The sequence below is a fragment of the Triticum aestivum genome, chromosome 1D (genome assembly GCF_018294505.1).
Source record: "Triticum aestivum cultivar Chinese Spring chromosome 1D, IWGSC CS RefSeq v2.1, whole genome shotgun sequence".
In the NCBI taxonomy this organism is placed as follows: Eukaryota; Viridiplantae; Streptophyta; class Magnoliopsida; order Poales; family Poaceae; genus Triticum; species Triticum aestivum.
Window position 1 is genome coordinate 493,249,603 of NC_057796.1, and position 72,089 is coordinate 493,321,691.

Here is a 72,089-nt window from a genome sequence, read left to right on the forward strand (position 1 = left end):
GCGATCTTCCTCGCCTCTTGGATCTCCTGCAGGGCGCCTTGGGTTTCCCCCTTGGCATCGCGCACGGCCTGATGAGCCCTGGTGAGTTCGGATTCTTTCTCCGTTAAACTCTGCTCCAAGGTCTCGCATTTCTTAACGGCCTCTTGAAGCTCCTGCTCAGCTTCAATAGCCCTGGCCTCGTACTTCTCACGAAGAGCCTGCTCTGCGGCTGCCTTTTTCTCGGCCTCGGCCACAGCCTTCTTAAGAGCCTCGACTTCGGTCATCGTCCCTAGCGAAAATCATGGAACATATTTTATCATACTGGACATTAGTTCGCACTGAACGCGAGCAAGGCTTGCGCATACCTTGTTTATCTTCCAACTGCCTTTTCAACTGGCCAAGTTCTTCTTTGGTCCGCTCCAGACTTTGATTCAGTCAGGAGACCTCCGCAGTATGAGAGGTAGCAGCCGCTGCAGACGCCTGCTTATAAAGGAGAGATAGATGTCATCAAATGAGTCTTCCTGCGAACATAAAATTTGATTCTCTGTCCGGTTCTTTCTTTCACCGAACAGTGTATCAGGGGCTACTATCCATAGTATGACACTCTTCAAAACCTCATAAGACATACCTCAAAGCCTCTTATAAGGCTGATACGGGCTTCATTCAGTCCACTCTCAGTAGACTGAATCTTCTTAATCACCGCACCCATAAGGGCACGGTGTTCATCGACGATGGAGGCGCTCTTCAGCGCCGCCAACAAAGCATCCGGCGCCTCTGGTTGGACAGAGATTGCCGGCAGAACAGGCACGCCCCCTCCAGCCGAGGGAGGCCGCCTGCTTGATTCTGGAGCCGTATTCGTCTCCGGAATTGCGTCCGGCTGGGAGCCGAATTCAAGATGGCTCCCGCCATCGACTCCCATGGGAATCTTCTCCCCCATGTCTCCGGCCCCTGAAGTTTGACCTCCAGGCGCCGCTTTCACGATCTCTTTCCCCCCTCCTTGGTCGGGGTCCTTCTGGGACGAAGCCTCGGTGTTATTCACATATTTGGGGGAAGGGGCCTTCGGGGGCGTCCCGCTCTCCATAGCATCCGAGCTCAGCAAATCCTCTGATGAGGATTGTTCGGTGCGGGACCTCGCCGGACAACAAAAAATATGGCTCAGGTTAAAATATTATGCCATGATGAGTCTGGACGCATAAATGCGTTCGGATTTTATATACTCACGAGTTCACCAGGGGCTGGGCCCTGGGATCCCACGCTGGGCTGCTGTCAGCAGCGGCAGTGGGCTCTTCCGGAAGAGGAACTTTTCCCCTTTTAGGTGACTCGGCCTCCAAGTGTATGAAGGCCGCCCTCTTCTTTCTTCCCCCCACTGGGGATTCGTCTTCATCCTCCTCCTCGCCCTCCTCGGAGGCAGAACGGGTGTTGGAGCCTTCGGATATTGTGTCCGAAGTGCCGCGGCGACGAAGGCCACCCCGGGTCTTTTTGACCTCCTTCTCGGCCTTCTTCTTCGGCGCCTTGTACGGCGCCGGGACCACCATCTTCGTCAGAAGGGGGCCGGCCGGTTCTTCGGGCAGCGGGGCCGGACAGTGGATCCGCCCCGCCTTCTTCGTCCAGCCCTAGGGGAGTTGAGGAAAACACATTAAGCATTTTCCTTGGGTTATGCAGATAAAATATATAATAACTTACCGAGCTTGCAGGGCGGGACAGTTGGTACCCGTGGTCCTCGGCCGAGTCCGGCCATGATTTGCCGGACTTGAAAAGCACCTTCCAGATGTCTTTGTGCGAGGAGCCAAAGAGCTCTCGCAGGGTCTGGTGCTTGGCCGGATCGAATTCCCATAGATTGCAAGTCCGGTGTTGACAAGGCAGGATCCGGCGAACTAACATCACCTGGACTACGTTGACAAGTTCGATGTTCTTGTCTTCCATATCCTTAACGCGCGTCTGGAGCACCGACAGTTCGTCGAACGAAGACCAGTTCAGGCCCTTCTTGGGCCAGGACGTAAGCCGCAGAGGGGCTCCGGATCGGAACTCGGGAGCAGCGGCCCATTCTGTGCCGCGCGGCTCAGTGATGTAAAACCATTGCCGTTGCCACTCTTTGACGGAATCATTAAAAGTACCTGTTGGCCATGTGACGTTGGGCATCTTACTCACCATAGCGCCCCCGCACTCGGCGTGCTCGCCGCTCACCACCTTGGGTTTCACATTAAAGATCTTCAGCCATAAGCCGAAGTGTGGCGAGATGCGGAGAAAAGCCTCGCACACGACGATGAGTGTCGAGATGTTGAGGAAGGAATTGGGGGATAGATCATGAAAATCGATCCCGTAATAATACATGATGCCGCGAACGAACGGGTGGAGGGGAAACCCTAGCCCGCGGACAAAATGAGGGCGGAATACAACCCTCTCGTGGGGTTCCGGAGTAGGGATGATCTGTCCCGCCGTCGGGAGACGGTGGCTGATCTTCTTGGCCAGGTACCCGGCCTCCCGAAGCTTTTTGATATCCTTCTCCCGGACGGTAGAGGCCATCCACTTGCCTCCTGCTCCGGATCCAGACATTTTCGGAAGGCCTTTGTGGGCGGAGAAGACGAACGCTCGGGCGCTGGGGCTCGAGCGAAGGGGAATGGATCGGGAAGAAGAAAGCGTGGGTGCGAAAGGGAGTCTTTATCCCCTTATAAAGGCAGCAGGGATTCCGCGCCTCCCCACTTGTCTGGTAAACCCGCTTATTCCCCAAGCGCCGTGATTGATGGCGCGGTTGGGTTACCCGCACCCGTATTGATGAGAATCCCGTGATAAGGGGACACGATCCCTGCTTCGACAAGACGTGCCAAGAAAACCGCCTCGCAATATGTGCAGTAGCTGGTTGAGAAAAACGGTTCGAATAATGACCGGGCCATGGCGTGATGTCCCGTTATGAAAAGTTGTCGGCAGATTAGATTTGTGGAAATATTATACTCTCTACGGTGGTATGTGGAATTTGTTTTGCAGAGCCGGACACTATCCTTATGTTCGAAATCTTCTATGGAGTATTCGAACAAGAAGCCGCCTTGCAATGCCGAAGACAATCTGCGCGCCGGACTCATCGTCATTGAAGCCTGGTTTAGGGGCTACTGAGGGAGTCCTGGATTAGGGGGTCCTCGGACAGCCGGACTATATGCTTTGGCCGGACTGTTGGACTATGAAGATATAAGATTGAAGACTTCGTCCCGTGTCCGGATGGGACTCTCCTTTGCGTGGAAGGCAAGCTTGGCAATTCGGATATGTAGATCTCCTCCCTTGTAACCGACTCTGTGTAACCCTAGCCCCCTTCGGTGTCTATATAAACCGGAGGGTTTAGTCCGCAGGACAACAACAATCATAATCATAGGCTGGCTTCTAGGGTTTAGCCTCTACGATCTCGTGGTAGATCAACTCTTGTAATACTCATATCATCAAGATCAATCAAGTAGGAAGTAGGGTATTACCTTCATCGAGAGGGCCCGAACCTGGGTAAACATTGTGTCCCCCGCCTCCTGTTACCATCCGCCTTAGACGCACAGTTCGGGACCCCCTACCCGAGATCTGCCAATTTTGACACCGACATGGAGGCCACGACATTTTTTTAGTGCGACAGAGAGAGAACCCATATGTACCATTCGCCAAGTACATAACAGAGAAACAACAAAAATTCAAAAAAATAAAATAAAAACTAAGATGTATGTTACTACTAGCCAATTGGCCTAATGTAACTGCAATGCTTCAATCACCTCACAAACTGTAATTTTTAGTCTTCCTAGTAGAACATGTGCAGGTAACTGAAATAATGTGACATGTTCTTTGTAGTATTGCAGAACATTGAACTTACCGTGTCTGCCACATGCCATATTCGCAACACTACTCACCTTCTTGAGGGATGCAGGTGCCTGCCATTGTGGATCATATGGAGCAGTTGCTCAACACACATTGTTTGAGAGATTATATCAACACCAAGCTCATTTGCACAGCAAAACAGAGTTTGCTCTGTCTCAACACTATGATTACACTGACTGGAGAAACACAAACACGGAAGGCCCGACCATGGTCTTGAAACCGACAAGTACAACCACCTCCTTGCTAATGACAACGCTGATGCACCACGGCGGTGGGCGCCACGCAGCATCTGGGTTAGGCCATTCAGGAAGCCAACAAGGTCACACACACACTACATATCTCATAAGGGCATTTCTAACCGATCCTCGATACGGTCATAAGAAAGTAAAATTTTCGGTTTACCCCCTTAGGCAGACCTAGCCGATCTTCTAAAAACGTTAACGGAGTATAATTTTTACCCCAACTCCCTATTCCTCTCAAGGTTTCCCTTAATATACTCCATCGTGCAGCGGCCGAGTAAAACTCCCTCTCGCCCTTCCGCGCCGCACTGCCTCCCGCCCCCGCCGCTGCCACCGATGACCTCCGAGCCGGCCGGAATGGATAGCCAATCCCCCCTGGCGCTCACCCCGCCGGAAACCACCCACGCACCGCCGCCGGTGCCAAAAAAAGTTTGGGAGTGACAAAGAACCACCGGGTTCAAGCTCCGCCTCCAACCGCGCCAATAGTGTCCGGGGTGGCCACAGCATCTCCGGCAATGGCACGCCGCCCTCCCGCCGCACCTACCAGAGGCGAACGGGCTCGAAAGCCGACGGCAGCGGCGACGGTGCTCGCCGAGGCGGCCACCAACAAGAAAATGAAGAAGACCATGGCAGCGCCTTGTCCAAGACCTACGCCTCGTGCCGCAACTCCGGCTGCCCCTACGGCGACTGCTCCGGCGCTAGCGGCGGCCGCAACCAGCAACAAAAAACGCGTCCGCCAAGTGCTCCATGAAATGCCGACAAGGTAAAAATAAAACCCCGCATCCCGTTGGTATTCGACAGTGGTTGTTCGTGATCAGTAGTGATTGTTTATAATGCTTGCTTTGACATTGTAGAGCGGAGATGAACACGGCCAAATTCCTCGCATCGTTGGAGTCCTCGGCCGCCGTTGGCCGAGGATGAGGTCCTAGAGGTGGTGGAGGTGACCGAAGCAAGCACCAAGGGCTCACTTTGAAAACTCATTTGTTTTTTTTCTCTAATTTATTTTGACAATGTTTTTCTCTCCTAATTTTTTTAGATTTTTAGATAACTTTCTCTATCTAACTTTCGCTCTAGTCAAGAGAGAGAGATCACTCTAGTCTTTTTTTTTTAGAATCTTCACTCTAGTAGTCTTCCAACTCTTCGCGAGTCACTCGTGAAAGCCCAGCCCAGCCCAGCCCATCAACATTTGGTCATCGTCAAAGTTGGACCACGCAAATCCTCACCACTCTCCGTCACGCACCATTCCCTCGCCGCTGGCGCCGGCGCCGTCGCGCCGCCATGCTCCGCCTTCGGTGCTGCGTCCTCAACCACCTCCTCTCCTCTCCAGCCACTTCTCCCGCATCCCATCTCCACCGCCTCGTCTCCGCCGCAGCGCCCGCGCCCGCCGCCCCCCCGAACGCTACCTTCGCCGTGGAGGACTACCTCGTCGAAACCTGCGGCCTCACCCGAGCGCAGGCACTCAAGGCCTCCGCAAAGCTCCCCCACCTCAAGTCCCCCTCCAATCCCGACGCCGTCCTCGCCTTCCTCGCCGGCCTCGGCCTCTCCGGCGCCGATGTCGCCGCGGCCGTCGCGAGGGACCCCAGGCTCCTCTGCGCCAAACTGGATAAAGCCCTGGCCTCCAACGTCGCGGGGCTCGCCGGCCTCGGCCTCTCGCGCTGCGAGATCGCCCGCATCGTCTCGCTCGCCGGCTATTCCTTGGGCAACAAATCCGCCGTCTCCAAGCTACACTACTACCTGCCCCTCTTCGGCTCACCCGAGAAGTTCATCCAGGCGATGAAGTTCAATACCAATCTCCTCACGTACAGCCTGGAGCGGGTCACCAAGCCCAATGTCGCGTTCCTGCGCAAGTGCGGGCTAGGTGCTTGTGATATTGCCAAGCTGTGCGCCGCTCGGTCGAGGATGCTCACCATCAACATAGACCGCCTCCGGGCGATGGTGGCATTCGCCGAAGGTCTAGGCGTACCCCGTGGCTCTAGGATGTTCTGGCGCGCCCTGAATGCTGTTGCAGCTCTCCGTGAGGAGAATATCGCCGCCAAAGTGGACAGCTTGAAGAACATTTTCAGGTGGTCCGGTGCTGAGGTGGGCATTGCTTTTTGTAAGGCCCCAATGGTGTTGGCATTGTCCAAGGACCTGCTGCAGAGCAAGTCAGACTTCCTTATCTCTGAGGTGGGATTGACACCAGCATACATTGCTCCGCGGTCGACATTGCTCACTTTCAGCCTGGAGGGTCGGCTAAAGCCACGGTACTACGTTACAAAGTTTCTTAAGGAAAATGGATTGCTAGATCATGACCGGGACTACTATTCTGCTGTCATCCTGACAGAGAAGGTGTTCATGGAGAAGTTCATATGCCCTCACAAGGAAGCTGCACCGCAGCTCTCTGAAGACTACGCAGTAGCTTGCAAGGGGGAAGTGCCGACTAGATTCAGATTTTCAGGAACAAAGAACCTGCAATGAAAAATGTAACTGCTTATGGCACACAAAAGTTTTGACTCCCGCAAGTTGGTAAGTCATGTTTTGGTGTTCCTCGCCTAATTAGATGTGAATTGTCCGCCATTGTATGTCTGTTTCATGCTGGTTTGGACATTTTACATGTCTGTTACATGTTTTGGTGTTTTTCGCCTAATTATATGCAAATTGTCCGCTATTGTATGTCTGTTACATGCTGGTTTGGACATTTCTAATGCCTGATGAAACTGATAATTTTCGCCCTGAATCATGATTTGTTGATTCCATAATTCAGTAGAGAAGAAAGCATCGACGGTTATGAACTTGTTCATCCTCATGCCATGATTAGAGAAGAGATCAGGCCATTCTGCAATGCCCAAATAAAAAATCTAGTTTCAAACTAGGTGGTGATGCGTTTCAAGTTTTTTTTTTTGTAATTTTCTGCATTGCAAGAATTTTGGTATTTCGGTAACACGTCATAAAATTATCATTTCAAATGTCCCTGCGTTCTTCATTTTGGTTAAGAAATAAGTACATAAGTATATGGTAGAGCCTAGGTATGTGTATCATACACGAAAAGGTTCACATGTCTAGTTCAAAAGCTGTCAACAATTTAGCATGCAATCATTTCAGTTTGGATTGCCTGTATGTGACCACAGGGAAGCTAGCACATCTTGGAGTTGGAGTTGTTTTACAAAACTGTCATTTTAATCGTCTGTAATTCCTAAATTTGCAGTACAACTTTTTCCACCATGGTCATCAATTAATTAAAGTGTCTCCAACAATGTATTTGACAATCATGTTTGTAGCAAATATATGAATGTGTCTAGCGCAAATTCAGTGTCCTAATGGGAAGTATTTGTGAATATGTATACTGTGGATACCCATCCATATCTGTTGTCACGAATGTTTAAATTTCTGTTGTACGAACTACATTCCCTACATTTATATGGATCACCTATGTATTTTAACACATGTATCGATCATTTTACCTGTGTATGTGATAATGATTTTTGTGAGGTGAAATTGGGTGAGTGAGAAAATACTCTGATATTTGAATGTAGCAATGTAGTTTTTAGATAGCTGCACGAGGACCCGCTGAGAGCGCTTAATTTTTTCTTCCTGTGCATATGTGCATCCATCGAAGTGGATCAATTTCTAGCAGTTGATATTATGAGTGTCAGTGTTTCCTCATACCAATTGTTTTGAGCAATTAAATTGGTAAGTGTCTACAACAGGTTCTTGGCCAAGTCAAGTTGATGGTGTAATCAGATGTTTTGTTCCTCAAAATCTGATTGTTTTAATTAGAGTGAGGTCTAAGAAACAAAATACATGGATTTTAAATTCGGAATTAGCTACCATGCTTAATTTTTTCTATGCCCTTGTGTATTTTTCATTTGAACCTTGCAGACAATAATAATACTCTGGGGGACACATATATATATTAGACATATCTTGTCCAGTGCTACGTTGTTCTTTGAAGTATGTCTGATCGATGCCCTCTTTTTATTTGATTGATGAAGTGACTTACAAGGTGGGAGGACGGCAATAAATAGGACTGCTTGACTGAATGTTGTAGATCGATGGTGCATCCTTCCTTGGAGGAGAAGATGTGCTGAGACTGGACCTGAATGTAGATGGTCCATGGTGCTTTCAGGTGATGGGCATGGCGGCTGGGTCCTTGCTTGCTATGTACAGTAAGCGCGATGCCGATGCCCTGAAGGAGCTTAAGCGACAAGTATGGCCTGATGTGACTGAGCAGGAGTTTTCTTCAGAGAAGAAGAGGCTCCTTCTCGTATATTGTGCTAGAGATTGTATGGAATATGTGACATGGACCAACCTTACCCTGTGAATGTAAATGTGCTGTTGGCTGAACTTGCACCTCTGCAATTTTATATCTGACTTTATGACGGTATTATGTTGTTCATGTCAGTCGTAAATGCCAATAGGTCTTGCTCAATTATGATATATTTTCCTGTGCCAATTCAACAATTTTTGTTTCTGGGGATGGATGGCTGTTGAGACTTTTTTATGTTAAATATTGTAGGTCATGTACATATAGTCTTGCATGTTGATAGCCGATGGCGATGTAAATTTATTAGACCTTTTACTTCTTTAGATGGCATCATACCTACAACTTAAACTATTATGCACTCGTGCAGTCGTGCTTAAAATACCATTTGGTGATCATAGTGCAGAAGTGCAAAATATTCCTGGTTATTGCCAAGTGGCTGCAAGGTGCATTCAGATATGTATTAACTGACATGTGTTTATTCTGTCTTCGCCGCCTTTTGCAGAGTCAGCTGCTGAATACGGGTGATGATATGATGGCCTCGTCTTTACCAGAATCATCCAAATTTGCTCGCTGGTTTTGCCATGAAGGTAATCCTCTTTCGTAATTGTGGCATATGCTATGTGTCGGTCACTAGAACTAGAATCGTCATGCTATAAAAAGTTCCCAACAGAAGTAAATTTTGTGGACATGCTGTCAGCACCTGTGTACTGATGCTAAGTCTGAACCCCAAAATGTCACACAGATTCGACACTAAAAGTTTCAGTCAATGAACGGCTAGGATTGGAAGTCCAGTGAGGTTTAGAAGGGATCAGTTAACTCCACTGTTTGCATGTCATTAGATTTACCTTTACAGTATTTGAATTCACGTTAAAAGCTGAGTTGTAATGAACTATAAGTCGTTGGGCTTGCAATGAAAGGGTAAGAAAGTTGATGACAAACTAGTGTACTGTGGCTTAGCTGTCGTCCTCTTCCTCTCTTCCGATCTATCTAACCCGAGGGCCGAACCCTAGACAATTTCGCTCAAGACCGGTCCAAATAGACCCCCAGGGCACAACACATACCCCTCTTTTATGGCATGCAAAATGCAGTTTGGTTAAAAGACATGTTTACACTTTTTTTTACAGTGTTCGTTTGATGATAATTTCTTCTAATTCGCTTTTTATCTGTATATCCTGTAAATTCAAAATCTTCAGAGGACTTGCCATCAATGAGCCAGCTCTCCATGATTGTCAAAAAGGAAAATCCAGGTCCACAAAACATAGCTCGTGGTCCAACTTTGTCTGATGGTGCTATTCAGAATTTATCTTCAAAACTAACTACCGATAAATTCGATACTACATCAAAGTTACCATCATTTCCGTCTCCCGAACAGTACAGCGATGCTGGTATCCCAGAGCCAGCTCCAGTTGTGATGAAGTGTGAGGATCTAGAGCAGGCGATGCTGACACAGGTTGCTAGCAATAGCAGTTCTACTCAGCAGACTAGAGAGGCATCAGGTTGGTTTGGACGAGCCAACCGCCATGCAGAAAATAGCTGTAGACAATCATGCATCGCATCACCTTCCATTATTACAGTATAGGGAACAGATATCAAGGGATCAGCTCCGTTCGGTTTCCCCATAGGATCAGCTGATGAACCACAGAGTTCTGATGTAAATGTCATGATCAATGGTGGGATATATGGAACTGTTCCGATTAACAGAACTGAAACTGTTTCTATTCAGGGGTCTGCATACAGTAATGAAGGATATTACCCTGGTGAAGAGAGGCTCTGCCCTTCATCAACAACAATAAAGACGGAGATGCTTTTGAAGAACCAAGAACTGGAATAGAGTACATAAATACATAATTCAGTGGTCCAAGTCAGGGTACTAGCTTTGACAAGAATGGCTTGGAAATTAATCTGCCTGAGGAAGACAGTTTGGTTACAATGAATGTATCTTTGGTTGCCGTCACTGAGATCCGGTGGGGTGGAGGTGCAATTGTTGGAGAAGGCTCCGAGTTGATGATCTTAACTATAAACTTGAAAGCCTTTCAAGTAGTTGGTCCTGATGCTCTGGGGTCTCGTTCCAACAAACATCGTTGTCAGGTCGAGTCTCAGAATCTTTACCATCCTGTACAGGGTAGGCAACCTGCACTGGCTCCTCGTCCTATGCTCAATCACGTTACCAGGTGGAGTCAGCTGTCAGCAAGCCCTATTTGACATGCCACATGATCCCCGCCCTTCTTTTCCACCTAATATTTGTCTTTCTAGTTACTTGTTTTGATCATTGTCAAAAGTAACTGCTCGTGATTTTGATGAAGTAGCAAAGTTGGTATATACTCCCTCCGTTCCTAAATATTTGTCTTTCTAGACATTTCAAATGACTACCACATACAGATGTATGTAGACATATTTTAGAGTGTAGATTCACTCATTTTGCTCCGTATGTAGTCACTTGTTGAAATGTCTAGAAAGACAAATATTTAGGAACGGAGGGAGTATATACTAGTTGTACTTGTCTGAAATACTACAATCCTTGCATGCATGTGGTTGGGCCCTTTTGAAATTTGCACTAGTCTGTACGTGTTGGCATGATTCATTTCATTTCATTTCACTGCTAAGACTGCATTAGGACCTGCCTTTCTTTTCTTCAGTACAGTACGTGATTTACCATTCTTTCAGAATTCAGATTGTGCCTCCTACTTGTTTCTTTTATTCAGTTTATTATTTATACGTCTGAACTAGCAGCTCCGGTTGATGCGCATCTCTTGTGTGGACGGCGCATGGAGTTGCTCTGCTTTTTGGAACGAGCTGGCCAGACCACGTGGGCGTATGGTCAGATTTGTAGCCTCGTTGGATCATTATTTTTAAAATGGAGGCAAAAGATTTGACTCGTCAATTAATCAAGAAGATAATTGCTCGGTTAATTAACGAAAAACCAGTCGAGAACTGATACATATAGATCACATGCGGACCACTCGCTAAGAAAGAAACTCCATGACCCCATCGTCAATCCGACAAATATACATAACGTGCAACCACCACGACCCCTTACACTTCCACGTCGCAAAGAAGCCCCCAACGAAACCATGGTTGAAGAGAACAGACGCCACCAAATCCACGGAGACGAGCCAATCAGAGATGGTGGTCGAAATGACTGAGAATCAGCCATTAAGTAGCCGCGGACGCCTTACTAGTGGCGCTACTCTTCTTGCCTATGCTCTTGAGAGCCTTCTACACCTTCTTGATTTTGCCCGTAAAAGCCTCCTCCATTAGGAGGCAAGCAATCGCCTTGGCAGATGGCTCACGGGTTGGGCTCGGTGGCCTCTTTTATTCATCCGTGCGCTTTGGCATCTTTCACAGCTGACAGCCGTGCATGTGCATGATCCCCCTTTGTTGGCGATGAAGTAGGCAGAGTCCGTCTATAATAAACTAAACTGGTCACATTCAGATAAAACTTTCGGTACGGTACTAATCTGCGGGCAGCTCGCCGCGGATGCCGTCTCCTACGTCGTACCAGCAGCTCTCGTCAGGGCCGGCTAAGGACAGAAGCGCGACGCCGTCGACCCCCAGCCTCTCTCTTTCCCCTCGCCCGTGACTATCCCCGTCCTCCTCTGCTCTCTTCCCCGAACGCACCGGCAGCACGCCGCTGTGAACCACCGCCCTTCTCCTCGCCTCCCCAAGTTGTCTAAAAGCTGCGCCGAGCCACGCTGCATCTCCTCACCGACGAACACGAGCCCGGGAGCACCACCGCCTCTCTTCCCCGATCGCCACCGTCAACTCTTCCCCGAGATGGCCGACGACGCCATCGAATGCTCCGTTTTTCTCCTGTTCCCGTTCGAGCCCTAGCTAGCTAGCCATTCCGTTATGGCCGAGCGCTCTCTGTAATCCTGTAATCCCTGCTAGTATTCTATATGAATTCCTCAACCTTTTGCTTCTCTTATTTTGTTTCAGTTTTTACTACTGTCAAGTGCCGCTCACATTTTTGGTAGAAATCGTTTCTGTTTATTTTAACTATGCCTTGAGTTTACATCCTTGTGCTTTAGTGAATCCGAATCCTAATTGTTTGGGCAATCTGTTCATTTGGTTATAGTTGAAAAATCTGAAATGATGAGTGTCATGTTTATCATGTTCCTGTGTGCACTTGTTCTGAACCTTAGCTGCTGCTCCTTTTACTTGTCAGTTTCGTCAGAGTTCTGTTTTGGTTAACTGATGGCTTGCAAGATCTTCATCTTTCTATACTACTCCCTCCGTCCGCTTGTTCCTCAAATGGATGTATCTAGCACTAACTTGGTGCTAATGCTAGATACATCCATTTGAGGGACACGTTTTTTCGGACGGAGGTAATACCTTTATTTCTCCTTGTCATTCTACTAGATAGAGGATTAGTTTTGCATCTGTGGAAGAAATCTTTCACCCTTTCTCAGAGTAGCTTGGCTTTAGGATTTTGCTTTGCAATTATACTTCAATCCCTGGACAAGATCCAGAACAGGACCCAAACCAAGATTTGCTACATTTAAGTTTGTAAAATGCCAAATAGTAGGGTAAGCCGCAAATTTGTATGGCTGCTGCCGGTAAACTTTGGAAATGAGCATCATGATGTTCAAATTTATTTTGAAAAAAATGCTTAGTCCTTTTGCATTTGACTATGAAATCAGAGTTGCTTGGTTCAAATCATTTTGCTTGGAAACTAGCTAATTAACGGAAGTCGGTGATCATGGACCTTGTGTTGTTGCCATGCTTGCTCTCCACAGTTTATTTGTTTGTTTGTTTGTTAGAGCAACTCTAGCAGACCCCGCATCCCGTCCCGACCCGTAAAATAACCGTCAAAATGCGGGTCGGGGCGGAAAAACCCGCCCGATCAGACCCCGCATCCCGCCTCGGCCAGCAAAAATTTTTAGGAGGCGCGGCAAAATCCCGAGCCCAACCTGGAAAAACGCGGGTTTCCCCCTCGCGGCTGCGGTGCCCTGCATATAAGCGGAAACGGTTGGTGGGGGGACATTTCATCCCGCGCTTTCTCCCACCAACCACCTCTCCTCTCCCCTCTCGCGCCGCCGCCGGCCGCCGCCCAAGATTCCGGCGACCGCAGCCGGCAGGAGCACGCCGGAAGGCCGCCACGCGCACGAGGCCTCCCCCTCCCCCCTCCCCCCTGTGTCGGCGGGCCGCCGAATTTGCAGATCTGCGGCATTGCCGGATTTGGCTTTTTTCGGCCACCGGTTGCTGCCCCAAGCGATGGAGTGGTCGGGGAGCCTCTCCCGCAGCCCAGGCAAGGGCGCATCGCCGCATGCAGGTGCGAGTTCGTCCGCCCGCCGTACTCGTCCAGCCGTCCACCGGGCTCGGCGCTCGTGCAGCGTCTTTGTGGCTTGCCGATGCCGCTCATAGAGTGCGACGACTACACGCTGAAAGTGCTGCGGCTCACTTCGAGCATGCCGAAGCACCCCGGATGGGTGTTCTTCAAATGCGAAAACGACCGGGAACGTGCACTTGCGGTAGCTCGTTTCACAGTTCATTCTTTAGCTAAATTGCGGTGGCTCACTTCGAGCTTGCTCATTCTTTTGTGTAGGACGAAGGATGCTCATTTTGGTTTTGGGAAGGGCAATACATTGATTTGTTGATAGAAAGATATTTAATAGATGTTAGTGCACTCCTTAGTACAATCGAAGGCAATGATGCGGCTGCATGTGCAACTAGAGGGGAAGCAACATCTACTTCTTCCGAACCAAAGATGAAGAAAGAAGAATGCAAAATCAAGAATCCACATATTTCTTTGGTCTTGCTATTCTAGCAAAGATTTGGTGATGCTTTTTGTATTCAATGTTGTCAAAGCAATGCAATATGCTAGATCAAATTGAGTTGCAAATTTAAGTTTTGTGGGACGGGAGGAGATGCGCCAGATCAGACGCCGCAACCCCAACCCGTAAAAAAGCATGTTCTGGGAATATCCTTTTTTACGGGTCCATTATGCGGGGTCTGCAACTGCGGCCGTCTGCGCCGACCGGCAAAGACGTTTTTCCGCGAACTGCAAAAACGTTTTGCGGGTCGGGAGAATGCGGGGTCTGCTAGAGTTGCTCTTATCAATGATAGGGGAAAACAAAGTAGAGGTTGTCAAACTTCTCCATGGGCGGGAGCTCCTATTAGATGCTCCGTGCGTCAAAATGTTGGCCCGACACAAAGAGCGTCCCCACCTGAGCCGGCCAATTACAGTAGTGCATATCCTCATTTTCTTCCCCTGCGACAAGTGTCAACTGCCCTAAAAAGACACTGCAGCAATCGGGTGACTGTAGCAGCCAGTTTTCAAAGAGTTCTGGATTTTTTATCAACTATTCAGAACTTCTAAACTCCCACTATTTTTAAATTTTTTGAACATTTTTAGTAAGTCCGAACATTTAAAAAAATGCAGATTTTTTTTAATTTTTAGTTTTTTTGGACTGACATTTTATTTGAAAAACCCAGGAAAAACCTTAGCATTGCATCTGGCTGTCACGCGCTGCATAGGGAACCCCCGACTGGGCTGGCCCATTAGCAGGCGTGGCGCGATGGTGGATAGTGCATCATTGAAATTCCAAAAATGGAAATGCGGAGGTGCACGCCTGTAGCTAGCCACAAGAGCTATTGGGCGTTAGTGACTTCTTCTCACCGCCAAACACTAAAGACTATATTCAGCGGCAGATCAAGCAATAAAAAAACATTTCTAGAAATTCTGATTTTTTTAGTTGAGATGAACAATTTTGAAAAAGAGATATGTTTTTGCAAAAATGAGAACAAATTTTAAAATTGAGAAACATTTTCTTGGAAAGAAGAATATTTTTACAAACTTCCAAACATTTTCTGAAAACATGGACATTTTTTGAAAATGGGTACACTTTTTCAAAGGGTGAACATTTTTTGAATTTGCAAACAATTGTTGAAAATGTGAACATTGTTTCAACATTTGAACTTGTTTCGAAAAAACATGAACGTTTTTTATAACTTGCGAACAATTTTTCAAAAAATAAGCACATTTTGAAATTTCAATTTATTTTGATAAACACGAACAATTTTGTAAAAATGAACAAATCTATGAATTTAATGGAACAATTTTTGAAACTTGTGTATTGACGAAATAAGGAAAAAAATCAGGAAAAACAAAAAATAAAATGAAAGTGAAAACTGCTATCCAAGATAGAAAAATTAAAAGGTCATAGTTTTCACTTTCATTGGTGAAAACTGTGAATTTTTCAACTCTCGTCATTTTAAAAGACGAGAGTGGACTTGTAACTGGACCCCAACCTTTTTTGTCCCACTTGCGAGTCGAGAGTGGACTTTCAACTAAGACAAAAAAATCGAGGCTCAGTTGCAAGGCGAGAGTGGGATTGCAACTGAGGACAAAAGGCCGGGTTTCAGTGCGAGTTGAAGGTGGACTTGCAACTGCGACAAAAAAGGTCAGATCCCAATTACGAGTCGAGGGTGGATTTGCAACTGGCACGAAAAAAGATTGTGTCCCAGTTACGAGTTGAGTGTGGGATTGCAACTGGGAGAAAAAAGGGTCGGACCCCAGTTGCGAGTCGATTGTGGACTTGTGGTCGGACCCTAGTTACGGGTGGAGAGTGAACTTGCAACTGAGACAAAAAAAGGTCTAAACCCCATTTGTGAGTTGAGGGTGGACTTGCAGCTTGGACAAAAAAAGGCGAGCCAGAGTTGTGAGTTGAAGGTGGACTTGCAATTAGGACAAAAAAAGGACACGCCCCCGTTGCGAGTCAAGGGTGGACTTGCAACTAAGACAAAAAAAGATCGGGTCCAAGTTGCGAGTCGATGGTGGACTGGCAACTGGGATATGGCTCGATTCCTTGTCGATGGTGAACTTGCAACTGGGATTGCACAAAATTATGATGCCAGTTGGGAGTCGATGATGCACTTGCTACTGGGACAATTACAAACTATGAGCCCTAGTTTCGGCTCGAGGATGAAGTTCCAACTGGGATGAAAAACAAACTATAGTCCCAGTTGCCGGCCTGCACATCGTGACATGGCACACACGCGATAAAACAACACACAATCAAGATTTGCACAATATTTAAAGCGAACATATCGTATATTCAAAAACTTTGACGATATATTACTAAATTTCATCTAGATGCGATGTAGCAAATCCATTTTAAGAAGTTAATGAATTTTAAACAAATAGAATAATGTAGAAAGGGGGGGGAGGTGAAAATAAAAGCTGTGAATTTTTAAGATTTAATAAATATTTAACAGATAAATGAAATAGTAAAACAACAAGATAGATTCACCCAGCAACAAACACGAAAAACATAACGATAATCCACCCCAAATGACAAACACGAATCAGGTTGTGTAGATTGTTTTAGTACATTGTTCTGGTTCAATAGAACAACATATTACCCCGATGATAATATGAGGACATAGAAATGTTATTTTACAGGAGGCTGAAGTCACGAAAAATAAAAAATAATTGAAAAGAAGAGAAAAATGTCCAGCCACCACCTCCCAATATTAAACTAAAAAGAAATAAACACCGCGGCCTCTCTTTAGTCGCTCCTGTTCGGAAGGACTTAAAATATAAAAATGGACGACGCTGCCTCTCCTTCTTTTTGCTTTTTTTATTTAGATGTGCAATAACTATGGCACATTCAGGTCAGATGTGCCCTAATCAAACCCGTAAATATATTATACATCCAGATTCAGACGTGAAATAGCAAATCCCTTTTTTTTTTCTGAAACAACCAGCATAACTTTGACATGTAGCAACAATCACAAGTCCAACTAGAAAAAAAGGCAATCATTTGTACTCCCTCTGTAAACTAATATAAGAGCGTTTAGATTACTAAAATAATGACCTAAACGCTCTTATATTAGTTTACCGAGGGAGTAATAATTAACTCTCGTTTTTCCTTGGAAGCTCTAGGCAAGCACGCAATGGCCGCTTCATGACAGTGAAGAACTCCACTTGCGGCCGGAGATCGACGGCGAGCTCCCCCTCCCCCTCCCTCCACTGGAACTCCCTCACGAGGTTGGCTGCGAAGTAGCCTATGTGGAGCATCGCGATGCCCCTGCCAGGGCACATCCTCCGCCCGGCGCCGAACGGCATCATCTTGATGGCGCCGTCGTCGCTTCCGGCCGCCGCGACGAGGCCCGTATCTCCGGCTCCGCAGGGTGCGAGGAACCGTTGTGGCTTGAACTCGTCCGGGTCAGCCCACGCCGTCCCGTCTTTTGCTAGAGACGCCAGCGGGAAGCACACTTTGGTGCCCGCCGGAACGCGCCGGCCGTCGTGGACGGCGTGGTCGTCCTCCGTCACCTGCCTGAACACGAATGACGTCGGGGGATGCAGACGGAGCGCCTCCATGATCACGGCGTTGAGGTAGTCCAGCCTCCTGAGGGCGTCCTCGCTGACTTCCTCGGCGTCCGTACCGACGGCGTCGTCGATCTCCCTCCGGACGGCCTCCTGCATGTCCGGGCGCTTCACCAGGTTGGCCATGACCCACTGCAGCGTCGAGGCCGTCGTTTCAGTTGCGGCGCCGAGGAACTCGGAGCACATGCCCACAAGCTCACCATCAGACAACCTTCGCTGCCGCCGCCTTGCTGGCTTCTGTGCGATCCGGCCGTCGTCGTCCGGGACACGGAGGTCGATGAGCGTGTCTACGTACGCCGGCGGCTCGCTGGATGGCCTGTGTCCGCCGCGGCGGGAGTGGATGAGCGGCAGGTACGTCTCCTCCTGCTTCTGCCGCAGTGCGGCCAACTTGTTCCACCGGCCACGATGGACCAGCCTAGCCACCGCCGGGACCTTGGCTTCCGCGAACACGCGCACCGCATCCAGGGACTCGACGAGCTCCCTCTGGGCGTCGGCCATGGCACGGGCGCGGCTTCCGCCGACGCCGTCCCCGAAACACATGGCGGCGACCAGGCCGAACATGGCGTAGCGGATGCTCTCCGCCGCATGGACCACGCTGTTGCTGCCTCTGCTCGGGCGTAGCGGAGCGCGTGGCGGCGCGCGGGCGCGTACCGGCGGAGCCGCGCGGGGTGGAGGAGCTCGGACGTGAGGTTGTGGCGGAGGGCGCGCCAGTGCTGGCCGTAGGGCGCCGAGGTGATGTTCTGGTGCCGGCGGCGCGATAGGATGGCGCTGGGAGAGAAGGACGGCGGGCGGTTGGAGAAGGAGCCGCTGCGCACGAGGAGGCGGTGCGCCATGACGCGGTCCGTGACAAAGACGGTGGAGGAGAGGTGATCCGGTGGTAGGATGGAGTCGATGGCCCTCGCGAGGAGCGCTTTGATCCGGGATGCACGGTGGAGGAGGAGGACGACGAGCAGGAGAATCGAGCAGGGAAGTAGGAGGAGGTCTGGCATGGCATGGCTTGCAATTTGTGATCAACCCCGTGCTCGTGGGACGCTCTCGGTGCTCCGGCCGGCCCACGAATCCACTGCTGACCATGAAAGGGAACACTGCTGGTGTGGAGTGCTCCTGGACCACTACCCACGAATCCACTGCTGACCATGAAAGGAGCATGCATCGCGTGGTGGTCGATGGTCCACGGATGGTGATGATGCATGGCACTTGCTCTACGTGTCTCTTTCCTTCATCTTTCTCCCAATATCCACGATCACGCTGCGTCGCCGTATCTAGTGTTCCTCCCTCCCTCCTAGAGAGTTTTTTTTTCTGATCGTTTGATTCAGATTTTTCTCTCATGCCCCGATGACGTTTCTTTTTGGTTTTCCGATTTAAGATCAGCTTGTGTTGCCCGCCGTCGCCGTCGACCCCACGCACCTCTACTCCGAAACCGGCGCAACCACCCGGCGGCCTCGCCCGTCACGGCCGTCTTGGTCACCACCACGTCGCTGCTTGTGCGCGTAGCACGAAAAGCAAAAGTTGAAGAGGTTGGGAACCCACTCCACCTTGGAACGCCTCTCGTGTCTCCTCCGCCTGACCATGGATCCTGACCAGAAGAAATAATGAAGATGAACTGCACAAACATCACCATACTGCGGAAGCACAACCAACAAGAAATCAAACCACTGCCATCTCGTTTCAAAAAAAGAAAACGAAAATCCTAGCAACTAGACTGCAACCCCTGATGAACAAGCTTATATCCCTTTGTCAAAATGCCTTCATAAAGGGAGAGGTATCCTGGATCAGGGAGAGGTATCTTGTCTTTTTGTATTTGGGATTGAACTAGCTGCTGCTCTGACCAGCATCAACTTCTTGTGTACGTACAAAGAGTTGGTTTTTCATCAAGTAGTATTCCTGCAAATGATGATGCAATTGTTCAGGTATTATGCCGGGCGAAGTATCCAGTGGAAACTGGAATTCGGCGGCCACCGTGCTGGCCACGCGATGGTGTGCGCGTGTCGGTGGGATAAGTTGCTTCGCGATTAGGCAGATTTTCTGTATCTGAATATTGTTATTTTGCTATTGTGCAGATTCTGCTCCGAAACATTATGAGAGAGCAACAAGCTTGTTATGCCATGTTTCTTGCATTTGGACCTCATCGGCAATTGGTCTCTTGAAACTAAACATTGACGCTTGCTTTGTTTTTGATACAGGACAAGCTACTGTTGGAGCTGTGATTAGAAATCACCAAGGAGAGTTGTTCTTTCAAAGGTGGACAGTTCGCCTCCCCGTAATGACGCTGCATATTCCAACCTATCCAAGTTGGATAGCATTCTTCCAAAGTATATTTGATTTGCATCCTGAGAAGGCTCCCTCCCCTGATGGCTTTACTGCACATTTCTTCAGAAACTACTGGGACCTGCTGAAACCTGACATCATGCCTGCATTCCCACACTTCCAAATTCTGAACTCCCAGAAGCTGTTCCTTCTTTATGGTGCCACCATTACCCTACTGCCGAAACACGTTGGAGCTAACAAACATCAGGACTTTAAACCTATTAGCCTATTTTACTTCTCTGCTAGGCTTGCTGCCAAAATCCTGGGGGCCAATAGCTCCTGTGCGATGTTTTTCATGCGAACTGGAAGGAGTGCGACGTTGTTGGAATGAATGGCTGTGATGCGACGTTTTAGAAGCAAACAATAGCTCCAATGCGACATGGCTATGTTTAACCATGAAATGAAAAACACGAGGGGTTAGCGATTCGAGTTATGACACGCGGGACCTAGTAGTTACTCGCATGCGGGTGGGACCCACAACTTATCCACGCAAGCATGCCCGTGCTCATCAGCGTGCCCCGACCCGAGCCAGTCACGAGCCCGAGCCCCCCGCCCTCCATTGCTTGCCCTGCCCCTTTCCTTTCCCACCTTCTTCTTCCTCTGCTCCGGCAACGAAGCACGCCGCCGGCGAGTGATGTCTAGCTCGACTTCGGCCTCCCGCCAATCATGGACGCAGTACGGTCCACTGCCGTTGACAAGATGCCCCGATTGCCCGCGCATGGAGCCTCTGAAGCGTTTGACTTGTGTGAGGGAAGAAAATGGCAACCGTGGGCGCGAGTTTGTGAAATGCTTGAGCAAGCCACAGCTGGGGCAGGTTAGATCTGTGTTCTTGACCAATCCTATGGTCTAATTTCTCCCGATTTCTTTCCTTTTTCCTCGAATTAGGGCGGTGGATCTGGGTGGTGGATCTAGGATTCATGCGCCGCCGGCCCCCTGTTTTCAGGTTCTGAAGAAATGTGGGCATTTTGAGTGGCTCGATGACTATGTTGAAAGGTTGAAATTGGAGGGATCAACCCGAACCCAAGAGCTCAATTTTGGGGGGCGGCTTGCCGTGGAACAAGCCCCCAATTTGGCGGACAGAGCCGATCCGATGATGCACAGTGCAGAACTGAAGTGTGAATTGAAGAAAATTGGCAAGCAACTAAAGCATCTGATCGATTTGAAGCAGCAAGCAAATATGATGGCTGGAGCATTTTATGGTTGTGTCATTGCTATGGGTTTATTTTACTTGATGTTCATCAATCTCTAGAATTTGTTAGAGTTTCAGTTAGTGTGTCAGCTAGTTTCAGGGGTGCCCAGTAGTTTGAGTTAGCCAGGGATCATTTGTTAGATGAATTTGAATTTGTGTGAAGCAAAACTTGCTTGAATTATTGTAATGATATTCTCAGGGGCCCTATTCAGTGTTCATGCTCTGTTTCCTCTATTTTTGTTCTTCAGTTAACAGAGTACACACCCAAATTCAGTTTCTAGTAAAAACAAAACTGGGCTGCCGAATAGATGTTGGGCCGTGAGAAAATAGGCCCTGAGAAAATAACCATGCCCAAGACCAGCCCACCCGCGTAGGGGCACCAGCCCACCTCTAACTTCGGCAAATAAAATGGGGCCCAATAAAATGTTACTTGTTTTTACTTTGGCCTTTTTCTTGTACTAAATTTTGTGATGGATCATTTTTTGATGCACTAAAACTAAATGTTAATTGCTTTTATGCATGTCTACGGTTCCATGAACTAAATGAGTTGCATGCTTGCATGAAGTGCCCGAAGTAAATTAGTTTGCATTTCCTAGTTGCATGTCCATAATGGGTTTGCATGGGGCTCCTAGTTGCATGTCCATGGTTTGGCCAATATTTTAAAGATGGTGTGTGTGGTGATTGGGGTGTAGCAACCCGGGCCCGTAGCAACCCATAGCAATACATGGATAATAAGCAAGAACAACCCATAGCAATCCACAAATAATAGCACGAAACACACAATATATATAGTAGCATAACGATTATATAGAAGCATAACGATTGCAACCCATAGTTCCACGATAGCCTTACAACTCCATGATAGCCTTACAACTTAAAGTACTAATAAAACTTAATAATAGTAGCATAACGATTACAACTTAAAAAAACTAATACGATAGATCTATAGCAAGCTACATAGATCGGGGGGCACCAAACGCGGGTTCTTCTTCGGGTTCTTCTTCTCCTCCTCCTCCGGGGCCACCTCGCTCCTCCGGGCGCCGCCCTTCACTCCTCCCCGTTGTTGATGGGGTACGGGAGCGTGTGCATAACGCCGTTGTTGGGGAAGATGCCGTTGAAGTCGGTGAAGATAGTGTAGGTGGTGAAAGCTATGAACTCACAACCAACCCAATACGCTCGCCCGAGGAGATGGAAAGCATCGAAAGGGTTAGTGAACGTGGCGAGGAGCCCAACCACAACGCCGTTGTGGTTGACCTCCTCAAGATGGTACATCCGAGGAGAGCCGCGGGGGAGGTGGCGGAAGCCGGCCGCAAGGAAGAACTCTGTTAACTCCCTTGCGCCCCTCCACCTCGAGATCGCCCAAACCCTAAGGGTTCTCTCTACATACACTCCGGCCAGGTAGAGCCTTTCCGGCACGGTTGGGGGGGAGCGGTAGGTGGGGGCGTTGTACTGCATGGTGGCGGGGTGGCTCGAGGGCTCGATCGGGTTTGATGGAGAAGAAGGAAGAAGGAGGGCAGAGGAGGCAGAGGATGGGGTGTGGATGAGGAGGGAGAGGAAGACGATAGTGCCCGGCTTAAGTAGCCCAAGTGCGACGTAGTTTCACCCCGTAGAATTAATGGGCGGGCGGCGTTTGGTGGCGCCCCATGAAAGTGTGTACACGAGCATGGGAAACGGGCTGCGATCCTTCTGTGCCACCGGTCGCGGGTCAAGGGGGACGGGCTCACGCACGCGTCTGTGCCGTCGTGGGTCAAGGGGACACGCCTGCCCTGGGTTCTCTGCGTGTGCCGCCCGTGCATTCATGCCGTAGCCCATTAATTTGCCCATCTTGCTAGGGCCTGGCTAGAGGGCAACGTTCGGTCGAAGGGAGACGTGACAATAATGGACACCTTCATTTACACATCTTGTAACGGGCAGCACGCTGATACGTCCGTCGTATCTACCTTTCCAAACACTTTTGCCCTTGTTTTGGACTCTAACTTGCATGATTTGAATGGAACTAACCCGGACTGACGCTGTTTTCAGCAGACTTTCCATGGTGTTATTTATGTGCAGAAACAAAAGTTCTCGGAATGACATGAAACTCCACGGAACATCTATTTGGAAAATAAGAAAAATACTGGAAGAAAAATCCATGTCAGGGGGCCCACACCCTGTCCACGAGGGTGGGGGGCGCGCCTGCCCCCCCCCCAGGGCGCGCCCCTACCTCGTGGGCCCCCTGACGCTCCACCGACCTCAACTCCAACTCCATATATTCACTTTCGGGGAGAAAAAAATCAAGGAGAAGGATTCATCGCGTTTTACGATACGGAGCCGCTGCCAAGCCCTAAAACCTCCCGGAAGGGCTGATTTGGAGTCCGTTCGGGGCTCCGGAGAGGGGAATTCGTCGCCATCGTCATCATCAATCATCCTCCATCACCAATTTCATGATGCTCACCGCCGTGCGTGAGTAATTTCATCGTAGGCTTGCTGGACGGTGATGGGAGATCTATCATGTAATCGAGTTAGTTTTGTTAGGGTTTGATCCCTAGTATCCACTATGTTCTAAGATTGATGTTGCTATGACTTTGCTATGCTTAATGCTTATCACTAGGGCCCGAGTGCCATGATTTCAGATCTGAACCTATTATGTTTTCATGAATATATGTGAGTTCTTGATCCTATCTTGCAAGTCTATAGTCACCTACTATGTGTTATGATCCGACAACCCCGAAGTGACAATAATCGGGACCACTCCCGGTGATGACCGTAGTTTGAGGAGTTCATGTATTCACTATGTGTTAATGCTTTGGTCCGGTACTCTATTAAAAGGAGGCCTTAATATCCCTTAGTTTCCGCTAGGACCCCGCTGCCACGGGAGGGTAGGACAAAAGATGTCATGCAAGTTCTTTTTCATAAGCACGTATGACTATATTCGGAATACATGCCTACATTACATTGATGAATTGGAGCTAGTTCTGTGTCACCCTATGTTATGACTGTTACATGATGAACCACATCCGGCATAATTCTCCATCACCGATCCAATGCCTACGAGCTTTTCACATATTGTTCTTCGCTTATTTACTTTTTCGTTGCTACTGTTACAATCACTACAAAACACCAAAAATATTACTTTTGCTACCGTTACTTCTGTTACCGTTACCACTACTATCATATTACTTTGCTACTAAATACTTTGCTGCAGATATTAAGTTATCCAGGTGTGGTTGAATTGACAACTCAACTAGTAATACTTGAGAATATGCTTTGGCTCCCCTTGTGTCGAATCAATAAATTTGGGTTGAATACTCTACCCTCGAAAAATGTTGCGATCCCCTATACTTGTGGGTTATCAAGACTATTCTCTGGCGCCATTGCCGGGGAGGTCTACGCAAAAGTCAACATACCAAGTACCCATCACAAACCCTTATCTCCTGCATTACATTATTTGCCATTTGCCTCTCGTTTTCCTCTCCCCCTCTTCACCCTTGCCGTTTTATTCGCCCTCTCTTTTCCGTTTGCCTCTTTTCGCTCGTCTTTCTTTCGCCATGTCTGAATCTGGGGAGGTCATCGCCAATGAAGGCAATAATAATAACTTGGGAAACTTTGATGCTTTCGATGATCCTCTTGAGGAACCTACTATCTTGCACACCAAAAAGTTTTGAGTCGGTAGTGGCAATATTATTGGGAAAGGAGTTATTCAAGATTTCTTTACTTGTGCCGGAGCTTTGCCCATTATGGGTGTCTCTATTCTTCACAAAGCTAGTAGCCTTGCGGATGCAATATCTTTGCTTGTAGTTGAACTTGAAAGGCAATTTCTTCATATGCATCCTTGCATACAAAGAATTTTCCTAGAATTTTCTAATATTGAGCATTCTTCTGTTAAGCGTGCCGCCACTATCTTTTTGGCTCATGAGTTTAGATTCATAATGAAAGAGGCTAGAGAAATCTTTGCGCATTATAGGGTAGATGCTAGTCATCCTCCCATAGAAGCTATCCTTTTTAATCAAGAAGACATGACGCGTTTACAATCTTTGGATCACGTTGCTTATAATGAAAATCTTAGGAAAAAGGTTCCATCCGATGTTCTAGTTGATAGAATTTCCGAGCTTAATGATGATTTTGCTATTCAAAATAATGGATTAGGTTTTTCTCTTGAACGAAGGCTTGTAACTTTTTGCCAAAAGAATGCTTGTAATGATGAATTGGTTGTGCAATACAAAGGGCCAAGGGAGGAACCCATACCTCCCGAGATTGATCTTGGGGACTTTTGTCCCATTAAATTTAGCCCTTTTGATTATTTTTGCTTGCCTCAAAGAAAACTTGCTGCTGAACGTAGAGAATATGAGAAAAGTTTTCATGACTTGCCGTACCATTATTATGGCAATACCTAGATCTATCCTTGCTTTTATGCCTAGCTAGGGGCGTTAAACGATAGCGCTTGTTGGGAGGCAATCCAATTTTATTTTTAGTTTTTTGCTTTTTGCTTCTGTTTAGGAATAAATATTTGTTCTAGCCTCTAGTTAGGTGTGTTTTTATGTTTTAATTAGTGTTTGTGCCAAGTTAAACATATAGGATCTTCTTGGATGATAGTTATTTGATCTTGCTGTAATTTCCAGAAACTTTCTGTTCACGAAAACAATTGTTAAAAATCACCAGAACGTGATAAAATACTGATTCCAATTGCTGCTGATCAATAAGCAAATTGTCTAGGTCTTCCTATTTTGGCTGATTTTTTGGAGTTCCAGAAGTTTGCGTTAGTTACAGACTAGCTAAGTACCCGTGCATTGCCACGGGAGAACGAACATAGACATATAGGGACATTGATATCGAATATTATTGAAATTTACAATGGGTATGTCATATGCGGCTTATGACTGTTGAGATAGATATCGTCTTGGAGCATGTCTTCACTGCTAAAGATGGTCTTGTCTCAATGCTCTCATGTCGTTGCTGACCTTGTGCGCATGGTGAGCTCCCATTTATTTCCCCTCTTTAGCCCTCTCTCTTGTGCCCTCCTGCCCGGTCTTGTCTAACAGTGTCCACCGCGGAGCTATATTTCTAGATCCCCCGGAACCCTCAGCCCACCGTGAATCATTGTGGCCTCATTGCATCGTGCTTTGTCGCCCACGGCTAGGTCTTCCAAGGTGATAATCGTGCGTGTTTTCTAGTTGCGCCATCATGTCACGCTTGTCATCGGCGTTTAAAGGAGACCGATTATGAAATAGATTAGTTGTGATTAGCACCCAACATGCATGAAATTTGCCACCGCAAGTTAACAATCAGCAACTTCTTTATATCTTCTCCCTTGTGACCCAATCATTGAGTTAATGTTTCCTCTTTGTCGCATGTCGTCTTCTCCATCCTTGTGCCTACAAGAATTGGGAAATTATCGGGTGCTCTCGTAGCCCACATGATCCCATGCTAGGGAACAGATGGATCGATGGATGTGTGCTCCAACGGTTAGCTTCCAAGCATGTGGAATTGGACGCAATAATATGACTACTTGAGGGTTTTTTCTGCAATGTTTCGCAAGCTTTCTCTGCCATCTTTGGTGCACCTGTAGAATGGGAGCATATGAGCTAGGGGAGGACCTCGCATTTTCCCTGCAGGAACACCCTTGGCTCCACCAAACATAACACCATTACATGCTTTCTCTTTTGCTTTGTTTCCGCCCAGTGTTGGTGTTTTTTTAATGACCAGGTGTAGGTGTCGATGTGTCATTGTTTTCGCCCAGTGTTGGTGTTTTTTTAATGACCAGGTGTAGGTGTCGATGTGTCATTGTTTTCCCAATTTGTTGACTCAATATTTACAGACTCGGAGGAAACAAAACATGATGCATTAAACGGCTCTGCATAATCACGGGGGACATGCTTCATCTCTTAAAAGACCTTGTTTTAGCTCCAACCTCTAATTATTCCCCCTAGGTTTTTATGTAATCATTTCCTCCCTAGCATTTTCTATCCTTTTTTTACTCCTAGTAATGTATTTCCTGTCCTATTCGCCCTGGTTCACGCCTGAGTGATCTCTCGCTAAATACTATGGCCAAAACATTAGAGTATGAGTGATCTCTCCCTAAGTCCAATGACCAAAACAATAGTGTACGCATGAAGAGCATGGGTATGTAGGTTAGTCGTCTAATTAAGAGCCCCAGTATTTTATGTATTATTATGCTCTTCATGCAGTTAAATCAAAGTCTTGTGTTTGCAAAAGCTGTGAAAGCTAATCATGACAGACAAATAAACTCCGTTGCGCAATGTATTGTTGTATTTGGAGATTTGGGCAAAGTGCGTTCAATGTCACTTTGGCAACCACGATTTGGGCAAAGTGCGTTCTATGTCACTTCGGCAACCAAAACCTTCAGTTGTTTTTGGGACACCACAACCTTAAATACAAAATCGGTCCATTCCTTTCTAAAGAAAAAGGTATTGTATCATCTTCTGCGCGGTGTTCTCAAATCCCAATGAAAAATCAGATATGAACACTTGTGCATATCCCATTTTGCATTTGTCTTTAGATAATAAATAAACACTATATGTTCATTTGAACCATGAGTAAACCAAAAAATTTCAAGTATAAATGTAGCATCAGACTGGTTAAGTTCAGTCACCATATCCTTTTTTCCATGCTAGAATCTCAAACGTTGGAATCTTTATTCAGGATTTTATTGAGGGGCTCTTCTGGGTGGAGTGTTGGACAGCACAAAGGTTGATGTGCCAGCCCACGTTCAAGTCTCTCATCTCCTATAAGAATAAGACAGGGGGAAGTCTCCCCTCTGTTCTCATTCTTTTTTTATTCAAGGTTTTATTCACTCCAAAGCATATATATCTAATACAAGCTTCCCAAAATGACATCACCTCCAAGACGGTTGCACCAGCCTGCCTACCGACTGGCAGTAGCAGGTAGCACTACTGCTGCTAGAAATTTGTGCATCACAATCACCCATACAATTGTAAGAAAAAGCATTAGGAGTATACATCTTTGATTAGTTGACATATACTCTGATACAGCCACAACATACAGAATGACCCAGTTAGAGAAGATATAAACCAAGGAACAGGTTAATAGTATCGGCATAGGAAATAAATATTATAGAATTGGAAGACAATACTATGCTTCAGAAGCAATTCAAGCTATGATTTTTGATTCCACATACATGCCAGCATTATCAATTTAGAATAACTACAAGGTCTAATTTTAGAGCAGACCTGAAGAGCCTCATGGCTGATGTAGTTGGTTATACTCATGCAGTCATGCTTTGACCATCTGTAGCATCATGGAGAAAAGAAAAAATAAGCCAGATCCTTAGCGCTACAATACTCTGAGGTGTGAATTTTGTTAGAACAGGTTGCCTTAGTTCGCAAGATCCAAACTAAACATAGATAATGAGGTATGAGGCTTGATTTGGAATTATACTGTAAGCAATTATCTATGAAAAGATACTATAAAAGTTTATGTGACAACGCATACCTAAAAATATTACACACTTAACCTTGTATCCAATGGCAATACACATACATGAAATTGTCCATGGGCATGCTCCTCGTATTCAATCTGTTGGAATTAAACTGAAAATAAGAAATCATTCATGAATATGCACAGGAATCTAGAAGACAGTTGAGTAGTATAAAAGGTGTAAGCAAACATGTATATGTGCAAATGTATGATAATCGAACTAATGTGCAACAGTCTCTCCTCTCTAGTTCTCCACGGAACACACACACACACACACACAAGAGAAGAGAAGAGGTAGCATTGCTTTCAGTGTGGCATAAGCAAAATCAATAGGGACCTACCACGACCCCCGACCCCCGAGCCGCTCCGCGAGCGTCCTCGGGGGAAACCCTACCGCGCCGCCCCTCGTCCTCCCTCGTCGATCTCTCCCCCCGCCGCCACCGCACAGCGCCGTCGGGCAAAGACCGGCCGGCGTTGCTGGCGGCGGGGATCTTGCCCCTCTCCTCGTGGTTGGCGTCCGGCGCGGGACGGCGGGGCGTGAGACGGCGCTGGGCTGGGCGGGGCCCAGTGGCGCGGCGGAGGGCGTGCTGGGTGGCGGCGCCCCTGCCTGGCGGCGGTGCAGCTGCGGCTTGAGGCCCCTCCAACGCGCGGCTGCGGCTTCTCTGGCGGCGGCGCGAGTTATCCCGGCGGCGGCTTGGCGGCGTGGCTCGGCGGAGCTCCGGCGATGACTCGGCGGCGGGCTGGAGGGCTAGGCACCGTCCAGTGGTGCTGCCTCCGCGGCGGTTGCGGCTTGGGGCCCTTGACCCCGATCCGATCTGGATCTGGTGGTGCCTGGGTCTGGGCCATGGCGGCTGGCGAGGCATGGGATTCGTCGGGGCTTGTCGGCCTCTAGGCACCATGGGGGTGCCGGCGGCGACGCGTGCCCGGCGTGGTGACGCTGGTGGACGTGGTGGTCATCTTCTTCCCGAGATGGCCGGCCAGAGGCTTGGTGATCGGATCTCAAGATCCATCATCTTGTCCCGGCTGCGAGTAGGGGAGACATGGTTGCCGGTGAAAACCGAGCCGACGGCAGGCGATGGCGGCGTTCTCGCCGTTACCTTAATGGAGGCATCGTCGTGTAACTACTGTCGACCCACTCGTGCTGCTCCGGGGGAAACCCTAGGATCTGGTGTTCCAGATCGGACGATGGCGGCACTGCGGTGTCGTTTCTCTCTTGGGAGCATCGTTTGCGGAGCAGCGCTGGATGTCAGAGGCAGGAGGTGGAGCGGCTTCGTCTTGCACGGAGCTTCGGTGGTGATGTCAAGTCATGCCTGACCGACAGGTGCTACGCTTTGTCATGCCTGGTCGACAGGTGCTACGCACGACAGATCTTCCAAGGACTTCAAGCTGTGTCGGCTGGTGATACCTGGCAGCATGGCGCTGAGGTGTATCAGTGGCGATCGCGACGTGCTCAGCTGTTTGCGCGCAGGGAGGAGGTGCCATTTGGCGCTGTGGTGGCGTCGTCGATCGCTAGACCGAGCAAGGTTGATGCATCAGTACAGTTCTGAAGATAGAGCGGTGGCAGTTGGCGGCGGCGGCATCTGAGTGCACGCCAGACCGGTGAGACCCATGCCCGGCAGGCGTCCTGGATAGGATCTCAGGTCTTAGATGTTAGGTTTGGCTGCGATGTCTGTTTGGTATTAGGCCCAGGCTATTTGCGCCCCTTCATCAGCTGGATAGAGGTGCTTAGACGGCAGCTTTAGTCTTACTGTTGTATTACTTTGTAAGGTCTTATGAGAATAATTAATAAAGTGGCCGTATGCATCGCCCAGATGCAGAGGCCGGGGGTCATCCTCCTTTTCTAAAAAAAAAGAAAAGAGAAGAGAGGTAGGAGCACAACACATGAATTGAACAATATATATTTAGCCACAATTATGCAATCACGTAGGTTCCTAGATTCATATAACATTCAGAAAAAACAGCAGGTGTTAACTCAACATGTCAAAGAATCACCTGATAGACGGAGCTACACTTACAAAGACAAGTAGGAGTATATGTATCCTTTCAATAAAAAAAGACAAGTATATGTATCTGCACAGTGCATCTCAAAGCTAACAACATGACAGAGAAACAAATGCCAGTACGAGAGACTTACTTAGTGCTTCTGTAAGAGACTCGGGAAGCTGGTACTCCTCTTTGTAAGCCGGACCAATCAACAATATGCACTTCTCGGCAGAGAAAAAAAATCGACAGGCAGGGAACCTATCAAAGGCAGCACAAACAAATGAACAAACACCTAGTGTGCATGCTATGCCACAACCAGAGTAAGTCGGACGATCAATCATCGCCTTAAGCAAGCCGAGGTCCTCGAAGAAGGCGTCCAAGATGGTTGTCATCACCAGCCTGCAACTGAGATACAGTATGGTGCACCAGTCAATGACGTACACATGCAGATCGTGGTAGAGTAGAGTTAAGAAGAAGATGGGATTTACGAAGAGAGCCTTACGAGTGCACACATCCAATCTTGAGGAACTGCGCCGGCATGGTCGCATGTACCACAGAGCTCGCCGGTGCGGCAACCTATACCGGTCTTGCCGATGCCGCGCAGGGCTCGTCGATGCAGCAGGGCTCGTCTTGCGAACTCATCGGTGCCGCAGCCATAGTTGGTGCCACCCTCTCCTATCGCTCATGTGCATGACCGTCGTGAGGGCGTGCCGTCGGCGTCGTGGCCAGGGCGCTATCAGGATCGGCGTCGCTGTGCTTGAGACCACCACGCCTTGACTGCTTCGGCTCCCAGAGTGAGGCCATCGGAGCTCGGGGTGCAGGGGAGAAGAGCCGCCGCGGGCTGCAGCTCCTCCTACACCGGAGACCCCAATCGCGGCAGGAGTGTTGGGGGCTTGGGGCGGCGATTTTTCTCGGCCGAGATGTGGAAGTGGGGGCGATTTTTCTCCGAGGGGGTTGGGGGAGATTGGGCGTGGTATGTGTCGTGGGTGCCGGAGGGGCGGTTGTTTCCATCTCCCCCATTGTCCTTTTTTCTTTCTTTTTTCGACGGGAGTAAAGGGTTGGCCCTGCCGCGAGGGTTGACGTACAAAGGGAGGTGGGGAGGCGGGGGATCGAACGAGGTGGTCGAACCATCACGACGTTCGATCCCTCTTTAATAGTACAGATTACTATAGACTGTTCTGTTTTTGATAGATTCTGTTTTTCGTGTGTTGTTTGCTTATTTTGATGAATCTATGGCTAGTAAAAGAGTTTATAAACCATAGAGAAGTTGGAATACAGTAGGTTTAACACCAATATAAATAAATAATGAGTTCATTACAGTACCTTGAAGTGGTCTTTTGTTTCCCTTCGCTAACGGAGCTCACGAGATTTTCTGTTAAGTTTTGTGTTGTGAAGTTTTCAAGTTTTGGGTGAAAGATTTGACGGATTATGGAACAAGGAGTGGCAAGAGCCTAAGCTTGGGGATTCCCATAGCACCCCCAAGATAATCTAAGGACACCAAAAAGCCAAAGCTTGGGGATGCACCGGAAGGCATCCCCTCTTTCGTCTACTTTCATCGGTAACTTTACTTGGAGCTATATTTTTATTCACCACATGATATGTGTTTTGCTTGGAGCGTTTTATATGATTTGAGTCTTTGCTTTTTAGTTTACCATAATCATCTTTGTTGTACACACCGAGAGAGACACACATGATTCAGAAATTATTAGAATACTCTATGTGCTTCACTTATATCTTTTGAGTTATATAGTTTTGCTCTAGTACTTTACTTATATCTTTTAGAGCACGGTGGTTGATTTGTTTTATAAAAACTATTGATCTCTCATGCTTCACTTAGATTATTTTGAGAGTCTTAAATAGCATGGTAATTTTCTTAAATAATCCTAATATGCCAGGTATTCAAGATTAGTAAAAACTTTCTTATGAGTGTGTTGAATAATAAGAAAAGTTTGATGCTTGATAATTATTTTGAGATATAAAGATGGTGATATTAGAGTCATGCTAGTTGAGTAGTTGTGAATTTGAGAGATACTTGTGTTAAAGTTCGTGATTCTCGTAGCATGCACGTATGGTGAACCGTTATGTGATGAAGTCAGAGCATAATTTATTTATTTATTGTCTTCCTTATGAGTGGCGGTCGGGGACGAGCGATGGTCTTTTCCTACCAATCTATCCCCCTAGGAGCATGCGTGTAACACTTTGCTTATATAACTTGTAGATTTTTGCAATAAGTATATGAGTTCTTTATGACTAATGTTGAGTCCATGGATTATACGCACTTTCTTCCTTCCACCATAGCTAGCCTCTCTAAATACCGCGCACTTTTCGCCGGTATCATACACCCACCATATACCTTCCTCAAAACAGCCACCATACCTACCTATCATGGCATTTCCATAGCCATTCCGAGATATATTGCCATGCAACTTACCACCGTTCCATTTATTATGACACGCTCCATCATTGTCATATTGCTTTGCATGATCATGTAGTTGACATCGTATTTGTGGCAAAGCCACCGTTCATAATTCTTTCATACATGTCGCTCTTGATTCATTGCATATCCCGGTACACCGCCGGAGGCATTCATATAGAGTCATATTTTGTTCTAAGTATTGAGTTGTAATTCATGAGTTGTAAGTAAATAAAAGTGTGATGATCATCATTATTAGAGCATTGTCCCAAGTGAGGAAAGGATGATGGAGGCTATGATTCCCCCACAAGTCGGGATGAGACTCCGGACTAAAAAAAAGAGGCCATAAAAAAGAGAAAGAGAAAAGGTCCAAATAAAAAAATGATGAGAGAAAAAGAGAGAAGGGACAATGTTACTATCCTTTTACCACACTTGTGCTTCAAAGTAGCACCATGATCTTCATGATAGAGAGTCTCTTATGATATCACTTTCATATACTAGTGGGAATTTTTCATTATAGAACTTGGCTTGTAGATTCCAATGATGGGCTTCCTCAAAATGCCCTAGGTCTTCGTGAGCAAATGAGTTGGATGCACATCCACTTAGTTTCTTTTGTTGAGCTTTCATATACTTATAGCTCTAGTGCATCCGTTGCATGGCAATCCCATAGCCCGTTGATACGCCTAGTTGATGTGAGACTATCTTCTCCATCCTTTTTGTCTTCTCCACCACCACCATTCTATTCCACATATAGTGCTATGTCCATGGCTCACGCTCATGTATTGCGTGAAGATTGAAAAAGTTTGAGAATGTCAAAAGTATGAAACAATTGCTTGGCTTGTCATCGGGGTTGTGCATGATTTAAATATTTTGTGTGGTGAAGATAGAGCATAGCCAGACTATATGATTTTGTATGGATAACTTTCTTTGGCCATGTTATTTCGAGAAGACATAATTGCTTAATTAGTATGCTTGAAGTATTATTATTTTTATGTCAATATTGAACTTTTGTCTTGAATCTTTCGGATCTGAATATTCATACAGAAAATAGTCTTGATAACCCACAAGTATAGGGGATCGCAACAGTTTTCGAGGGTAGAGTATTCAACCCAAGTTTATTGATTCGACACAAGGGGAGCCAAAGAATATTCTCAAGTATTAGCAGTTGAGTTGTCAATTCAACCACACCTGGATAACTTAATATCTGCAGCAAAGTATTTAGTAGCAAAGTAATATGATAGTAGTGGTAACGGTAACAGAAGTAATATTTTTGGTGTTTTGTAGTGATTGTAACAGTAGCAACGGAAAAGTAAATAAGCGAAGAACAATATGTGAAAAGCTCGTAGGCATTGGATTGGTGATGGAGAATTATGCCGGATGCGGTTCATCATGTAACAGTCATAACATAGGGTGACACAGAACTAGCTCCAATTCATCAATGTAATGTAGGCATGTATTCCGAATATAGTCATACGTGCTTATGGAAAAGAACTTGCATGACATCTTTTGTCCTACCCTCCCGTGGCAGCGGGGTCCTAGCGGAAACTAAGGGATATTAAGGCCTCCTTTTAATAGAGTACCGGACCAAAGCATTAACACATAGTGAATACATGAACTCCTCAAACTATGGTCATCACCGGGTGCCGGATCATAACACATAGTAGGTGACTATAGACTTGCAAGATAGGATCAAGAACTCACATATATTCATGAAAACATAATAGGTTCAGATCTGAAATCATGGCACTCGGGCCCTAGTGACAAGCATTAAGCATAGCAAAGTCATAGCAACATCAATCTCAGAACATAGTGGATACTAGGGATCAAACCCTAACAAAACTAACTCGATTACATGATAGATCTCATCCAACCCATCACCGTCCAGCAAGCCTACGATGGAATTACTCACGCACGGCGGTGAGCATCATGAAATTGGTGATGGAGGATGGTTGATGATGACGATGGCGACGGATTCCCCTCTCCGGAGCCCCGAACGGACTCCAGATCAGCCCTCCCGAGAGGTTTTAGGGCTTGGCGGCGGCTCCGTATCGTAAAACGCGATGAATCCTTCTCCTTGATTTTTTTCTCCCCGAAAGTGAATATATGGAGTTGGAGTTGAGGTCGGTGGAGCGTCAGGGGGCCCACGAGGTAGGGGGCGCGCCCTGGGGGGCAGGCGCGCCCCCACCCTCGTGGACAGGGTGTGGGCCCCCTGACGTGGATTTTTCTTCCAGTATTTTTCTTATTTTCCAAATAGATGTTCCGTGGAGTTTCAGGTCATTCCGAGAACTTTTGTTTCTGCACATAAATAACACCATGGAAAGTCTGCTGAAAACAGCGTTAGTCCAGGTTAGTTCCATTCAAATCATGCAAGTTAGAGTCCAAAACAAGGGCAAAAGTGTTTGGAAAAGTAGATACGACGGAGACGTATCAACTCCCCCAAGCTTAAACCTTTGCTTGTCCTCAAGCAATTCAGTTGATAAACTGAAAGTGATAAAGAAAAACTTTTACAAACTCTGTTTGCTCTTGTTGTTGTAAATATGTAAAGCCAGCATTCAAATTTTCAGCAAAGATTATGACTAACCATATTCACAATAACTCTTAAGTCTCATGTTTACTCATGTCAATGGCATAATCAACTAGCGAGCGATAATAATAAATCTCAGATGACAACACTTTCTCAAAACAATCATAATATGATATAATAAGATGGTATCTCGCTAGCCCTTTCTGAGACCGCAAAACATAAATGCATAGCACCTTTAAAGATCAAGGACTGACTAGACATTGTAATGCATGGTAAAAGAGATCCAGTCATAGTCATACCCAATATAAATTAATAGTAATGGATGCAAATGACAGCTGCGCTCTCCAGCTAGTGCTTTTAATAAGAGGGTGATGACTCAACATAAAAGTAAATAGATAGGCCCTTCGCAGAGGGAAGTAGGGATTTGTAGAGGTGCCAGAGCTCGGTTTTGAAATAGAGATGAATAATATTTTGAGCGGCATACTTTCATTGTCAACATAACAACCAAGAGATGGCGATATCTTCCATGCTACACACATTATAGGCGGTTCCCAAACAGAATGGTAAAGTTTATACTCCCCCTCCACCAACAAGCATCAATCCATGGCTTGCTCGAAACAACGAGTGCCTCCAACTAGCAACAGTCCCAGGGGGAGTTTTGTTTGCAATTATTTTGATTTAGTTTGCATAAAGCATGGGACTGGGCATCCCGGTGACCAGCCATTTTCTCGTGAGTGAGGAGCGGAGTCCACTCCTCTTGAGAATAACCCGCCTAGCATGGAAGATACGGACAACCCTAGTTGATACATGAGCTATTCGAGCATACAAAACAGAATTTCATTTGAAGGTTTAGAGTTTGGCACATACAAATTTACTTGGAACGGCAGGTAGATACCGCATATAGGAAGGTATAGTGGACTCATATGGCATACCTTTGGGGTTTAAGGGGTTGGATGCACAAGCAGTATTCCCGCTTAGTACAAGTGAAGGCTAGCAAAAGACTGGGAAGCGACCAACTAGAAAGCGACAATAGTCATGAACATGCATTAAAATTAATAGACATTGAGTACGAGCATGAGTAGGATATAATCCACCATGAACATAAATATCGTGAAGGCTATGTTGATTTGTTTCAACTACATGTGTGAACATGTGCCAAGCCGAGTCACTTAAATCATTCAAAGGAGGATACCACCCCACTATACCACATCATAACCATTTTAATAGCATGTTGGCACGCAAGGTAAACCATTATAACTCATAGCTAATCAAGCATGGCATAAGCAACTATGATCTCTAATTGTCATTGCAAACATATTTATTCATAATAGGCTGAATCAGGAACGATGAACTCATCATATTTACAAAAACAAGAGAGGTCGAGTTCATACCAGCTTTTCTCATCTCAGTCAGTCCATCATATATCGTCATAATTGCCTTTCACTTGCACGACCGAACGATGTGAAAATAATAAGAGTGCACGTGCATTGGACTAAGCTGAAATCTGCGAGCATTCAATAAACAGGAGAAGACAAGGCAATATGGGCTCTTGGTTAAATCAACAATAATGCATATAAGAGCCACTTCAACAATTTAATCATGGTCTTCTCCTATCGACCCCCAAAGAAAAGAAAAGAAATAAAACTATTTACACGGGAAAGCTCCCAACAAGCAAAAGAAGAACGGGAAATCTTTTTGGGTTTTCTTTTTAATTATTACTACTACAGCAAGAAAGTAAACTAGCTGAAAGCTACACTAATTTTTTGGTTTTTCTTAAGGTTTAACAAACACACAAGAAGAAAGCAAGAAAAAGAAAATAAACTAGCATGGATATTACAATGAAAGAGTATGAGCACCGACATCTAGCAATGAGTGTGTGAACATAAATGTAATGTTGGTGAGAGATACGTACTCCCCCAAGCTTAGGCTTTTGGCCTAAGTTGGTTTATTGCCACAGATGGCCTGGCAGATATCCATAGTTGTAGCCGGGGTCGTACTGAGATGAAGAAGACTCTGACTGCCACTGGTTGGCAATCATCTCCGGATGCCAATGGTAATTAGACTGTCGTGGATGTTCAAATTGTGGTTCCGGCTCCGTGGCTGGTGTAGGGTTCCGGTAGGCATGAATGGCCGCCAACGGAACGAGATAAGGACCTTCAGATAAATTAAACAAAGAGGGAGCAGGCAAGGTAATAGTCTCAGGATGATGTTTATCAAAGAACAATTTGTATTTAAGCGTTCCTTCCCTATTCTTAACAATAAAGTCATGAGCTACCATACTCTTATAATCTAAATAAGCAGTGGGCAGCAATTTTTCTTCTTTTTCATAGTGCCTAATAGGTATGTTATAATGTGCAGCAAGGCGTGAAGCATAAATACCTCCAAAGATGGGGCCCTTTGTACGGTTCAGACTTAACCATTTAGCAATAATACCGCCCATACTAATAGTGTTATCGCAGAATAAACCATGGAACAAAATAATAATATCAAGAACACTAAGGTTTCCACAGTTTCCGCGACCAGTTAAGCAACGACTAGCAAATATGGCAAAGTAGCGTAAAACAGGAAAATGTATGCTAGTGTTCTTGCATCGAAAACCTTCCTGGTTTCCCCCACAGTGATAGTGTCAATAAACCCATCCACATCTTTATGATGTGGTTCATCTAAACTACCCTCAAAAGGTATTTTGCAAATCTTGCAAAATTCATCTAGTGGCATCTTCTTAACAACATCATATAAATGAAACTCTACTGAAGGAGGTGATTCCTTAGGATAATAGTAGAAGTTTTGCACAAAATTATTGGTGAGTAAGAGATACTGATTGCGTTGGTCGCGGAGGAAGTCGGTGAGGCCTGCATTCTCAGCCAATTCATAAAAATCATCATAAATCCCGGCTTCTCTTAAGAAATCATTGGAAGGCCATTCACACGGCCGGACCTCCGTGGTGCGAGGCAAATTATATTTGGGCCTCTGTGCTTCTTCACTTTGCTTTTTCCTTCGAGCTCCGGCTCGATGAGCCCCTCAAAAATCTCTTCATTATTTTCTGAAAATTTCTGAAATTTTTAGCAACTTCAAATAAAAGTGAACCAAGCTCAACAAAATTGATAGCAACTACTCCTACAAGTGCCTAGAGCCTATATCATGCATTAGGACTACTTGGAACCATATAAATTTGACATGCAAGCTCAAGAACATGGTCACCTAGGCAGCACAAATTTGCAATGAATAAAGAACTAGAACAAAAACTAAGTGGACCAATGGAGGAGTCACATACCAAGGAACAATCTCCCCAAGCAGTTTTGTGAGAGGTGCTTTGAGCAAGGAGATCGAAAATCGCAGCAAAATGAGCTAGAACTCGTGCTTGAGCTGGATGGTGATTTTTTTGGGAGGAAGAAGAAGTGTGTGGGTGCAGGAATAAGTGGAGGGGAGCCACCATGGGCCCACGAGGCAGGGGGCGCGCCCAGGGGGGTAGGGCGCGCCCTCCACCCTCGTGGCCTGGTGCTTGCCCCTCCTGCTGTGTTCTCAGTGCCAGATATTCTCAAACATTCTAGAAAAAATCATATTCCATTTTCAGGGCATTTGGAGAACTTTTATTTTTGGGGTATTTTTATATTGCATGGATAAATCAGAAAACAGACAGAAAAATACTATTTTTACTTTATTTCAACTAAATAACAGAAAGTAGAGAGAGGGTACAGAAGGTTGTGCTTCTAGTTTCATCCATCTCATGCTCATCAAAAGGAATCCACTAACAAGGTTGATTAAGTCTTGTTAACAAACTCATTCCGAATAACATGGAACCGGAGAAATTTCGAATAACACTATGTTACCTCAACGGGGATATGCACATCCCCTATAATAAGAATATCATATTTCTTCTTGACAGTAGGAAGAGGAAATTCAAAACCTCCAAATATAATCGATGGAATTTTTCCAATAGAATTAATACTATGAACTTGAGGTTGTTTCCTCGGAAAGTGTACCGTATGCTCGTTGCCATTAACATGAAAAGTGACATTGCCTTTGTTGCAATCAATAACAGCCCCTGCAATATTCAAAAAGGGTCTTCAAAGAATAATAGAGATACTATCGTCCTCGGGAATATCAAGAATAACAAAGTCTGTTGAAATATCAACGTTTGCAACCACAATAGGCACATCCTCACAAATACCAACAGGTATAGCAGTTGATTTATCAGCCATTTGCAAAGATATTTCAGTAGGTGTCAACTTATTCAAGTCAAGTCTACGATATAAAGAGAGAGGCATAACACTAACACCGGCTCCAAGATCACATAAATCAGTTTTAACATACTTTCTTTTAATGGAGCATGGTATAGTTGGTACTCCTGGATCTCCAAGTTTCTTTGGTATTCCACCTTTAAAAGTATAATTAGCAAGCATGGTGGAAATTTCAGCTTCCGGTATCTTTCTTTTATTAGTGACAATATCTTTCATATACTTAGCATAAGGATTTATTTTGAGCATATCAGTTAATCGCATACGCAAAAAGATAGGTCTAATCATTTCAGCAAAACGCTCAAAATCCTCATCATCCTTTTTCTTGGATGGTTTGGGACGAAAAGGCATGGGTTTCTGAACCCATGGTTCTCTTTCTTTACCATGTTTCCTAGCAACAAAGTCTCTCTTATCATAACGTTGATTCTTTGATTGTGGGTTATCAAGATCAACAGCGGGTTCAATTTCTACATCATTATCATTGCTAGGTTAAGCATCATCATGAACATCATCATTAACATTTTCACTAGGTTCATGTTCATTAGCAGATTGTGTTTCAGCATCAGAAATAGAAATATCATTTGGATTCTCGGGTGGTTCAGCAATAGGTTCACTAGAAGCATGGAAAGTCCTATCATTTTTCTTTTTCTTCCTTTTAGAAGGACTAGGTGCATCATATTATTTCTCTGAGAATCTTGTTCAATTCTCTTAGGGTGGCCTTCAGGATACAAAGGTTCCTGAGTCATTTTACCAGTTCTAGTAGCCACTCTAACAGCATAATCATTATTCTTACTATTCAATTCATTGAGCAAATCATTTTGAGCTTTAAGTACTTGTTCTACTTGAGTGGTAACCATAGAAGCATGTTTACTAATGAGTTTAAGTTCACCTTTAACTCTAGACATATAATCACCCAAGTGTTCAAGCGTATCGGAATTGTATTTCAATTGTCTACCAAAATAAGCATTGAAGTTTTCTTGTTTGATAATAAAATTATCAAACTCTTCTAAGCATTGTCTAGCAGACTTATAGTGAGGAATGTCACCTTCATCAAATCGATAGAGGGAATTTACCTTTACTACCTGTGTCAGGTTATCAAGACCATGTGTTTCTTCAATAGGTAATGGATTAGGATCATATGTTTCTTCAACAGGCGGTAAATTAAGACCATGTATTTCTTCAATAGGAGGTAAATTCTTAACATCTTCAGCTTTAATACCTTTTCTTTCATAGATTTCTTTCCCTCCTGCATATCTTCAGGACTGAGAAATAGAACACCCCTCTTCTTCGGAGTTGGTTTAGGAATTGGTTCAGGAAGTGTCCAATTATTTTCATTTGTCAACATATTATTCTATAGAATTTCAGCGTCATCCGGTGTTCTTTCCCTGAAAACAGAACCAGCACAACTATCCAGGTAACCTCTGGAAGCATCGGTTAGTCCATTATAAAAGATATCAAGTATTTCATTTTTCTTAAGAGGATGATCAGGCAAAGAATTAAGTAATTGGAGAAGCCTCCCCCAAGCTTGTGGGAGACTCTCTTCTTCAATTTGCACAAAATTATATATATCCCTCAAAGCAGCTTGTTTCTTATGAGCAGGGAAATATTTAGCAGAGAAGTAATAAATCATATCCTGGGGACTACGCACACAACCAAGATCAAGAGAATTAAACCATATCTTAGCATCACCCTTTAATGAGAACGGAAATATTTTAAGGATATAAAGGTAGCGAGTTCTCTCATCATTAGTGAACAGGGTGGCTATATCATTTAATTTAGTAAGATGTGCCACAACAGTTTCAGATTCATAGCCATGAAAAGGATCAGATTCAACCAAAGTAATTATATCAGGATCAACAGAGAATTCATAATCCTTATCAGTAACACAGATAGGTGAAGTAGCAAAAGCAGGATCAGGTTTCATTCTAGCATTAAGAGATTGCTGCTTCCATTTAGCTAATAATTTCTTAACATCATATCTATCTTTGCAAGCAAAAATTTCTTTAGCAATTGCTTCATCCATAACATAGCCCTCAGGCACAACAGGTAATTCATATTTATTAGGGGGAGAGTCTTCATCATCACTTTCATCAAAATTATCAATAATTTCATTCTCTCTAGCCCTAGCAAGTTGCTCATCAAGAAATTCACCAAGTGGCACAGTAGTATCAAGCATAGAAGTAGTTTCATCATAAGTATCATGCATAGCAGAAGTGGCATCATCATGCGACATATCGGAATGAATAGCAGAAGCAGGTTTAGGTGTCGCAAACTTACTCAAAACAGAAGGTGAATCAAGTGCAAAGCTAGATGGCAGTTCCTTACCTCCCCTCGTAGTTGAGGGATAAATTGTTGTCTTAGCGTCTTTCAAGTTCTTCATAGTGACCAGCAAATATAAATCCCAAGTGACTCAAAGAATAGAGCTATGCTCCCCGGCAACGGCGCCAGAAATCCTTCTTGCTACCTCTTGAGCACTGTGTTGGTTTTCCCTTGAAGAGAAAAGGGTGATGCAGCAAAGTAGCGTAAGTATTTCCCTCGGTTTTTGAGAACCAAGGTATCAATCCAGTAGGAGGCTACGCGCGAGTCCCTCGTGAAGGAAATATGCCCTAGAGGCAATAATAAAGTTATTATTTATTTATATCATGATAAATGTTTATTATTCATGCTAGAATTGTATTAACCGGAAACTTGATACATGTGTGAATACATAGACAAACAGAGTGTCACTAGTATGCCTCTACTTGACTAGCTCGTTGATCAAAGATGGTTATGTTTCCTAGCCATTGACATGAGTTGTCATTTGATTAACGAGATCACATCATTAGGAGAATGACGTGATTGACTTGACCCATTCCGTTAGCTTAGCACCCGATCGTTCAGTATGTTGCTATTGCTTTCTTCATGACTTATACATGTTCCTATGACTATGAGATTATGCAACTCCCGTTTACCGGAGGAACACTTTGTGTGCTACCAAACGTCACAACGTAACTGGGTGATTATAAAGGTGCTCTACAGGTGTCTCCGAAGGTACTTGTTGGGTTGGTGTATTTCGAGATTAGGATTTGTCACTCCGATTGTCGGAGAGGTATCTCTGGGCCCTCTCGGTAATGCACATCACTTAAGCCTTGCAAGCATTGCAACTAATGAGTTTGTTGCGAGATGATGTATTACGGAACGAGTAAAGAGACTTGCCGGTAACGAGATTGAACTAGGTATCGAGATACCGACGATCAAATCTCGGGCAAGTAACATACCGGTGACAAAGGGAACAACGTATGTTGTTATGCGGTCTGACCGATAAAGATCTTCGTAGAATATGTGGGAGCCAATATGGGCATCCAGGTCCCTCTATTGGTTATTGACCGGAGACGTGTCTCGGTCATGTCTACATAGTTCTCGAACCCGTAGGGTCCGCACGCTTAACGTTACGATGACAGTTTTATTGAGTTTTTGATGTACCGAAGGAGTTCGGAGTCCCGGATGAGATCGGGGATATGACGAGGAGTCTCGAAATGGTCGAGACGTAAAGATCGATATATTGGACGACTATATTCGGACTTCGGAAAGGTTCCGAGTGATTCGGGTATTTTTCGGAGTACCGGAGAGTTACGGGAATTCGTATTGGGCCTTAATGGGCCATACGGGAAAGGAGAGAAAGGCCTCAAAAGGTGGCCGCACCCCTCCCCATGGTCTGGTCCGAATTGGACTAGGGAAGGGGGGCGCACCCTTCCTTCTTTCTCCTTCCCCCTTCCCTTCTCCTACTCCCACAAGGAAAGGAGGAGTCCTACTCCCGGTGGGAGTAGGACTCCCCCCTATGGCGCGCCTCTCCCCTTGGCCGGCTGCCTCCCCCTTGCTCCTTTATATACGGGGGCAGGGGGGCACCCCAGAGACACAACAATTGATCCTTGAGATCTCTTAGCCGTGTGCGGTGCCCCCCTCCACCATATTACACCTCGATAATACCGTTGCGGAGCTTAGGCGAAATCCTGCGTCGGTGGAACATCATCATCGTCACCACGCCGTCGTGCTGACGAAACTCTCCCTCAACACTCGGCTGGATCGGAGTTCGAGGGACGTCATCGAGCTGAACGTGTGTAGAACTTGGAGGTGCCGTACGTTCGGTACTTGATCGGTCGGATCGTGAAGACGTACGACTACATCAACCGCGTTGTGATAACGCTTCCGCTGTCGGTCTACGAGGGTATGTGGACATCACTCTCCCCTCTCGTTGCTATGCATCACCATGATCTTGCGTGTGCGTAGGAATTTTTTTAAAATTACTACGTTCCCCAACAGTGGCATCCGAGCCTGGTTTTATGCGTTGATGCTATGCACGAGTAGAACACAATTGAGTTGTGGGCGATATAAGTCATACTGCTTACCAGCATGTCATACTTTGGTTCAGCGGTATTGTGAGATGAAGTGGCCCGGACTGACATTACGCGTACGCTTACGCAAGACTGGTTTCACCGTTGCGAGCACTCGTTGCTTAAAGGTGACCGGCGGGTGTCTGTCTCTCTCACTTTAGTTGAACCGAGTGTGGCTACGCCCGGTCCTTGCGAAGGTTAAAACAGCACCAACTTGACAAACTATCGTTGTGGTTTTGATGCGTAGGTAAGAATGGTTCTTGCTAAGCCCGTAGCAGCCACGTAAAATATGCAACAACAAAGTAGAGGACGTCTAACTTGTTTTTGCAGGGCATGTTGTGATGTGATATGGTCAAGACATGATGTGATATAATGTGTTGTATGAGATGATCATGTTTTGTAACCGAGTTATCGGCAACTGGCAGGAGCCATATGGTTGTCGCTTTATTGTATGAGATGCAATCGCCATGTAATAGTTTTACTTTATCACTAAGCGGTAGCGATAGTCGTAAAAGCAATAAGTTGGCGAGACGACAACGATGCTACGATGGAGATCAAGGTGTCGCGCCGGTGACGATGGTGATCACAAGCACGGTGCTTCGGAGATGGAGATCACAAGCACAAGATGATGATGGCCATATCATATCACTTATATTGATTGCATGTGATGTTAATCCTTTATGCATCTTATCTTGCTTTGTGTGACGGTAGCATTATAAGATGATCCTTCACTAAATTATCAAAGTATAAGTGTTCTCCCTGAGTATGCACCGTTGCGAAAGTTCTTCGTGCTGAGACACCACGTGATGATTGGGTGTGATAGGCTCTACATTCAAATACAACGGGTGCAAAACAGTTGCACACGCGGAATACTCAGGTTAAACTTGACGAGCCTAGCATATAACAGATATGGCCTCGGAACACGGAGACCGAAAGGTCGAGCGTGAATCATATAGTAGATATGATCAACATAGTGATGTTCACCATTGAAACTACTCCATCTCACGTGATGATCGGACATGGTTTAGTTGATACGGATCACGTGATCACTTAGAGGATTAGAGGGATGTCTATCTAAGTGGGAGTTCTTAAGTAATATGATTAATTGAACTTAAATTTATCATGAACTTAGTCCTGATAGTATTTTTGCAAATTATGTTGTAGATCAATAGCTCGCGTTGTTGCTTCCCTGTGTTTATTTTTGACATGTTCCTAGAGAAAAATTATGTTGAAAGATGTTAGTAGCAAAGATGCGGATTGGATCCGTGATCTGAGGATTATCCTCATTGCTGCACAGAAAAATTATGTCCTTGATGCACCGCTAGGTGACAGACCTATTGCAGGAGCAGATGCAGACGTTATGAACGTTTGGCTAGCTCAATATGATGACTAATTGATAGTTTAGTGCACCATGCTTAACAGCTTAGAATCGGGACTTCAAAGACGTTTTGAACGTCATGGAACATATAAGATGTTCCAGGAGTTGAAGTTAATATTTCAAGCAAATACCCGAGTTGAGAGATATGAAGTCTCCAACAAGTTCTATAGCTAAAAGATGGAGGACAATCGCTCAACTAGTGAGCATGTGCTCAGATTGTCTGGGTACTACAATCGCTTGAATCAAGTGGGAGTTAATCTTCCAGATAAAATAGTGATTGACAGAATTCTCTAGTCACCATCACCAAGTTAGTAGAACTTCGTGATGAACTATAACATGCAAGGGATGACAAAAGTAATTCCCGAGCTCTTCGTGATGCTGAAATCGACGAAGGTAGAAATCAAGAAAAACATCAAGTGTTGATGGTTGACGAGACCACTAGTTTCAAGAAATGGGCAAAGGGAAGAAGGGGAACTTCAAAAAGAATGGCAAGCAAGTTGCTACTCAAGTGAAGAAGCCCAAGTCTGTACCTAAGCCTGAGACTAAGTGCTTCTACTGCAAAGGAACTGGTCACTGGAGGCGGAACTGCCCCAAGTATTTGGTGGATAAGAAGGATGGCAAAGTGAACAAAGGTATATTGGATATACATGTTATTGATGTGTATTTACTAGTGTTTATAGCAACCCCTCAGTATTTGATACTGGTTCAGTTGCTAAAGAGTAGTAACTCGAAAACGGGATTTGCAGAATAAACAGAGACTAGTAAAAGGCGAGGTGACGATGTGTGTTCGAAGTAGTTCCAAGATTGATATGATCATCATCGCACACTCCCTATACTTTCGGGATTAGTGTTGAAACTAAATAAGTGTTATTTGGTGTTTGCGTTGAGCATGAATATGATTTGATCATGTTTGTTGCAATACGGTTATTCATTTAAATTATAGAATAATTGTTGTTCTGTTTACATGAATAAAAACCTTCTATGGTCATACACACCAACGAAAATGGTTTGTTGGATCTCGATCGTAGTGATACACATATTCATAATATTGAAGCCAAAAGATACAAAGTTAATAATGATAGCGCAACTTATTTGTGGCACTGCCGTTTAGGTCATATTGGTGTAAAGCGCATGAAGAAACTCCATACTGATGGGATTTTGGAATCACTTGATACTTGCGAACCGTGCCTCATGGGCAAGATGACTAAAAACGCCGTTCTCCGGAACTATGGAGAGAGCAACAGATTTGTTGGAAATCATACATACAGATGTATGTGGTCCGATGAATATTGAGGCTCGTAGCAGGTATCATTATTTTCTGACCTTCACAGATGATTTGAGCAGATATGGGTATATCTACTTGATGAAACATAAGTCTGAAACATTTGAAAAGTTCATATAATTTCAGAGTGAAGTGGAAAATCATCGTAACAAGAAAAATAAAGTTTCTACGATCTAATCGTAGAGAAGAATATTTAAGTTACGAGTTTGGCCTTCAGTTAAAACAATGTGAAATAGTTTCACTACTCACGCCACCTGGAACACCACGGTGTAATGGTGTGTCCGAACGTCGTAATCGTACTTTATTAGATATGGTGCGATATATGATGTCTCTTACTGATTTACCGCTATCGTTTTGGGGTTATGCTTTAGAGACGGCTGCATTCACGTTAAATAGGACACCATCAAAATCCGTTGAGACGACGCCTTATGAACTGTGGTTTGGCAAGAAACCAAAGTTGTCGTTTCTTAAAGTTTGGGGCTGCGATACTTATGTGAAGAAACTTCAACCTGATAAGCTCGAACCCAAATCGGAGAAATGTGTCTTCATAGGATACCCAAAGGAGACTGTTGGGTATACCTTCTATCACAGATCCGAAGGCAAAACTTTTGTTGCTAAATTCGGAAATTTTCTAGAGAAGGAGTTTCTCTCGAAAGAAGTGAGTGGGAGGAAAGTAGAACTTGATGAGGTAACTGTACCTGCTCCCTTATTGGAAAGTAGTTCATCACAGAAATCTGTTCATGTGACTCCTACACCAATTAGTGAGGAAGTTAATGATGATGATCATGTAACTTCAGATCAAGTTACTACCAAACCTCGTAGGTAAACCAGAGTGAGATCCACACCAGAGTGGTACGGTAATCCTGTTCTGGAGGTTATGTTACTAGACCATGACGAACCTACGAACAATGAAGAAGCGATGGTGAACCCAGATTCCGCGAAATGGCTTGAGGCCATGAAATCTGAGATAAGATCCATATATGAGAACAAAGTATGGACTTTGATTGACTTGCCCAATGATCGGCGAGCCATTGAGATTAAATGGATCTTCAAGAGGAAGACGGACGCTGATAGTAGTGTTACTATCTACAAAGCTAGAATTGTCGCAAAAAGGTTTTCGACAAGATTCAAAGTGTTGACTACGATGAGAGTTTCTCACTCGTATCTATGCTTAAGTCTGTCCGAATCATGTTAACAATTGCCGCATTTTATGAAATATGGCAAATAGATAAACAAAACTGCATTCCTTAATGGATTTATTAAAGAAGAGTTGTATATGATGCAACCAGAAGGTTTTGTCGATCCAAAGGGAGCTAACAAAGTATGCAAGCTCCAGCGATCCATTTATGGACTGGTGCAAGCCTCTCGGAGTTGGAATAAACGCTTTGATAGTGTGATCAAAGCATTTGGTTTTATACAGACTTTTGGAGAAGCCTGTATTTACAAGAAAGTGAGTGGGAGCACTACAGCATTTCTGATAAGTATATGTGAATGACATATTGTTGATCGGAAATAATGTAGAATTATTCTGCAAAGCAAAAAGGAGTGTTTGAAAGGAATTTTTCAAAGAAAGACCTCGGTGAAGCTGCTTACATATTGAGCATCAAGATCTATAGAGATAGATCAAGACGCTTGATAAGATTTTTCAATGAGTACATACCTTAACAAGATTTTGAAGTGGTTCAAAATGGAACAGTCAAAGAAAGAGTTTCTTGCCTGTGTTACAAGGTGTGAAATTGAGTAAGACTCAAAACCCGACCACGGCAGAAGATAGAAAAAGAATGAAAGTCATTCCCTATGCCTCGGCCATAGGTTCTATGAAGTATGCCATGCTGTGTACCAGATCTATTGTATACCCTACACTGATTTTGGCAAGGGAGTACAATAGTGATCTAGGAGTAGATCACTGGACAGCGGTCAAAATTATCCTTACTGGAATAAGGATATGTTTCTCGATTATGGAAGTGACAAAAGGCTCGTCGTAAAGGGTTACGTCGATGCAAGTTTTGACACTAATCTAGATGACTCTAAGTCTCGGTCTAGATACATATTGAAAGTGGGAGCAATTAGCTAGAGTAGCTCCATGCAGAGCATTGTAGACATACAAATTTGCAAAATACTTACGGATCTGAATGTGACAGACCCGTTGACTAAAATTATCTCACAAGCAAAACATGATCACACCTTAGTACTCTTTGGGTGTTAATCACATAGCGATGTGAACTAGATTACTGACTCTAGTAAACACTTTGGGTGTTGGTCACATGACGATGTGAACCATGGGTGTTAATCACATGGTGATGTGAACTATTGATGTTAAATCACATGGTGATGTGAACTATTGATGTTAAATCACATGGCGATGTGAACTAGATTATTGACTCTAGTGCAAGTGGGAGACTGAAGGAAATATGCCCTAGAGGCAATAATAAAGTTATTATTTATTTCCTTATATCATGATAAATGTTTATTATTCATGCTAGAATTGTATTAACCGGAATACATAGCTCGTTGATCAAAGATGGTTATGTTTCCTAGCCATTGACATGAGTTGTCATTTGATTAACGAGATCACATCATTAGGAGAATGACGTGATTGACTTGACCCATTCCTTTAGCTTAGCACCCGGTCGTTTAGTATGTTGCTATTGCTTTCTTCATGACTTATACATGTTCCTATGACTATGAGATTATGCAACTCCCGTTTACCGGAGGAACACTTTGTGTGCTACCAAACGTCACAACGTAACTGGGTGATTATAAAGGTGCTCTACAGGTGTCTCCGAAGGTACTTGTTGGGTTGGCGTATTTCGAGATTAGGATTTGTCACTCCGATTGTCGGAGAGGTATCTCTGGGCCCTCTCGGTAATGCACATCACTTAAGCCTTGCAAGCATTGCAACTAATGAGTTTGTTGCGAGATGATGTATTACGGAACGAGTAAAGAGACTTGCCGGTAACGAGATTGAACTAGGTATCGAGATACCGACGATCAAATCTCGGGCAAGTAACATACCGGTGACAAAGGGAACAACGTATGTTGTTATGCGGTCTGACCGATAAAGATCTTCGTAGAATATGTGGGAGCCAATATGGGCATCCAGGTCCCTCTATTGGTTATTGACTGGAGACGTGTCTCGGTCATGTCTACATAGTTCTCGAACCCGTAGGGTCCGCACGCTTAACGTTACGATGACAGTTTTATTGAGTTTTGATGTACCGAAGGAGTTCGGAGTCCCGGATGAGATCGGGGATATGACGAGGAGTCTCGAAATGGTCGAGACGTAAAGATCGATATATTGGACGACTATATTCGGACTTCGGAAAGGTTCCGAGTGATTCGGGTATTTTTCGGAGTACCGGAGAGTTACGGGAATTCGTATTGGGCCTTAATGGGCCATACGGGAAAGGAGAGAAAGGCCTCAAAAGGTGGCCGCACCCCTCCCCATGGTCTGGTCCGAATTGGACTAGGGAAGGGGGACGCACCCTTCCTTCTTTCTCCTTCCCCCTTCCCTTCTCCTACTCCCACAAGGAAAGGAGGAGTCCTATTCCCGGTGGGAGTAGGACCCCCCCTATGGCGCGCCTCTCCCCTTGGCCGGCTGCCTCCCCCTTGCTCCTTTATATACGGGGGCAGGGGGGCACCCCAGAGACACAACAATTGATCCTTGAGATCTCTTAGCCGTGTGCGGTGCCCCCCTCCACCATATTACACCTCGATAATACCGTTGCAGAGCTTAGGCGAAGCCCTGCGTCGGTGGAACATCATCATCGTCACCACGCCGTCGTGCTGACGAAACTCTCCCTCAACACTCGGCTGGATCAGAGTTCGAGGGACGTCATCGAGCTGAACGTGTGTATAACTCGGAGGTGCCGTACGTTCGGTACTTGATCGGTCGGATCGTGAAGACGTACGACTACATCAACCGCATTGTGATAACGCTTCCGCTGTCGGTCTACGAGGGTACGTGGACAACACTCTCCCCTCTTGTTGCTATGCATCACCATGATCTTGCGTGTGCGTAGGAATTTTTTTGAAATTACTACGTTCCCCAACACCTCGCACCTACACAAAACAAATAAATCCTCGCAACCAACGCGATAAGGGGTTGTCAATCCCTACATGGTCACTTACGAGAGTGAGATCTGATAGATATGATAAGATAATATTTTTGGTATTTTTATGCTAAAGATGCAAAGTAAAGAAAACAAAATAAAAACGGTGCCAGAAACATCTTGTTGTCGGGAGATTAATATGATGAAGATAGACCCGGGGGCCATAGTGGCTTCTCTCAAGAGCACAAGTATTTTACGGTGGGTGCACAAATTACTGTTGAGCAATTGACAGAATTGAGCATAGTTATGAGAATATCTAGGTATGATCATGTATATAGGCATCACGTCTGGGACAAGTAGACCGACTCCTGCCTGCATCTACTACTATTACTCCACACATCGACCGCTATCCAGCATGCATCTACAGTATTAAGTTCAAAAGAACAGAGTAACTCCTTAAGCAAGATGACATGATGTAGAGGGATAAATTCATGCAATATAATAAAAACCCCATCTTGTTATCCTCGATGGAAACAATACAATACGTGCCTTGTTGCCCCTACTGTCACTGGGAAAGGACACCGCAAGATTGAACGCAAAGCTAAGCACTTCTCCCATTGCAAGAAAGATCAATCAAGTAGGCCAAACAAAACTGATAATTCAAAGAGACTTACAAAGATAACCAATCATACATAAAAGAATTCAGAGAAGATTCAAATATTGTTCATAGATAAACTTGATCATAAACCCACAATTCATCGGTCTCAACAAACACACCGCAAAACAAGATTACATCGAATAGATCTCCACGAGAGAGGGGGGAACATTGTATTGAGATCCAAAAAGAGAGAAGAAGCCATCTAGCTAATAACTATGGACCCGAAGGTCTGAGGTAAACTACTCACACTTCGTCGGAGAGGCTATGGTGTTGATGTAGAAGCCCTCCGTGATGGATGCCCCCTCCGGCGGAGCTCCGAAACAGGCCCCAAGATGAGATCTCGTGGGTACAGAAGGTTGCGGCGGTGGAATTAGGTTTTTGGCTCCGTATCTGATCGTTTGGGGCTACGTAGGTATATATAGGAGGAAGAAGTACGTCGGTGGAGCAACGTGGGGCCCACGAGGGTGGAGGGCGCGCCCAGGGGGGTAGGCGCGCCCCCTACCTCGTGGTCTCTTGAATCATATCAAATCTGAACATTCATGCCACAATAAGAAGAATTACATTGAAATTTTGCCAAGTAGCATTCCACATCAAAAATTCTGTTTTTATCATTTACCTACTCGAGGACGAGCAGGAATAAAGCTTGGGGATGCTTGATACGTCTCCAACGTATCTATAATTTTTGATTGCTCCATGCTATATTATCTTCTGTTTTGGACATTATTGGGCTTTATTATTCACTTTTATATTATTTTTGGGACTAACCTATTAACCGGAGGCCCAGCCCAGAATTGTTGTTTTTTGCCTATTTCAGAGTTTCGCACAAAAAGAATATCAAACGGAGTCCAAACGGAATGAAACCTTCGGGAACGTGATTTTCGGAACGAACATGATCCAAAGGACTTGGACCCTACGTCAAGAAAGCTACCAGGAAGCCACGAGGTAGGGGGCGCGCCTACCCCCCCCCCCCCGGCGCGCCCTCCACCCTCGTGGGCCCCCATGTTGCTCCACCGACGTACTCCTTCCTCCTATATATACCTACGTACCCCCAAACGATCAGATACGGAGCCAAAAACCTAATTCCACCGCCGCAACCTTCTGTACCCACGAGATCCCATCTTGGGGCCTGTTCCGGAGCTCCGCCGGAGGGGGCATCGATCACGGAGGGCTTCTACATCAACACCATAGCCTCTCCGATGAAGTGTGAGTAGTTTACCTCAGACCTTCGGGTCCATAGTTATTAGCTAGATGGCTTCTTCTCTCTTTTTGGATCTCAATACAATGTTCTCCCCCTCTCTCGTGGAGATCTATTCGATGTAATCTTCTTTTGCGGTGTGTTTGTTGAGACCGATGAATTGTGGGTTTATGATCAAGTTTATCTATGAACAATATTTGAATCTTCTCTGAATTCTTTTATGTATGATTGGTTATCTTTGCAAGTCTCTTCGAATTATCAGTTTGGTTTGGCCTACTAGATTGATCTTTCTTGCAATGGGAGAAGTGCTTAGCTTTGGGTTCAATCTTGCGGTGTCCTTTCCCAGTGACAGTAGGGGCAGCAAGGCACGTATTGTATTGTTGCCATCGAGGATAACAAGATGGGTTTTTTATCATATTGCATGAATTTATCCCTCTACATCATGTCATCTTGCTTAAAGCGTTACTCTGTTCTTATGAACTTAATACTCTAGATGCATGCTGGATAGCGGTCGATGTGTGGAGTAATAGTAGTAGATGCAGGCAGGAGTCGGTCTACTTGTCTCGGACGTGATGCCTATATACATGATCATACCTAGATATTCTCATAACTATGCTCAATTCTGTCAATTGCTCAACAGTAATTTGTTCACCCACCGTAAAATACTTATGCTCTTGAGAGAAGCCACTAGTGAAACCTATGGCCCCCGGGTCTATTTTCCATCATATTAATCTTCCAACACTTAGTTATTTCCGTTGCTTTTATTTTACTTTGCATCTTTATCATAAAAATACCAAAAATATTATCTTATCATATCTATCAGATCTCACCCTCGTAAGTGACCGTGTAGGGATTGACAACCCCTTATCGCGTTGGTTGCGAGGATTTATTTGTTTGTGTAGGTGCGAGGGACTCGCGCGTAGCCTCCTACTGGATTGATACCTTGGTTCTCAAAAACTGAGGGAAATACTTACGCTACTTTGCTGCATCACCCTTTCCTCTTCAAGGGAAAACCAACGCAGTGCTCAAGAGGTAGCAAGAAGGATTTCTGGCGCCGTTGCCGGGGAGGTCTACGCAAAAGTCAACATACCAAGTACCCATCACAAACTCTTATCTCCCGCATTACATTATTTGCCATTTGCCTCTTGTTTTCCTCTCCCCCACTTCACCCTTGCCGTTTTATTCGCCCTCTCTTTTCCGTTCGCCTCTTTTCGCTCGTCTTTCTTTCGCCATGTCTGAATCTGGGGAGGTTATCGCTAATGAAGGCAATAATAATAACTTGGGAAATTTTGATGCTTTCGATGATCCTCTTGAGGAACCTACCATCTTGCACACCAAAAAGTTTCGAGTCGGTAGTGGCAATATTATTGGGAAAGGAGTTATTCAAGATTTCTTTACTTGTGCCGGCGCTTTGCCCATTATGGGTGTCTCTATTCTTCATAAAACTAGTAGCCTTGCGGATGCAATATCTTTGCTTGTAGTTGAACTTGAAAGGCAATTTCTTCATATGCATCCTTGCATACAAAGAATTTTCCTAGAATTTTCTAATATTGAGCATTCTTCTGTTAAGCGTGCCGCCACTATCTTTTTGGCTCATGAGTTTAGATTCATAATGAAAGAGGCTAGAGAAATCTTTGCGCATTATAGGGTAGATGCTAGTCATCCTCCCATAGAAGCTATCCTTTTTAATCAAGAAGACATGATGCGTTTACAATCTTTGGATCATGTTGCTTATAATGAAAATCTTAGGAAAAAGGTTCCAGCCGATGTTCTAGTTGATAGAATTTCCGAGCTTAATGATGATTTTGCTATTCAGAATAATGGATTAGGTTTTTCTCTTGAACGAAGGCTTGTGACTTTTTGCCAAAAGAATGCTTGTAATGATGAATTGGTTGTGCAATACAAAGGGCCAAGGGAGGAACCCATACCTCCCGAGATTGATCTTGGGGACTTTTGTCCCATTAAATTTAGCCCTTTTGATTATTTTTGCTTGCCTCAAAGAAAACTTGCTGCTGAACGTAGAGAATATGAGAAAAGTTTTCATGACTTGCCGTACCATTATTATGGCAATACCTAGATCTATCCTTGCTTTTATGCCTAGCTAGGGGCGTTAAACGATAGCGCTTGTTGGGAGGCAACCCAATTTTATTTTTAGTTTTTTGCTTTTTGCTTCTGTTTAGGAATAAATATTTGTTCTAGCCTCTGATTAGATGTGTTTTTATGTTTTAATTAGTGTTTGTGCCAAGTTAAACCTATAGGATCTTCTTGGATGATAGTTATTTGATCTTGCAGAAAATTCCAGAAACTTTCTGTTCACGAAAATAATTGTTAAAAATCACCAGAACGTGATAAAATATTGATTCCAATTGCTGCTGATCAATAAACAAATTTCCTAGGTCTTCCTATTTTGGCTGATTTTTTGGAGTTCCAGAAGTTTGCGTTAGTTACAGATTACTACAGACTGTTCTGTTTTTGACAGATTCTGTTTTTCGTGTGTTGTTTGCTTATTTTGATGAATCTATGGCTAGTAAAAGAGTTTATAAACCATAGAGAAGTTGGAATACAGTAGGTTTAACACCAATATGTACAAAGAATGAGTTCATTACAGTACCTTAAAGTGGTCTTTTGTTTTCTTTCGCTAACGGAGCTCACGAGATTTTCTGCTAAGTTTTGTGTTGTGAAGTTTTCAAGTTTTGGGTAAAAGATTTGATGGATTATGGAACAAGGAGTGGCAAGAGCCTAAGCTTGGGGATGCCCATGGCACCCCCAAGATAATCTAAGGACACCATAAAGCCAAAGCTTGGGGATGCCCCGGAAGGCATCCCCTCTTTCGTCTACTTCCATCGGTAACTTTACTTGGAGCTATATTTTTATTCACCACATGATATGTGTTTTGCTTGGAGCGTCTTGTATGATTTGAGTCTTTGTTTGTTAGTTTACCACAATCATCCTTGCTGTACACACCTTTTGAGAGAGACACACATGATTCGGAAATTATTAGAATACTCTATGTGCTTCACTTATATCTTTTGAGCTATATAGTTTTGCTCTAGTGCTTCACTTATATCTTTTAGAGCACGGTGGTGGATTTGTTTTATAGAAACTATTGATCTCTCATGCTTCACTTATATTATTTTGAGAGCCTTAAAATAGCATGGCAATTTGCTTTAATTAATATCATGAGAAATTTGATGCTTGATAATTGTTTTGAGATATAAAGGTGGTAATATCATAGTTGTGCTAGTTGAGTAATTGTGGAATTGAAAAATACATGTGTTGGAGTTTGTGATTCCCGTAGCATGCACGTATGGTGAACCGTTATGTAACGAAGTCGGAGCATGAAGTATTTGTTGATTGTCTTCCTTTGTGTGGCGGTCGGGATCGCGCGATGGTTAACTCCTACCAACCCTTCCCCTAGGAGCATGCGTAGTAGTACTTTGCTTCGAGGGCTAATAAATTTTTGCAATAAGTATATGAGTTCTTTATGACTAATGTGAGTCCATGGATTATACGCACACTTACCTTTCCGCAATTTTCTAGCCTCTTCGGTACCGCGCATTGCCCTTTCTCACCTTGAGAGTTGGTGCAAACTTCGCCGGTGCATCCAAACCCCGTGATATGATACGCTCTATCACACATAAACCTCCTTATATCTTCCTCAAAACAGCCACCATACCTACCTATCATGGCATTTCCATAGCCATTCCGAGATATATTGCCATGCAACTTTCCACCGTTCCGTTTATCATGACATACTCCATCATTGTCATATTGCTTTGCATGATCATGTAGTTGACATTGTATTTGTGGCAAAGCCACCGTTCATAATTCTTTCATACATGTCGCTCTTGATTCATTGCATATCCCGGTACACCGCCGGAGGCATTCATATAGAGTCATATTTTGTTCTAAGTATTGAGTTGTAATTCATGAGTTGTAAGTAAATAAAAGTGTGATGATCATCATTATTAGAGCATTGTCCCAAGTGAGGAAAGGATGATGGAGACTATGATTCCCCCACAAGTCGGGATGAGACTCCGGACTAAATAAAAAAAGAGGCCATAAAAAAGGAGAAAAGGCCCAAATAAAAAAAATGAGAGAAAAAGAGAGAAGGGACAATGTTACTATCCTTTTACCACACTTGTGCTTCAAAGTAGCACCGTGATCTTCATAATAGAGAGTCTCTCATTTTGTCACTTTCATATACTAGTGGGAAATTTCATTATAGAACTTGGCTTGTATATTCCAATGATGGGCTTCCTCAAATGCCCGAGGTCTTCGTGAGCAAGCAAGTTGGATGCACACCCACTTAGTTTCTTTTTGAGCTTTCATACACTTATAGCTCTAGTGCATCCGTTGCATGGCAATCCCTACTCCTCGCATTAACATCAATTGATGGGCATCTCCATAGCCCGTTGATTAGCCTCGTTGATGTGAGACTTTCTCCTTTTTTGTCTTCCCACATAACCCCTACCATTATACCTTATTCCACCATAGTGCTATATCCATGGCTTGCGCTCATGTATTGCGTAAGAGTTGAAAAGGCTGAAGCGCGTTAAAAGTATGAACCAATTGCTTGGCTAAAACCGGGGTCGTACATGATATGAATATTTTGTGTGGGGAAGATGGAGCATAGCCAGACTATATGATTTTGTAGGGATAACTTGCTTTGGCTATGTTATTTTGATAAGACATAATTGCTTAGTTAGTATGCTTGAAATATTATTGTTTTTATGTCAACATTAAACTTTTATCTTGAATCATATCAAATCTGAACATTCATGCCACAATAAGAAGAATTACATTGAAATTATGCCAAGTAGCATTCCACATCAAAAATTCTGTTTTTATCATTTACCTACTCGAGGACGAGCAGGAATTAAGCTTGGGGATGCTTGATACGTCTCCAACGTATCTATAATTTTTGATTGCTCCATGCTATATTATCTTCTGTTTTGGACATTATTGGGCTTTATTATTCACTTTTATATTATTTTTGGGACTAACCTATTAACCGGAGGCCCAGCCCAGAATTGCTGTTTTTTGCCTATTTCAGAGTTTCGCAGAAAAAGAATATCAAACGGAGTCCAAACGGAATGAAACCTTCGGGAACGTGATTTTCGGAACGAACATGATCCAGAGGACTTGGACCCTACGTCAAGAAAGCTACCAGGAAGCCACGAGGTAGGGGGCGCGCCTACCCCCCGGCGCGCCCTCCACCCTCGTGGGCCCCACGTTGCTCCACCGACGTACTCCTTCCTCCTATATATACCTACGTACCCCCAAACGATCAGATACGGAGCCAAAAACCTAATTCCACCGCCGCAACCTTCTGTACCCACGAGATCCCATCTTGGGGCCTGTTCCGGAGCTCCGCCGGAGGGGGCATCAATCACGGAGGGCTTCTACATCAACACCATAGCCTCTCCGATGAAGTGTGAGTAGTTTACCTCAGACCTTCGGGTCCATAGTTATTAGCTAGATGGCTTCTTCTCTCTTTTTGGATCTCAATACAATGTTCTCCCCCTCTCTCGTGGAGATCTATTCGATGTAATCTTCTTTTGCGGTGTGTTTGTTGAGACCGATGAATTGTGGGTTTATGATCAAGTTTATCTATGAACAATATTTGAATCTTCTCTGAATTCTTTTATGTATGATTGGTTATCTTTGCAAGTCTCTTCGAATTATCAGTTTGGTTTGGCCTACTAGATTGATCTTTCTTGCAATGGGAGAAGTGCTTAGCTTTGGGTTCAATCTTGCGGTGTCCTTTCCCAGTGACAGTAGGGGCAGCAAGGCACGTATTGTATTGTTGCCATCGAGGATAACAAGCTGGGGTTTTTATCATATTGCATGAATTTATCCCTCTACATCATGTCATCTTGCTTAAAGCGTTACTCTGTTCTTATGAACTTAATACTCTAGATGCATGCTGGATAGCGGTCGATGTGTGGAGTAATAGTTGTATATGCAGGCAGGAGTCGGTCTACTTGTCTTGGACATGATGCCTATATACATGATCATACCTAGATATTCTCATAACTATGCTCAATTTCTGTCAATTGCTCAACAGTAATTTGTTCACCCACCGTAAAATACTTATGCTCTTGAGAGAAGCCACTAGTGAAACCTATGGCCCCCGGGTCTATTTTCCATCATATTAATCTTCCAACACTTAGTTATTTCTGTTGCTTTTATTTTACTTTGCATCTTTATCATAAAAATACCAAAAATATTATCTTATCATATCTATCAGATCTCACTCCCGTAAGTGACCGTGTAGGGATTGACAACCCCTTATCGCGTTGGTTGCGAGGATTTATTTGTTTGTGTAGGTGCGAGGGACTCACGCGTAGCCTCCTACTGGATTGATACCTTGGTTCTCAAAAACTGAGGGAAATACTTACGCTACTTTGCTGCATCACCCTTTCCTCTTCAAGGGAAAACCAACGCAGTGCTCAAGAGGTAGCACTACTTCAAGTGCAAGAAGGATTGCACCGGAAAACTTGGATTCACCTAATCCATAAGTGCACGACAGCGATGAGGATGCTTGCATACGGAGCTCTAATACGTCTCCAACGTATCTATAATTTTTTATTGTTCCATGATGTTATATTATCAATCTTGGATGTTTTATAATCATTTTATATCATTTTTTGGTACCTATTGACATAGTGCCAAGTGTCAGTTGCTGTTTTCTGCATGTTTTTTACATCGCAGGAAATCAATATCAGACGGAGTCCAAATGCAACGAAATTGCACGAAGAGTTTTTTGGACCAGAAGACACATAATGGGCCCTGGCTGCGCCTGGGGGTGCTCAGAGGAGAGCACAACCCACCAGGGCGCGCCAGGAGGCCCAGGCATGCCCTGGTGGGTTGTGCCCACCTCGGGTGCCCCCCGGACCGCCTCTTTGCTCTATAAATGCCCCAATATTCCCAAAACCCTAGGGAAGTTGACGAAATATTGATCCAGCCGCCGCAGAGTCCAGAACCACCAGATCCAATCTAGACACCATCTCGGATGGGGTTCACCACCTCCATTGGCGCCTCTCCGATGATGCGTGAGTAGTTCTTTCTAGACCTTCGTGTCCGTAGTTAGTAGCTAGATGGCTTCCTCTCTCTCTCGCTGAATTCTCAATACAATGGTCTCTTGGAGATCCATATGATGTAACTCTTTTGCGGTGTGTTTGTTGGGATCTGATGAACTTTGAGTTTATGATCAGTTATATCTTTTTATATCCATGAAAGTATTTGAGTTTCTTTGATCTCTTTTATGCATGATTGCTTATAGCCTCGTATTTCTTCTCCGATATTTGGGTTTTGTTTGGCCAACTTGATCTATTTATCTTGCAATGGGAAGAGGTGCTTTGTAGTGGGTTCGATCTTACGGTGCTTGATCCAGTGACAGAAGGGGAACCGACACGTATGTATCGTTGCTACTAAGGATAAAACGATGGGGTCTATCTCTACATAGATAGATCTTGTCTACATCATGTCATCGTTCTTATTGCATTACTTCGTTTTCCCATGAACTTAATACACTAGATGCATGCTGGATAGCGGTCGATGTGTGGAGTAATAGTACTAGATGCAGGCAGGAGTCGGTCTACTAATCTTGGACGTGATGCCTATATAATGATCATTGCCTGGATATCATCATGATTATTTGAAGTTCTATCAATTGCCCAACAGTAATTTGTTTACCCACCGTTTGCTATTTTCTCGAGAGAAGCCACTAGTGAAGCCTACGGCCCCCGGGTCTCTTTCTCATATATTTGCCTTTGCGGTCTACTTTTCCTTTGCATTTATTTTTAGATCTATTAAACCAAAAATACAAAAATACCTTGCTGCGTTTTATTCTTATTTATTTTAATTGGCGTTCGATCTATCAATCTACTACAATTTCCTCACGTCCTTTGCCCATCTTGGGGCGTCACTACCCGAAAGGGATTGACAACCCCTTTTACACGTCGGGTTGCGAGGATTTGTTATCTGTGTGCAGGGGCTGTTTACGTTGTGTTGCTTGGTTCTCCTACTGGTTTGATAATCTTGGTTTCTTCACTAAGGGAAATACCTACCGTCGCTGTGCTGCATCATCCCTTCCTCTTTGGGGAAATACCGACGTAGTCCTAGCCGACATCAAGCTCCCGGGGATTCACTCGATGACTATGGGCGCATGGCTGAGTCCACCACCATTGAGTGTTTCTACAAGTTCTGCAGGCCAGTGGTGGCAGTGTTTGGACCGCAATACCTGTCAACACCCAATGCGGAAGACACTGCTCGGATCCTAGCACAGAATGCAGCAAGAGGATTTCCTGGGATGCTTGGAAGCATTGACTGCATGCATTGGAAATGGAAGAACTGCCCATTAGCTTGGCAGGGGATGTACAAAGGCGCCAAAGACGGTTGCAGTGTGGTACTTGAGGCGGTGGCCACACAGGACCTCTGGATTTGGCACTCCTTCTTTGGGATGCCAGGAACTCACAATGACATCAACGTGCTGCACTGCTCCCCTGTCTTTGCCAAGCTTGTTGAAGGTCATTCTCCTCCGGTGAACTTCGAGGTCAATGGGCGGCACTACAACAAGGGGTACTACCTAGCTGATGGCATCTATCCAAGATGGTCTACATTTGTGAAGACTATCTCAAACGCCGTGCCAGGAGGCAAGAAGTCCCACTTTGCCAAGGTGCAGGAGGCTTGCAGGAAGGAAGGTCAATATGCGTCAGGAGATCCGAGACCCACGGGTGCATCAACAACTGCAGCAGGATCTGGTGGAGCACCGATGAAGGATCAAGGGCGACGCCTAGCTCGACGTGTGATGAAATATGAGTTTTTATTTGTTAAACTATATAATTTGTATTGAACTATTTGTTGTTGTACTATTTGTTGAACTATTTTATTTTTTATTGATTTGCTGTGATGAATATGTGACACAAAAACCATGCCGCACCACACCGAATATGGGCTAATTCGCGCCGATATCGGGACATTTTTCGCTGAAAGTGGGCCAAAAGGCGGCCAGGAATGGCCCGATATCTGCGCCTAGGGGCGACCTGCGGGCGACGACTGGATGCCCAACCGCCCCCAGAGCCAATTCTACCGCCGGCTCGCCCCCAGGCGGCGATTTTTATGCCTCCCTGGGGGCAACGGCTGGAGGTGCTCTTAGCCTCATGAAGTTTAGACGATTTGGGCCTAGGTGGAGGGAATGGATCTCCGCTCTGTTCCTCAGTTCTTCCACCAAAGTGATGGTTAACTCTGCTCTCATTGATCAGATCTTTCATCACAGGTGACATAGACAAGGGAATCATCTTTCCCCCTTGCTCTTTGACCCATTCAGTGTGATCACATTGATCTATCTTACATTCAAACTGCTTTGGGTTGTTAAATGGCTAGCTTCCCCTGTACCTATCTCGGCATGCCATTGTCCGACATGAGGCTTAAGTGGCAGGACCTGCAGCTGCTCACTAAAAAGATCATGAAGAAGATTGATGGCTGGAAAGCCAAGTGGATTGCCTTGCCACCCCTGGGCGCATCACCCTTGTGAGATTTATTCTTTCTACAATGCCCATCTTCCAATTAATAGCAGTAGAACAACCTGTTTTTTCGACAAAGGGTGGATTTTATTTGTTTAAAATGGAGCATCAAAAGGATACAAAACACAATGAGCACACACCCGGCCTCTGCATAGCTAAGATGCACACAACCATTAAAAACGCGCACACACAAAAAAACCGACAGATAGCAAAGTCATATAAGACCAAAGCTATGCATGGGTGAGGAAAACAAAATCCAAAGCAATCCGATCCGCTATCTGCAAACTACAGAAATTACCATATCCGCACCAACCACCTCATGACATCACATGGACGACGAGATTCTTCAACAGCAACGCCTTCACAAAGGGAGCGACGCTTATGCGTCGCCGTCACCGGATCCAACCACACGAGGTTGGAATCTAGGTTTTCATCCTGAAGAACCAATTTGAGCCTATCTGAGCAATGCCTTCAACAAGGTGACGACTTAAAACATTGCCATTGCGAGGTATATCCAACACGGAAACCTAGGCTTTCACCCCGGAACTCATGACCAGATTGGCACTAGATCCTCCCTCAATACCACGAGCACGTATGTCCTTTGCTCTCGCCTTTTCTTCCACATCAAGAGTACCAATGAGATCCGGAACAGAAACTCTTGTCTCTTATGCTTCAGTAAGGTAACAAAGTTCCTCCATGAAGGAGGAAGCTTAGTGATGATACCTCTGGCAAAAAACTTGTCCGGTAACATACAATTGAAGTGCTCAAGTTCTCTAGCAAAAGACTGTATCTCATGAGCTTGCTCAACCACAGAGCACTCTTCAGTCATCCTGTAATCATAGAATTGCTCCATGATGTACAGCTCAGTGCCAGCATCCGAGACCCCAAACTTGGCCTCGAGTGCGTCCCACATATCTTTTCCATTATCAATTGCCGCATAAGCATCAACTATGTTCTCACCAAGAACACTCAAGAGAGCAGCCTTAAACAGGGTATCCATTTTCTGAAAAGCTTGTTCCTGTTGTGCATCATATTCTCCTTCAGGTTTGCCAAGAGTAGCGTCATAGCAATTCATGGTTTGAAACCATAAGACTGCTCTCACGCGCCACCTCTTATAGTGGATACCCTCAAACATAGGAGGTCTCATAGAAGCAGCAAAACCACTCGGGGTAAATTGCCTATAATAAGGTTTTTGGATTGTTGAAAATATGAGCAATTTACCAAATAATTTTACTAACGGAAATACTAGATAAAGCATGACTAATATAGCAGAGATAAAGCAAGTCATGCAATCTGATAGAGAGAAGGTAAATAGCATCTGCATATATGAACTTGAACTGAACACATCTAGAACAGATACTAGACCAAGTTGCATATATGAAGTAGAACCTAACATATGTAGGGCAGACACTAGAGCAAAGAATTGCGGTAGGAATTCTAGGAAGAACACGTACGGGACAACAGCAGCAGAAGCACTGGACTTGGGGTCGACATCCTCGCCAGCCATGTCGTCGATGAGGTTGTCGACGTCGGCGAAGTAGCGGTTTCGGAGGCCTACTGTCCCGACTTGCGGTGCACGCCACAAGCCGGGATGGGGAAGATCGTAGCAGTAGCTCAGGAGATGAAGCAACAGAGGGAGACTGAAGCGAACGGACTTCAGACATCGGCTCGGCTCATTACCGCAACCCGCGGCGCGGCGGGCGGCGGAGGAGGAGCGCGCGTGGATGTCCCTCTTGTTCTCGTGCTCATACATGTGGGGAAAGAACCTCCCTTATAAAGAGGTCCAACGCCCTCTAAACTAGCAATGTGGAACTAAATTTTAGCTCCACCTCTTGCCTTGCATGAATGGGTTGCGTGGGCTTTTAGGATTTATTAGGAATTTCTAAAACTGCTATTGGACTGGCCCAAAATATACAGAATTTCAGCAATGGCGTTATCACCATTGTACTACTCTGGTTCGCTTGGTGTTTTCTTTTCCTGTTGATATTCTGAACTGTTTCAGTGTCTCATTGACTTGTACACCAGTTCTGGAATAAGAAAACCAGATCAGAACATCAACTTCAGGTTTGTTATCCATTCTGAATAACTAGTTGCAAACGTCACTGGTCAATATTGGAGAGAAATAGTAGGGTCATTTAGTTGTTTTCCCTGGTTGCCTGATTATCTCGAGGACACTTGTGCAACTGTTTTGTTTTAGACATTGATCTCTCTATCTTCGTTACAGGGACGACGTTACCGAGAGCCAATTTAATAGGGTGCTGAACATCAAATTGGAACAAATAATTGAGGTACTGTTCATGTGGTTCTAGTTGGGCTCATATTATACTTCCTCCGGTCCTTTCTAGTTTGTATATAAGTTTTATCCGAAGTCAATTCGCCACATTCTGCAGCAAATTGTCGATCTATGGCACACGTTCGATGGTACATGGGCCGGCCAAGTTAGCTTTTTTATATGTGCGATCATTTTCTGGTTTTGGGAACTTTCAGGATGGTTCCTGGCCGGTTTTGGAACGTCCAGAAGGTTCTTCAACCGGGTTTTCTGGTTTCTTTTTTGTTTTTCATTCATTCTTATTTATGTTTGTTTTTCCTTTTCTTCTTTTCCTTCGTTTTTCTTGTTTCTTTTCTTCTTCTTTTTTTCTGCTTTTCCATAAAATGTTCAAAATATTCAAAATTTGTATGTGTTTCCAAAAAATGTCCTGAATTTTCAAAAAAATGTTCTCAAAATTCGAAAATCATTCGTATTTTACCAAAAATGTTTGCGTTTTTGCAGAGTATGTTGAAAATATTCAAAAAAATGTGTTTCCAAAAACTGTTTTGATTTTTTGAAACTGTAATCAGAATTCGAAAATTGTTCGCGTTTTACAAACAATATTCATGTTTTGCAAAAGATGTTCAAATTATTCATTTTTTTTGAATTTCCAAAAAATTCTACGATTTCTAAAAAAAGGATTGTGTTTTGCAAAAAAAGTTTGTGTTTTTCAAAATTTGTTCAAAATTTCAAAAATGTTTCGGATTTCAAATTTATGTTCACATATTAAAAAAATGTTTGTGCTTCCAAATTTGTTTAGGATATTCGAAATTGTTCTCTGTATTAAAAAAATCAAAAAATGTCCGTGCTTTAAAAAATTGTTCACAAATTCCAGAAATATTCATGTTTTCTAAAAACGTTTGGGAAATTCAAAATTTGTTTGTGATATCATAAAATTGTATGCTTTTGTCAAAAATTGCTTTTACGTTCAGAAATTTACTCAAAATTTGGAAAATTGTAAAGGATTTACGCATCCGTCAGGACCGCAAAAGCCATCCAACGTGGTCCTATATCGGTCCGCGGCGCAGTCCGTGCGTGTTTTCTCCCGCAAATCGGAGAGAAACGTGGAGGGGCTTTGCGGAAGTCCGAATGCACGAAACATCGCTCTCTGCCCCCTTGCCACACACAAAAGAAAGGCGGAGCCCGCGCTTTTGGAGCATCCCGCATTGTTTACGATTTCCCTCAAAAGCAACTCGGAAACTACAAATATGGGGTAGATCGGCCATTTTATGGGATCTATCGATGCATTTTTTTTAACCTATACTGCAAACTCACTTTTTGATGCCTTAAAACTGTTTTCCAGTGGCCTATTTTTTAAGGTTTTCAGTGGCCTATTTGGAAATGCTCTTAGAAGTGCTGTATTTTTACGTCAAAATTCATGTGGTCAAGCCTTTGTCCCAAATAATAGCATCTGCAGATTTCTTTTTTAAATATAATGATATAACTTATTCAAAATTTATAATTTGACAAATTTCTGTTTTGTAAAAGAATCAGAAACATTTTATTCAGAGGTGTGTGGTTTGACCTGCAAAGTTTCAAGGCCAATGTAAAGAGGATTTTTCTATATGAAGAATTCCTCTCATTGAAGTCGATTGCCTCAAGCAATTTCTTAGTACATCAACACAAGAAGTGGCGTATAGGGGATATGGATGTTGATCCAAAGCTGGATGGCCTCTCTGACAAGTATTTTCGGATGGAGGGAGTATTAAGCAACAGGAGCAGCAGCCGCCGCCATCCACCCTACCCAAGGGGGCCTTCGCCGCTGCTCATTATACCATACAATTTGCTCAAGCAGAAAGGATAGCATACCATGTCGGCAACATCAGAAATTATGCTACAATGCGATCACAGATCATCTAGTAATGCTACTACTCAATTAGTAGGTGTCAGATTATAGACATATTCATACATAATATGGTGTCTTGCTTTTCCATCAAGCAAGCGACGCATTTCGTCTTTACTCCACTTGCTTCTGCAGTTTACTTCTGTTGGCTTTGCTTGGCTCCACTGTCCTGGAGCGCACTCTCAGCAACCAAAAGACGTCCCTCCTGCTCTTCTATCACCCTTTGACGGGCAGCAAGGCCGCCAAGAATGATCCCACCAGTAATCCAAACAAATCCTGTTGCAGTCCACTTTGTCAGCTTCTTGGCTCTAGTTATCTGGCGCTTGCAGGTAGGTAGGTAGGCGGAATGAGATGGCAAGAACTACAGTAATAATACGTATATATCAACTCGTGTAGCACAGGAGAAATAGAGCAAATATTTATTTATGTCTGCAAACATTTATCAGCATGTCTTTTGCTGAGGGAGCTTCTAGTGCCCACATGATACAGAAGAAGAACTTCCAGCCCAACAAGTTTAAAAACAATAAGAACAAAACTCAGGGCAAAGGCAAGTTTGATACAAAGAACAAGCCATCACATTCTACCAACTTCAAGAAGAATTCTCATAAGAAGGGGAAGGGACTTTGCCATGTCTGCGGTGATCCTAATCACTGGGCTCCGAAGTGTCCTAACCGCTTTGAGGAGCGCGAACATGAGAAGAGCGGCAAGTCCGCTAATGTTGTCATCGGTAATACTGATATGAAGGAATCAGGGTACGGTATTTTTCCTACCATCCTTTCAGTATTTCAATCCCTTGATTGGTTAATTGACACCGGTGCCAATGTACATGTTTGTGCTGACGCCTTCATCTTTTCTTCTTGCCAGGCCACAGGGACTTCTCCCGTGCTGATGGGGAACGGGTCACATGCCATCGTCCGAGGTGTTGGTACAATCGATCTGAAGTTTACTTCGGGGAAGACCGTGCGTCTGAAGAACGTTCATCATGTGCCGTCTATCAATAAAAATCTCGTTAGCGGTTCCCGTTTATGTCGAGATGGTTTTAAGTTGGTTTTCGAATCCAATAAAGTTGTAATTTCTAAGTATGGACAATTTGTTGAAAAAGGCTATGAGAGCGGAGGCTTGTTCCGCCTGTCTTTGTCAGATATTTGCACTAAAGTTATTAATAATGTTTGCCACAATAATGAGTCTGATATTTGGCATTCACGACTTTGTCACATTAACTTTGGTTGCATAATGCGGCTAGCCAATATGAATTTAATTCCAAAAATCTCTGTTGTCAAAGGCTCTAAGTGCCAAGTATGTGTGCAAGCTAAGCAACCTCGCAAGTCCCATAAGACTGCAGAGGCAAGAGACTTGGCGCCACTAGAGCTTATACATTCTGATCTTTGTGAGATGAATGGCATGTTGACAAAAGGTGGAAAGAGATATTTCATGACGTTGATTGATGACTCCACTAGATATTGTTATGTGTATCTTCTGAAATCAAAAGATGAGGCTTTAACTTTCTTCAAAAACTATAAAGCTGAGGTAGAGAACCAACTTGATCGGAAAATTAAACGGCTCAGGTCCGGTCGTGGTGGAGAGTATTTTTCCAATGAATTGGATATGTTTTGTGCGGAACATGGTATAATCCATGAGAGGACGCCTCCCTACTCACCTCAGTCAAATGGGGTAGCCGAAAGAAAGAACCGAACTCTAACTGATATGGTTAACACCATGTTAGACACATCGGGTCTCTCCAAGGAATGGTGGGGGGAGGCGCTAATGACTGCATGTCATGTCCTAAACCGAGTTCCCACAAAGCATAAGACCATGACTCCATTTGAGGAATGGGAAAGGAAAAGATTGAAACTCTCTTACCTACGTACTTGGGGTTGTTTGGCGAAAGTCAATATACCAATTCCCAAGAAGCGCAAGCTTGGACCAAAAACCGTGGATTGTGTTCTTCTGGGCTATGCTTTTCCTAGCATTGGCTATAGATTTTTGATAATAAAATCCGAGGTATCCGACATGCATGTTGGTACGATTATGGAGTCGAATGATGCAACTTTCTTTGAGGACATATTTCCTATGAAGGATATGTCGAGTTCATCAAATCAGGAGATACCTACTCCATCTAGTGAGGAATTCGCTGTAATTCCTGAACCCACCATTGCGATGGAACACGTTGAGAATCCTATTGAGGGTGACAATGGAACTCCTGTGAGGAGTAAGAGACAGAGGACTGCAAAGTCCTTTGGTGATGATTTCATTGTGTACCTTGTGGATGACACACTCAAGACTATTTCAGAAGCCTATGCATCTCCTGATGCTGACTACTGGAAGGAAGCTGTTCATAGCGAGATGGATTCCATCCTAGCTAACGGAACCTAGGAGATCACTGACCGTCCTTATGGGTGCAAACCTGTAGGATGTAAGTGGGTGTTCAAGAAGAAGCTTAGACCTGATGGTACGATTGAAAAGTACAAGGCACGGCTTGTGGCTAAGGGTTATACCCAGAAAGAAGGTGAAGACTTCTTTGATACTTACTCACCCGTGGCTAGACTGACCACAATTCAGGTGCTACTATCACTGGCTGCCTCACATGGTCTTCTCGTTCATCAAATGGACGTTAAGACGGCTTTCCTCAATGGAGAGTTGAAGGAGGAAATTTACATGGATCAGCCAGATGGTTTTGTAGTACCTGGTCAGGAAGGAAATGTGTGCAAGTTATTAAAGTCTTTATATGGCCTTAAACAAGCTCCTAAGGAGTGGCATGAGAAGTTCGAAAGAACATTAACTGCTGCCGGCTTTGTAGTAAACGATGGTGACAAGTGTGTGTACTATCGCCATGGTGGGGGCGAAGGAGTTATTCTTTGTCTGTATGTCGATGACATATTGATGTTTGGAACCAAACTTGATTTAGTCAAGGAGGTTAAGGATTTCGTATCTTGCTGTTTTGAGATGAAGAATCTAGGAGTAGCTGATGTTATCTTAAACATCAAGCTGTTGAGAGATGACAATGGTGGGATCACACTGCTTCAGTCTCACTATGTGGAAAAGATCTTTAGTCATTTTGGGTATAGCGACTGCACGCCTTCTCCAACTCCATATGACGCTAGTGTGTTGCTTCGAAAGAATCAACGGATTGCTAGAGATCAACTGAGGTATTCTCAGATTATTGGCTCGCTTATGTATTTGACAAGTGCCGCGAGGCCTGACATCTCGTTTGATGTGAGCAAGCTGAGTCAGTTTGTGTCAAAACTGGGAGATGATCATTGGCATGCGCTTGAGAGAGTTATGCGCTATTTGAAAGGCACCGCGAGCTATGGGATTCACTACACCGGGTATCCAAGGGTACTGGAGGGTTATAGTGACTCAAACTGGATATCTGATGCTGACGAGATTAAGGCCACTAGTGGTTATGTCTTTATACTTGGTGGTGGCGCTGTTTCTTGGAAGTCTTGCAAGCAGACCATCTTAACGAGGTCAACTATGGAAGTAGAACTCACAGTATTAGACATTGCCACTGTTGAAGCAGAGTGGCTTCGTGAGCTCTTGATGGACTTACCTATGGTTGAAAAACCAATACCCCTATCCTGATGAACTGTGATAATCAAACTGTGATCGTCAAGATAAACAATTCTAAAGACAATATGAAGTCCTCAAGGCATATGAAGAGGAGACTAAAATCTGTCAGAAAATTGAGGAACTCCGGTGTTATTACGTTGGATTATATCCAAACGTCGAAAAATTTGGCAGATCCCTTCACAAAGGGTCTATCATGTAATGTGATAGATAATGCATCGATGGAGATGGGTCTGAGACCCACCGCATGAGTTGTCCATAGTGGTAACCCACTCTATGTGATCGAAGATCCCGTGAAGTAGAAGTGGGAGACAAGCTGTTGGTCAGCTGGGAGGAGAGTATCCCTATATTAACTATCCCACTCCGTGAAGATGCAATACTCTCCTGATCTGCATGGCAGGTTGATACTTATCTTAATGTGTTCCAAGTGGCTTATTCGGGTAAGCAGAGATGTTTTCCTGCAGAACATCTTCTGAGGAACACACCTATATGAATTTGACTGTTAACGTCGTAGTCTGTGAGAATCGGGTGTTCTCTAATAAATTCATGAAAAGGCCCTAGAGTACGATGTATACGCTCCACCCGCGGGGAAGCCTTGCGGCAGCCCAGTATCGGTCAAGAATTTGTGTGAAACTAGTCTCGCAGAAAACTTGTAGTTCAAGGCATAGTCCACTATTCAAGTTGTGATCTAGTGTAGCATAAATCTCTAAGTGGAAGTTCAACTTCACAGTCTCCACTAAGCACCGGTATATAAACAATGTTTTGGAACCAAATGGTGAGATGTGCCAATGAGACTTTGTGGGGGATTGTTGGAATTTGCTAGTGAGCTTTTGGCCCAAAGCCCAACTAAAATTCTGAAATTCTCTTGGCCCATTCATGCACACATGTGAGTGGAGTGAGTGAGGCTAAAGTTTAGTCCCACCTCATAAGTTGAGAGAGAGTTGCACCTCTTTATAAGGTGAGCTCTTCTACCACTTGTATGAGCATGAGAAGAGGAGACCTACACGCACGCTCCTCCTCCTCGCTCGCCTTGCCACGCCACGCCTCGCCTCGTCATGACGCGCCGCGCCGCGGGATTGAGCCGAGCCGAGGACAGAGCTATGCACGTTGTCTATATTTTTGCTGCTGAGAAAAAATTAATGAGTCATTAATTAATAATTAACGGACGTGTTAATTACTGAACCGTTTCCGATTCTTTTGGATCGTGACGACTCGGACGTGGGGTTTACTCCCATGACCTACCCAGCCCGCACTATATAGTCAGGCAGACATCTACCCTAGCCGCCGCTGCTTTGTATGGTTTCTCACCACCCTTCCAGATCATTGCGCCGCCAAGCAAGTCTTCTCCATCCCTCCTTTCGGCATGCACCGGGAGAAGGGACAGCAGGCCTCCAGAACCCCGCCTCTCGTGATCCTGTACGGGAGAGGGGCAATCAGGTTTTTGGGGAGCGCACTCGCGCGATTGCTGGCAGCGACGACTTCGCGAACGACGACTTCTTCCCCGACCTCGGCAACCTCATCCTCGATGACATGGGCGACAACGTCAACACCGGCGGTGCTGCTCCCGCTGCACCGTATGTGATTCTATCCTTCCTGTTCGAGATCGTGGTAGAATTCATGTTTCTAGTATGTGCCCTAGATGTGATCTGTTCATCTATGATGCTAGTTTGCATGATTAGTTCAATCTCTGCTACTGTAGTCATAATTTATCTTCTGTTTATTCGGATTAAATCTCGTAGTAATTTGCTCATAGTTCCAACACTCACGATACTAGTCCTCGCGGAGTCATAGCAACGTACACATATTTTCTCAGCAGTGTGTGAAATTTACCCATGATATTTTTGCAGGAATTGTGATCTTGGTACATACTCCAAGACAAACCATCACCTTTGTTATACTGTTATGTCTGTGCATTGCACAGAACTAGCTAGCAATGATGTTCATCTTCCTCATAAGAAAATGATATAAAAGTGTTCAACCTTTTAGCCTGTAGAAGTGTAGAACAACCACGCATGAATAGTTAGAGCGTTTCGCCAAAAAATCCTTTTTATAAAAGGAATATATTAATATCACGATGATACCCCAGCCTCTAGACCAACAAGATGTCCAAAGACATCAGGGATGCACACAACCAAGAAATGAAAATAAAAAAGAGAAGAAAGAAAACAAAGAACCCGTCACGG

At 44.7% G+C, this 72,089-nt stretch overlaps 1 protein-coding gene and 2 pseudogenes across 3 annotated transcripts; 2 read left to right on the forward strand and 1 right to left on the reverse strand.

Annotated features, from left to right (window-relative positions):
- The first annotated feature begins 5,217 nt into the window (after positions 1–5,217).
- LOC123183392 (uncharacterized) lies at positions 5,218–8,796 on the forward strand. 3 transcript variants are annotated; one of them, XR_006492521.1, is made up of 3 exons: positions 5,219–6,304; positions 6,385–6,566; positions 8,033–8,796. XR_006492521.1 is itself a non-coding variant. In XM_044596189.1 (2 exons), exons 1-2 carry the CDS (start codon positions 5,340–5,342, stop codon positions 6,443–6,445), a joined length of 1,026 nt encoding a protein of 341 aa, XP_044452124.1. In that variant the 5' UTR covers positions 5,218–5,339; the 3' UTR covers positions 6,446–6,722. The 3 variants fall into 3 exon arrangements, 2 of the variants coding, with proteins under 2 accessions (XP_044452124.1, XP_044452123.1); XM_044596189.1 differs by lacking the exon at positions 8,033–8,796 and having other exon boundaries at positions 5,218–6,304; positions 6,385–6,722; XM_044596188.1 differs by having other exon boundaries at positions 5,224–6,566; positions 8,033–8,794.
- LOC123161612 (uncharacterized) lies at positions 8,176–10,662 on the forward strand (annotated as a pseudogene).
- A 6,317-nt stretch (positions 10,663–16,979) lies between these two features.
- Positions 16,980–18,720, reverse strand: LOC123179507 (cytochrome P450 89A2-like; annotated as a pseudogene).
- Between the last annotated feature and the right edge of the window lie 53,369 nt (positions 18,721–72,089).

Excerpts from the sequence above, each read along its gene's own strand:
- LOC123183392 (XM_044596188.1), top strand. The coding sequence starts at position 5,340 with ATGCTCCGCCTTCGGTGCTGCGTCCTCAACCACCTCCTCTCCTCTCCA.